This window comes from Durio zibethinus, chromosome 26 (assembly GCF_047325235.1).
Source record: "Durio zibethinus cultivar Kanyao isolate XHJ-2024 chromosome 26, ASM4732523v1, whole genome shotgun sequence".
Lineage (NCBI taxonomy): Eukaryota > Viridiplantae > Streptophyta > Magnoliopsida > Malvales > Malvaceae > Durio > Durio zibethinus.
In genome coordinates this window covers 12,843,207-12,900,075 of record NC_143187.1, presented here as the reverse complement: position 1 = coordinate 12,900,075, position 56,869 = coordinate 12,843,207, and the positions used below count along the sequence as shown (strand labels likewise).

Sequence of the window (56,869 nt, the reverse complement as noted above, 5' to 3'; positions counted from 1 at the left end):
TGAAATCGAACCTAACCGCAGGACCAAATCGGACCCTGCATTGATCGAACTGTTGACTGGTCTGGTTTAGGTAAAAAAAAATTTTTTTTGAATTTTTTGAATTTTTTTAAAATATTGTTTTTGTTATTTTAAATTTTGTTATTAATATTTATACATATTAAAATGTTTAAATTTGCTAGAATAAATTTTTTTTGTTTTATAATATTAACAAATAAAAATAAAATAATGAAATATATAGTAAAAAATTGTGATAATTTTGTTATTTTTAAAATAACTCTTATAAAATAATAAAAAATAAGAAAAAAAGAAATGTTTATCTAACGATGAGATTCAAAGGTACTCCGAGTAGTGATACTTACAAAATCTCTAGATGAGAAGATTTTTTTTTAAACAATACCAGTGTATTAGAGTATTTATAAAAAATTTTTAAAACAATAAAAATTTTCTTTTTTTCTTATAAAATAATAAATAAAAACTAATTAATAAATTAAGAATAAATAATAAAAATGAGAAAAAAAAAAGAAATTTATCCAATGATGGGATTCTAAAAGTATTCTGAATATAGATGCTTTGAGAACTCCCTAGGTGAGAAGATATTTTTTAAATATTACCAGTGTATTGAAATATTTATAGAAAATCTTCAATATAATAAAAATTCTTCTTTTTTTATTTTTTTAAACGAAAATATTCATAAAAATTAATAAAATTTTTTAAAATAAAAAACAAGATGTGCGTATCAACATGTCATTATTTGCATCGCATAAATGACATAATTTTTACGAAAAGTAAATTTGGACATCCGATGATGAGATTCTAAGGTATTCCGATAAGCGATGCTTAAGAAATTTTTAGGTGAGAAAAAGTTCTTCTAATGTTACCAACGTACTAAAATATTTTAAGAATTATTTTAATAAAAGGGTTCAAATTTATTTTTCTTGAATTAAACTTGAATAATAAATATGAAATAAGTTTTTTTCTTAAAAAATAATTTCTAATAAATGAAAAATTAAAAAATTATTATTATTATTATTATTTTAATATCAAAAATAAAACTGTTTTTATCAAAATCAAAGGATAACACATAGTTAAGTGGTACCGTTTTTAAACGGGTGCTATGGGGTGCTAATCTTTCCTCACACGTAATCGACTCCCGAACTCAGACTGTTTCACAGACCATAAAATTATTTTTTTAATAAATTTTAATTAATCTTATTAAAAGGATAAATTTTAATAGGTGGCCAATCGCATCTAGCCAAAAAAGATTGGTGGCGACTCCATTTTTTGTTCTTTTATTTTTGTTTTCAAATTCGTCAAGCAGTTTCAAAACCGTTACAACAGCTTAGCAACTCCACCAGGGACTCCTTTTATTTTCGAGAGTCAGGCCAAAATTAACTACGTGATATTCTTAAATTTTGATTTAAATAGTCCTAATTAGTTTCTTAGATTTTTATTTTTCACTTTAAAAAAAAGCAAAAAAAATTGAAAAAAAAAAGAAAATCTCACACATGTTTATTTTACTATGCCTTTTATGCTTTATTTTTCTGTATATATTACTCTTGATAAATTAGGATATACTTGCACGTATAAAGACATAATGCATCTCATACATGAGCTCTATACCCGGACTCCGTCCCTTATAGGAGGAAGTAGAGTATCTATGCCCTCGTGAGATGATAACCTCCGCAATGACAGGCGAAATACTTCTACTTAAATTGAATCATTTTCGTTCGTAACCTGTAATGGTGAGGATTGGGGTACCTCACTAGTCTAGGGTGGACAATAGTGAGGAACAATTTGAGAACTTTAAGACACGTGTCAATCTAAACCTAACATGTAATAAGCCTAGGAAACCAGCCTTAGGTAGAGCTTCATCCACCTTCTTGTAGGAAATACCTGAGAATAAAAGTTGTGTAATACAAAACAAAAAAAAATCTCAAAACTCAAAAAAATATTTTTCCTCAAACCGTATCCTCACACTAACTCAATTTTATTTCTTTTTTTTTTCTTTTCCTTTTTTGCATTAATCATATCATATAGTTCTGCATCGAGATATTTGCTTTATGACATATTTCTCCTAAGAAGTTTTCATGGATCCTATAGAATTACAAATTTGCTTATCCTCAGTCAATATCCCATGTGAGCCGTATAATGAAGTACATGTTTAGTTGAAAAAAGCTCAACAAAAGAATGGAGATTGCTTGCCTATCGACTATATGTCTAAGTTACTTGAAAAGGTGCATTTGGATCTCACACAGAATGATTTAGAAGATTTAGCCATCATATGGGGTTATTAAATGAAGAAAGAAAAGAAAGCTTTTGTAAGAAGTATGGATAGATTGCATCCCTCATTCCAGTAGTGATCGATAAATAGTTAGTTTGGACAGCTACACAATTTTAGGATCTATCCTATAGATGCTTCATTTTTAATCAAGAAGATTTGGTGCAAAGTAATTTGTTCTTACTATTCATGACCTAGTTCAGGTAGAATTCATTTACGAGAAATCAAATCCACCAAGAACCTCGAAACAATTGATCCAATCATGGAAGAAAATGTGAAGAATGAGATTAAGACCTCTCATCGATAAAGTCACTCCTGATTATCATATTTGGAAAGCAAAATAGCCTAAAGATATAGTATTTTCTCTTGATAATAGCTCACATCAATCGGCTAATCTTTCGACAGAAGTGCAATTATAAAAAATTGAGCTTGTCAAGAAAGAATTAGAAATTGAAAAAGAAGAAATAAGAAAAAAAATTTAAGACTTCATGAAAAGGTGGAACAGTTGAAATATGAAACAGAAATATAATGGAACAGATTGACAAATATCATAAAAGAACGAGATGTGGCCAGCAATGATTTGAAATATCTACATTAAGAAAATAAGATATTACGAGTCTAATTCAAAATCAAAAAAGTCACCAAGTCTTACCTTAGTCGGTAACGTGAAATGGATGAGCTCCAAGAGAAAATGAACTAATGAAAAGGTAAAGCTCAAGAAAAGCAAAAGGAGGCCACCAGAATTTCTCAAGAATGTCAGAATTGAATGGGGTTATACTCTACAGCTTTGACAAGATTGGTGGAATACCAAAAAAAAGAGAAAAGATTAAAAGCCATACTCACAAAAAAGAGAAGAAAGCCTTTTGAAGTATTGAATGAAAAAAAATCACTTCACCAGGTGATCCAAGGGTTAGAAATGCAATTACAAGACCACAAGAGCTATATTTTAGTAATAATAGATCAGTGGCATAGAAGGAAAAAAGATTGAATCTTCACATGTGATTCAGAAAATGGATGCTCACATGAAATGAAAAGTAAAAAGCTTAGGGAGGCAATAATACATAGAACACCTGACTAATCAAGTTTATAAAACAATAAAAAAAGCATGGGAGACGGTTGAAAATGTAAAAGTGTTAAGAAGAGAAGTCAATCCCATAGGAAAATATGGACAGCGCCTAGTAAACTTTTTAGATGAGGCAAATGACCATTATGAACAAGTCAAACGCTTCTATGGATATAATTTTAGGATAGTAAATCTCATGTAATAAAAGTTGTATGGAATCAATAAAATTTTTAGTGTTGAAATTCGTCTAAGAGTAAATATCTCCCACTTGCATTCATGCTTTATGTACATCATTTTCATAAAATAAATGAAAATAAAATTTTCAACACATGACATTTTGATTTTTTTTTTTCAAAAAAACTTTGTGGTAATAAAGTTTCAAGAATAGCTCACCTATTAAAAATTTTAACCCAACCTACTCGTCATTCATACAATACTAGGACTCAAACAAGAATCATGAAGCAAAAACAAGCCAGTCGATTTAAGAGAATCGAGAAAGTTCATGAAGAACTAATAGGGGATCTTAGTATAATAATGGATATGCTCAAAAAACTTGACAAGGGAAAAGCAGTGAAAAAAAATCTTAGCTTTCAAGAGCAATCACCATATATGGTAGATTCTGTTTACCCTCGAAGGTTTGAGCCATAATCGACCCAACTTTCTCAAAGAACTATAATACAAATTCTTACTTTTGGAGGATATCCCAATCTTTATCTTGAAATGACATCTACACCTGCTTCAGGATAATTTTAAAATTTTGTTAATCCTGTTATAATAGAAAAATCACATGAGCCAATCTTAATCCCTGACTTGGATGATCCTAATAAGAGAGAAAAGCTAGGAATGAAGACACTCAAGAAAGTAAAAGATACTAGTGCCCAACAGAAGATGAAGGTATTAGAAGAAAGACTTAGAGCTGTAGAGGGAATGAATTTTTATAGCTCCACGGATGCAGTTGACCTTTGTTTGGTCCCAGACATGATTATTTCACCTAAGTTTAAGGTCTCTAAATTTAAAAAATATGATGGCATGAAATGTTCAATGACTCATATCACCATGTATTGTCATAAGATGATAGCATATACTCGTGACGAAAAGTTGTTGATGCATGTATTTTAAGATAATCTTATAGGATCTGTAGTCAAATAGTATGTTCAACTATATATGACTCATATTCATTCGTGGCAAGAGCTCACAAGGGCATTTCTTACATAATATTAGTATGTTAGGGATCTAGCTCTAGATCATCTATCTTTACAAGACATGAAAAAAAAAGTAACTGAAAGCTTTAAAGAATATATACAAAGATAGAGAGATATGGCCGTATAAGTACAACTTTCTTTCATCGAAAAAGAGATAACTGTTTTATTTGTGAATACTCTAAAAGCATCGTACTATTAAAGATTAATAGGTAATGTAACCAAAAACTTTACAGATATGATGATATAGGGTGAGATTATCAAAAACGCCATAAAGAATGACAAGCTCGATGCAAAAGAGATGAGTGGAGTAAAAAAAGATGGAGTTTTAAAAAAAAAAGAGAATGAAGCTCAAGCGGTAAACTATGTGGGGTAACAGTTCAAAGGTTTCACACCTTACCCTACACTAGTATACCAAACCCATTACCCTCTCATAAATAATATGATATCAATTTCTCATCTATATCAGCCATACCAGCCATTACCATAACTAGCTTATCCACTTTAGTTTCAACCATCTTTTCGAACACCCACCTATTCTTACAACTGTCCTACTAGTCCTATTAGACCAGAATGAAGATCTAGTAATGGTCCAAGAGCCCTAAGAAATACCCAAGAAAAACTCACCTTTGACCCTATTCTTATGACATACACAGATTTGTATCCCCTACTTGCTGAGAAACATTTACTTGCTCTTGTTATTGTTGAACCTTTGAAACCTTTATTTTCTAAATGGTATGATCCCAATACGTATTGTGATTATCATTATGGAAACTCAAGTCATTTCACTAAGAACTGTACTGTTTTGAAGCGTAAAGTGCAGGGGTTAATCAATAAAAAAGTGTTAAATTTTGAGACCAATCAATAAGAGACTCTAAATATTAATGAGAACCTTCTACCGAACCATACCAGATCATCAATAAATGCCTTAATTGATGAGCAAAGAAGCCACGAAAAAGAAAAAATAGATGAAGTTAAGACTCTGATGGCTAAGTTGTTTGAAGTCTTAGTTAAGGTCGATATGTTGAAGTCAACAAAACCTTCGAATTACTTTGGAACGATTAACTCAACCAAAAGCAGTAATTATCACAAAGATGCTTTGGAACATTTTATCGAGAGTTGTCACGAACTCTATCAAAGGGTGCAGAAGTTAATGGATATGGGTCAGATAAAGTTTTATGAAGAAAGAAAAGAGTTGATTAAAGCTGAAGTGTCTACTATTGATTCAAAGAATAAGTTTGTGCATAGACCAATAACAATTTATTATGATGAGAAGTCAACACCAAGGCCAGAAAAACTTATCTCTCGATCAATAGTGACAATTAAAGTTCCTGTCCTTTTTTCATACCAGAATAACAAAGCAGTATCATGAAAGTATGATTGTGATGTCATAGTCAATCCAGATACTACGAACATAATAGATGTAAGAGGTATAACTCGAAATAAAAAGTGTTATACTCCAGAACCTTTAGAGAAAGTCAGAAAAGAGAAAGCAAAAATGAAAGAGAAGAGAAAAGTCAGAATAATCATGTTGTAGTCTCAGAAAAAAAATGTCAGAAGTCGATCTCTGAGAGTGAAGCTTGTGAATTTCTAAAGTTAATAAAATATAATGGGTATACCGTGGTAGAACAGCTTAACAAAATGTCAGCTAAAATTTTGCTATTAGTATTATTGCTAAGCTCAGAGTCACACCGTAATACTCTACTGAAAGTGCTCAATCAAGCATATGTGTCTAATAATGTATCCATTAAGTACGTAGAACAGCTTGTTGACAATCTGATAATTTTAAACTATATTTTTTTCAGTGATGAAAAAATTTTTCCTGAAGGTCAAAAAAGTACCAAGGCTCTTTATATTACTATAAAGTGTAAGAGTCATATAATGGCTAAGGTTTTGATCGATAATAGCTCATTCATCAATGTTATACTTATGACTACTTTGGTAAAACTCCTTATTGATGGATCTTATATGAAGCTTAGTCATATGATAGTTCGAGCCTTCGATAGGACCCAAAAAAATGTGCTGTGAGACATAAAAATGCCATTATAGATTGGTTCGTGCACTTTCAATATGAAATTCTAAGTTATGGATATCTCTCCCTCGTACAGTTGCTTATTGGGTAGGTTGTGAATTCATATGATGGGTGCTGTTCCATCTTCATTACATTAAAAAGTCAAATTCATTATTAATAAAAAATTAACATGTATGGTAAGGGAAAAAAATTTACTGGTAACTCAATCAGTAAATACTCTTTATGTGGAATCAACAGATGAAGCACTAAAATATTTTTATAGATCTTTCAAGATTGTTAATGCAACCATATGGCTAAAAGATCTAAATTATATTCATCGCACCTGTCTATGACTACTAAAATGATCATTAAGTAGCTCATTAAAATGGGATGATAACCTAAAATTGGACTAGAAAAGAACCTGCAAGGAATCATAGAGCCACCAACAGTATATGACAAGAAAGACAGATTCAGTTTAGAATATAAGCCAATAAGAAGGGACAGAATGAAAATAGTGAATGAGAAAAAAGATAAGAGGACGACTAATCTTGGGGGATATGAGCCAGAGTCAAAGTCTATGGTCATTCCATACCTCTATGATTCTTTTGTTTGAGAGGATATATTTACCTAGATTTGCCTGGAACCTTAAATGCAGGATTCGTGAAAGAGTTTTATAAGCTGACCATCAAATGATGGATGATGAAGAAAAGAATAGGCGAGATGAAGAGCTATTTGTGCACCTTTGTCTTTCAAAATTTGAGCTAAATAACTGGAGAGTTGTAAAGCTACATGTTGTCTTTAAACCTTCTAAAAAGTAATGTATTGTGAAACTTTAAATTCCTAATTATTTTTATGAGCATTGGGTGATCTTTTATGATGTCTTTATGTTTGTCATTTTAATAAAAAACTTAGAAGATGCATCCATATTTCTTCTATTATTTTCATTTTCATTTTGCTTTCTATTTTTTCTTTCCATCATTTTCTACCATTCCACTTTTGTGTGCCAGTATTCACTTCATCTTACCCTTTGTAAGGTCTCAAATAATAAACACGAAGATAATCATGGCAATAATCTCAGATTTGATTTCGAAAACTTAATTCATGTTGACCAACTTGATATTAAAAAGGATTAAGATAACTACACACTGTCTCATGATTTGTTAAAATTAATAGAATATGAAAATAAGCAAATTGAACCCTATCAAAAATTATCGAATTAGTGAATTTGAGAGGCAGTGAAAACAAAAGAGAGGTCAAAATTGGTATATCCCTTTTACCAGCTGAAAGACAAAAGCTAGAAGAGCTACTCTAAAAATATATGGATGTGTTCGAGTGGTCTTACCAAGATATGCTAAGACTCAGCACTATTATTATAGAGCATAAGTTGCCTTTGAAACCAGAATGCAAATCGATGCAACAAAAGCTAAGGTGCATGAAGCCAAAAATGCTGCTGAAAATTAAAAAGAAAGTGAAGAAGTAATTTGATGCTAAATTTTTAGAGGTAGCAAAATATCCTGAATAGGTAGCCAATATAGTGCTAGTTCCCAAGAAAGATGAAAAAATGAGAATGTGTGTCGATTATCGAGATCTGAATAGGACGAGTCCCAAAGATAACTTTTCTTTGCCTTATATCGATACTCTAGTAGATAATACTATTAGGCACTCCATATTTTCCTTTATGAATGGCTTCTCAGGCTATAATTAGATCAAGATAGCTCAGGATGATATGGAGAAAACCATATTTATGACTATGTGAGGGACGTTTTATTACAAAGTTATGCCTTTTAGGTTAAAAAATGTTGATGTCACTTATCAAAGAGCAATGGTGACTCTCTTTCATAATATGATGCATAAAGAAATAGAAGTATATAAGGATGATATGATCATAAAATCTCATAAAAAAAAGGATCATGTAGTCAATCTCAAAAAGTTGTTTGACAAGTTGTGAAAATTTCAACTGAAGTTGAATTCTGCTAAATGTACATTTTGTGCCAAATCAAAAAAATTATTGGGCTTTATGATTAGTGAAAGAGGAATTGAAGTGAACCCGAATAAAATACAAGCCATCCAAAACTTATCTCCTTCTCGTACCCCAAAAGAAGTGCGAGGTTTTCTAGGGAGATTAAACTATATTGGTCGTTTCATCTCTCAACTCACTTATAAGTGCGATCCTATTTTCAAGCTTCTTAAAAAACATGATCCAGGAGAATGGAATGATAAATGCCAAGAAGCTTTTGATAAGATCAAAGAATACTTATCAAATCCACCTGTGTTGGTGCCACCAATCCTAGGAAAACCTTTGATTTTGTTCTTAACAGTGCATGAAAATTCAATGGGATGTATTCTAGGGCAAAGAGATAAAACTGACAGGAAAGAATGAGCAATTTACTACTTGAGCAAGAAATTCAGTAATTACAAGTCCAAGTATTCATCATTAGAAAAGATGTGTTGTGCATTGGCCTGGACAGCTCGAAGACTCTGACAATACATGCTTTATCATACCACTTAGCTTATAGTAAAATTGGATCCTATTAAATATATCTTTGAGAAGCCTTCATTGACAAGAAGAATAGCGCAATGGCAAGTTATGCTTTTAGAATATTATATTATTTATGTGACTCAAAAGGCTATTAAAGAAAGTATGATAGTCGAGTTTCTTGTCAATCGTGCAACTAAAGATTATGAGCCAATGAAATTGAATTTTTTTGATGAAGATATGATGGCCATTGAAGAAAATGAACATGTTAAGAAGTCCTTGAAGATGTATTTTGATGAAGCTGCTAACGCTTTGGGTCATGGTATTAGGGCAATTTTAATATCTCCTGACAGGCATTATTACACAGCCAGGTTGAATTTTAATTACACAATTAATGTGACTGAATACGAGGCCTGTATTATGGGTTTGCAAGTGGTAATTGCAAAGAAAATAAAAATGTTGGATATGTTTGAAGATTCAGCTCTGGTCATCTATCAATTACGAGGAGAATGGGAAACAAGGAATTTTAAGTTGATCCAGTATCATAAATACATCTCTGAGTTGGTCAAACAATTTGAAAAAATTTAGTTCAAGCATCTACCTAGAGAAAAGAATCAAATTGCTGATGCATTGGCTACTCTAGCTATAATGATTAAAATAGATGCAAATACTGAGATCTAACCTATCAAGCTGGATGTGAAGGATGAACCAGCACATTACTCAGGTGTCGAAGAAAAAATTGATGGGAAGCCATGGTATCATGGTATCATGATCTTATGCAATACATCAAAAGTTAACAATACCCAAAACATGTAACAAAAAATGATAAAAGAACTATCAGAAGGTTGGCTATGAGTTTTTTCTTAGATGGAGATATCCTCTATAAAAAAAGTCAAGATCAAGTGCTCTAAAGGTGTGTGAATGCAGCTAAAGCAAAGAAGATTATTGAAGAAGAGCATGATAGAGTTTGTGGGGCACATACAAATGGTCATATAATGGCAAGGCAAATTATGAGGGTCGATTACTATTGGTTGATAATGGAGAGTGACTATATTAATTATGCTAGAAAATGCCATAAGTGTCAAATCTATGCTGACAAGATCCACGCTCTTTCAATAACATTACATGTTTTGGCTCTTTCATGGCCATTATTTATGTGGGGCATGGATGTCATCGATCCCATTACTCCAAAAGCTTCAAATGGGCATAGATTCATCTTTGTGATGATTGAATACTTCACCAAATCGATAAAAGCTGCATCATATGTTAGTGTGACCCGATCTGTGGTATGCAAGTTCATAAAAAAAAAGATAATATGTAGATATGGGCTTCTAAAGATAATTATTTTTAATAATGTCAAAAACTTGAATAGCAAAATGATGAATAAAGTGTGCATTTAATTCAAGATCCATCATCATAATTTGACACAATATCATCCAAAGATGAATAGAGCAGTGGAGGCTGCAAACAAGAATATCAAAAGAATCTTGAAAAAAATGATTGATACTTATAAAGATTGGCATGAGAAGTTACTTTTTGCTTTGCATGCTTATAGAACATCAGTTCAGACATTTATTAGGGCTATCTCATTCTTTTTGGTATATGGAATGAAAGCTGTGTTATCGGTCGAAATGATTCCCTCGCTAAGAGTCCTAATAGAGGTAGAGTTAGAGGAAGCAGAAAGGGTTCGAAATCGTTACGAGTAGTTGAACCTCATTGCAGAAAAAAGACTTACAGCACTATGTCATGGCCAATTATATCAAAAGAGGATGATGAGAGCATATGATAAGAGAATTTACCTTCATCGCTTTAGGGAAAAAGATTTAGTGTAGAAAAAGATCCTTCCAAATCAGCATGACAATTGAGAAAAATGGACACCAAATCGGAAGGGCCCGTACATGGTGAAAAAGGCCTTTTTTGGTAGGGCATTGATTTTGGTATAAATGAACAAAAGTGATTTACCTACTCCAATAAACTCAGATGTTGTAAAGAAATAGTTTGCTTGAAAAAAATTTAAAAAAAAAAGGTCAAAAAAATGATAAATGATAAATTATCTAAGCTAAAAACCTGAAAATGTGGCTTGAATTTGCAAAAGAAGCATCATCGAGAGATGACTTTACAATACAAGGGGCAAGTGTAGTTTGACAAACTCTGAAAAATCAAGGAAGTCATCTGATTTAGTTTTAGAAAAAGAATTTGAGAATATTTTGTTCATGATTATCTTATGATCATTCTTTGGACATCTTTGTTTCGACTCAAACATTTTTTTTGTCATGCACTTATTATCAGTCTAATGAAATATGCTATCTTTCTTTTGAAAATAATGCCTATCCATTCTTTTATTCTCATTTGATATTTTTGTTCACCGTACAAATAAGAGAAACGTGTGATTGTATTTTATTTGTCTTGAACTTAAAATGATGAAAAGAAACACAAACACGAAAGATCTCAGCATTACTTTTCTAAAAGTTGACAAAGACAAATGAAAAAGGTAAGATGAGACATTGATGGTGCAGACTTTTGAAGAAGAAAAATATTGTTAAAGAAGAATACAATAGTCAGATGTTAAGAACAGATTGATCATATGGCAATTTTATGGAGAATTCTAATAAAAGAAGCCAAAAGCAAGAGATTTGAGAACTTTTTTTTACTACAATGAATAATTTTAATCGCATTACATGCATTAAATTTAAAGCACTAGTACATGCATCCATGAGCAGTTATAATAAGGACAGTGACTTTTCATTTCCTAACGAAAAATAAAATTTTGATATTTGAATGAAGATAATAATCAAACAAAAGATTTCAAAAGAGAGAAGTTTACTTATTCAAAGATGAGAACTCAATTTGGAGAACATATTGAATTTTTTTAAAGTTGTTGAGCCTCTGCTGAGATAAGCCTTTTTTAAGATGAAAATTTCTTTAAAGTTGTTGAGCCTCTGCTGAAATGAGTCTTTTTTTCAAGATGAAAGCCTCTGCTGAGATGAACCCTTTCAAGATGAGAATTTTTAAAGTTGTTGAGCCTCTACTGAGATGAGCCTTTTTCAAGATAAAATTTTAAAAGTTGTTAAACCTCTATTGAGATAAGCCTTTTTTAGATTTCAAATTTTCAAAAGTTACCGAGCCTCAAGTGAGAGGAGCATTTTCGATTTGATGAAAAAACTTTATGATTAGTTTAAGTTGAAAAAAAAAATCTCTTTGGATTCCAAACAAAATTGTTGTCTTTGGCATTGCCCTATTCTTGATTCTCAGCAATGTGCAAATAGGGGAACTGTAGACACCAAATTTGTTCAAATTTTAAATAATAGTTCTCAGGCTATCGGGTCGAGACCCAATTTCAATTTGACTAGGCCTAAAATTTGATTTCGATCGGACCCGAAGCTCATTTTGTTCTTTAGGCCCAACCTGCCTTTTATTTTTTTTATTTTATTAAATTAAACAAAATATAAAAAAAATACAAAAAAGAGAAAAATTACAAAATAAAAAAAAAAACAAAAAAAGGGGGTTGATAGCAGTGGTGCCTTGCACGGCACCACTGGCCACCCACCCCTCTGATCATCCATCCCTCTAGTCACCAATACCCTACAAACCTTATCCACTCCATCAACACTCCTAAATGACCATACCCTGTACTCCTAACCACCGTGCCTTACCACTGTCGAATAAGATAGAAAAAAAAAAGACAAGGAGCTCGTGCTTGTATCCCATGTCGTGCCCTATGCCACTCACTCAGGCACAGGACACAACCGGGGCTCTATAAATAGAGCTCCGACCGAACCCAAAATAGGAGGAGAATGATCGAAAAAAAACTACCAAAAAAAATTTTTAGAAAAAAAAAATGTTATATAAAAAAAGATATACTACTAAAAAAAACAAAATTTTTTGTCAGAAAAATAACAAAAAAATATATAAAAAAAATTAACTCAATCCCTTTGAATGGGGAACCTAGCACCAAGATCACCTACAAAAAAAGAAGCAAAGTCAGTAAAAAAAAGGGGGTCAGAATACAAAAAAAAATAAAAAAAAATTTTGGCCGAATCTTCCAGGCCAGATCTGCGTAATTTGGAGCCCTTTTTTCGTAGAACTGAGCTCAGATCTAGACTCAAAAGGCCATAAAGAGTTTTTTGGTAGATTTTGAAAATTTTCAGCACTAGTGACGATAGTTGTAGTTCACCGATAGCGAGGAACACGACGACCATCACGACGGATGCTCACCGGCCCTAAATCGATTTGAAAAAAAAAAAAAATAATAATTTTTGAGAAGAGAGGAAAAAATGAGCTAAAAAAAAATTTCAAGCTTTCATAGAAACTGCCAAAGGCTAAAACGACGTCGTTACAATAAGTGCCAAAACGATATCGTTTTAAGCATCCAAGATCCACACGTCAACCTGTCGATCTGACCCGGGTCTGCAAAATCGACTGGACAACCTTACTCACTATTTGACCTTGATTGGTCCAAATAAATCAGACCAAACTGCATCGAACCGTCGAATCACCCAGACCAAACCGAGCTGTCAGACCAGACTAGACGTCGCATTGACCGGTCAGTTCAGGTAAAAAAATTTTTTTTAATTATCTGATTTTTTAAAATATTAGTTTTGTTATTTTAAATTTTGTTATTAATATTTATGCATGTTAAAATGTTTAAATTTGCTAGAATAAAATTTTGTTGTTTTATAATATTAACGAATAAAAATAAATAATGAAATATATAGTAAAAATTTGTGATAATTTTGTTATTTTTAAAATAACTCTTATAAAATAATAAAAAATAAGAAAAAAGAAATTTTTATCCGATAATGAGATTCAAAGGTACTCTGAGTAGTGATACCTACGAAATCTCTAAATAAGAAGATTGTTTTTTAAGTACTACCAGTGTATTGGAGTATTTATAAAAAATTTTCAATACAATAAAAATTTTTTTCTTATAAAATAATAAATAAAAACTAATTAATAAATTAAGAATAAGTAATAAAAAATGAGAAAAAAAAGAAAATTTATCCAATGATGGGATTTTAAAAGTATTCCGAATAGAAATGCTTTAAAAGCTCCTTAAGTGAAAAATATTTTTTAAATATTACCAGTGTATTAAAATATTTATAAAAAATCTTCAATAGAATAAAAATTCATTTTTTCTTCATTTTTTTAAATGAAAAAATTAATAAAAATTAATAAATTTTTTTAAAATAAAAAATTAAATGTGCGTATCAACATGTCATTATTTGCATTGCATACATGACATAATTTTTACGAAAAGTAAATTTAAACTTTCGAGGATGAGATTCTAAGGTATTCCAAGAAGCGATGCCTAAGAAATTTTTAGGTACGAAAAAGTTCTTCTAATGTTACCAACATACTGAAACATTTTAAGAATTATTTCAATAAAAGGGTTCAAATTTATTTTTCTCAAATTAAACTTGAATAATAAATATGAAATAAGTTTTTTTTTTAAATAATTTCCAATAAATGAAAAATAAAAAAATTATTATGATTATTTTTTTAATATCGAAAATAAAACTGTTTTTATCAAAATCAAAAGATAACACGTAGTTAAGTGGTCTCATTTTTAAACGGGCGCTATGGGGGTGCTAATCCTTTCCCACAAGTAACTAACTCCCGAACTCAGATTGTTTTGCAGATCGTAAAATTATCTTTTTAATAAATTTTAATTAATCTTATTAAAAGAATAAATTTTAATAGGTGGCCAATCGCACCTAGCCAAAAAAAATTGGTGGCGACTCCATTTTTTATTTTTGTTTCCAAATTCATCGAACAGCTCCAAAACTGTTACGACATTAACTACTAAATTATAATTGATTTACTATTATGTTATTTATGATTTATTACTAAATTTATATTATTAAATTAAAACAATTTACTATTAAGTTATCCTTAATTTATTATTAAATTATCCTTGATTTATTATTAAGTTATCAAGTATTAACTAGAGGTATAATCGATTGAGTTCGAGCCGATACAGTATTAAACTTGAGCTCGATTTGAAATTCGAGGTTCAAAACTCGATTCAAACTCAATCGAATTTTATTTTTCTAACTCAAGCTCGACTTGAGATAAAAATCAAGCTACTCGAATTCGCTTGATCAGGCTAGATTAATATGTTAAAATAAGCTTAATTCTTATATTTGACAAAAGCTCAATTATTTGTATTCGAGCTCGAGCTTAAGCTCGAGTTCGAGATATTTTATTAATTAAAATAATAAAAATATATTTAAATATAAAAGTTCGATTAGGCTTGTGAGCTACTCGAGTAGAGTATAAGAATATTCAAACTCGACTCGATCGATGAGTCAAGCTACTTGAGCTCGAACTCGACTCGGTAATAGTTGAATTTGAGTTTTATTCGAATCAAACCCGAGTAGCTTACGAATACGAATGTATCATTTACACCCATAGTATTAACTACTAAGTCATCACTTATTTTTTATTAACATATCATTAATTTACTAATATGTTGTTATGCATTTACAACTATGAAATATGAAATTAGACCTAACAATTTTAAACACGACATAGTAATACGATACAAAAAAATTGTATATATGTTTTAAAAAATGTATTTCTTATTTATTCATATCAATACGAATTTTAACATGACACAATTTATGTCGTATATTTGTTGACTTGTCTAAACAAGTGACCCGACATGAATAACATATTTAATTTAATCTTGTCATACTAGCACACATGTAATATGTTTAATATGTTTAACACATTTTTATATTTTATTTAATTTAATATAAACATATAAAAATTATTTTAATTTTTAATTTTTTAATTATGATACTTAATTAACTATTTAATATCATATAAAAATTATTTTAAACATTTAATTATGATACTCATTTAACAATTATTATAAAATTATTTTTTTATATTAATAATATAAATATAATATAAATATTAGTATTAGTCTTATAAATTATTATTTTATTCGTTAATCTTTAATAGTTTATCATTTTAAATTTGATACTAAAAATTAATATAGTTATATAATATAAATATAAATTTAAATATATGTATTAAATACATATTAAATGAGTATTAAAATTTTTTAATTTTTTAATATGTAATAACTTTTTTATATTATTAATGTGTCAAATTTATTATGTTGTAAATAATGGATAGTTTATAATTATTTATTATTTTAGTCATGTTCTTTTATATATTCGTGTTAATCATGTCTATTCGTGTTTATTCATATCGGTATTATTCGTGTTTATTCATATCGTGTTTAAATGAATTAATTGTATACGTATTAATTGTATCGTATCACATATAACACGTATATTAAACATGTCATATTCATGTTTATAATTTAAACACATTTTATAATTCATATAATATTTGTGTTTTAATAATTTGTGTCATTACACGTATCAAACATAACACGAAACACGATACACAGACATGGATTGCCAAGTCTATATGAAATTTAAAAGTCCATTAATAATATACGAGACAATTTTCTTTTTATATAATAAATTATTGTTTTATTCAAGTTTATAATTTTTCACAAATTTTTTATTGAATATGTTCATAATAGGTTTATCCTAATCCCTAAAATGAAAGTTTTGACTCTATTTCTACTAGTACTCAGGGTTCAGCTCCTAGCAACTTCAAATATAATAAAAGTTATTAATGATTGACAATTAAATTATCCATTATTTATTACTACTTTATGAATAATTTGCTATTAATTTATAAATGATTTTGTCATTAAACTATGAATGATTTACCAATAATTGTTGATAATTTACTATAAGTTATTGATAATTTGTATTAACTGATTTATTACTAATTTACCAATGATTTACTAAAAAGTTATCAATAATTAATTAATTTACTAATAAATTATTATTGACTTACAACTATGTTATTAATAATTTACTACTATGTTATAGTGATTTACTATTAAGTTATTAATTTATCACTAAATTATCAAAGATTTACTATTATATATTTATATATTTATTATTATATTATCATTGATTTACTACTTGATTTTTAATTATTTATTACAAAATTATCACTAATTTACCACTAAATTATCTATGATTCACTACCAAGTTATTACTATTTTAGATTAAATTATGGATGATTTACTATTAAATTATTATTGATTAACTATTATGTTATTGATGATTTCTAATAAGTTATATTGATTTACTTTTAAATTTTCAATAAATAACTACTCAATTATCAATTATTTCCTACTAATTTATAATTGATTTACTACTTAGTTATTTATTATTTACTACTATTAATTAATTACTATCAAATTGAAATTGATTTACTATTAAATTATCACTAATTTACTATTAGGTTATCATTAATTTATTACTAAGTTACTAATAATTAACTACTAAATTATCACTTATTTTTTGTTAAGTTATCCTTGATTTAATAATATATTGCTATGAATTTATAATTATATTATAATTGATTTAGCATTAAAGTATTATGCATTTATTGTTATATTATTATTGATTTGCTAAAAAATTATAAACTATTGACTACTAAATTATCATTCATTTATGTTATTACTAATTTATTATAAAATTATCAATTATTATTATTAAGTTATACTAATTACATTTAAGTTTTCAATGATTAATTATTAAGTTAGTAATTATACACTACTATATTATTATTGATTTATGTATATCAAAAAAAAAAATACGATATACATTAAATAATGAAATTCGTAAAGTAGAGAAAGAAAGAAGAAAATTTTCAAATGCAAAATGACTTGAAAAGCATGAGTAATACTTTTAATTTATGATCAATAATTTAACATGTAATAATAAGTTAAAATTATAATTTTTTATTCTAATGCAAGTATTGAAATTAAATTAAATAAATATATACAATATACATTAAGTCAACATTTCTACGATATTCTTCAAAATTTTTGGTTCATGATAAAATAATGCATATTAAGATAAGTTTTATTAATGATTTGATTGAATTATTAGTGTATATATTTTCATATCTATTAGCAAAGTATAATTGCATATAAAAAATTGAAAATTTTAAAGTGTTATATCACTAAAGGAAATAATAAACTTTGCCTTATGTTTTTATCTTTAAGTATATAATTTTGGGTAAAAATTTTGTTATATATGTGATAAAAATAATGAGAACAAATTTATTAAATAAAATTTATAAAAATTAAACAAACCATAATTTTAAAAAAATATTAAATTAACAATAATTACCTTTGTATTCTCCATAAAAATTTTCTTCTATTAAACAAAAGAATGGTATATTTTTAATTATTATTTTATTGTTATTACCATCATTTAAAATAACTTTTTTGATATTTTGATAACTTTTTCATTTGGAAAGAGTAAAAAATATTATAAAGGGTTATAACAACTCAAATAATATTTAATTCTATACTTTCTTCCTAAATGAGTATAAATTATGGTATCTCTTTCAAATGAAATATTTGAATTATTTCCCTTAACACATAAAACAGTAACTTGATAAACAAATGAACAATTATACACTTGTTGATTTAGATTAACATTTTTGCAATATTAATTTCAAAATTCTCAAAAAAATATTTATCTTTTAATATTTTAAGAGTTTGATGTAAGAATTTTCTTCTCGAATTATTATTATTATCTCAATCATTTTTGCACTTAAATTTTTATTGTATTATATTCTCATTTTATTTTGAAATTTATTATTGGTGTCATAAAAGTATAGCTAAAATAACATGAATTAATCAATTCAAACTTGAAATAATTTAAAACTCAAATTGAGTATACATAAAATTTTTATTCATTTTAAATTTTAATTTAATTAAAAATAATATAATACACATAATTATAAAAATGAATTAACTTGGCTCAATTTCAATTAATTTTAAAAGTCAACAATTTAGTAGTTATTTAAAACTTGAAATAATTGAATATAACCAAAATCCTAATTGAAATAGTAACTTAATGAAAATCTATTTTTTTATTCATTTTTCATAATAATTTAAAAATTCCTTATTTAAACTATTTTTTTCTTCTTCTTCAATGTTTTATTTTTATTATCTTTATAGTTGAATTAATTAATTAATTTAAAAAAATTTTCTAAAATAAAATTGTAATTATAACTAATTAAGTATACTTTTTTATTTTGATTTAGAACGATTTGAATCTAGTTTTTTAAATAAAAAGAAACATGCATCAGTTATGGAGTCAAACTTACTTAGTTGCATAAGTAAATAATTGAGTACATTATGAATAGAAATAGATGATAAAACTTAACTCAACCTAATAGGTTGCCAATTTTAAGTCTAAAATTTAATTCGAAATTATGAAAAGTAAAAATTCAAAATGATTTAAATACTAAATATTACACAATTAAATAAAGATCTATCAAATAAATATTGCTAATGTATACTTTAAATCATTTTTAAGTATAATTAAATTATAATTTCTAATAATATTTTTATATTAAATGTAATAATGATTATTAATTCAATGAATTTCAATTCTTTTGAACAAATATTATTTAATATGACAACCTTAAAATTGTTGAGACAACAATGAATATTCTTACAACTGACATAAAGAAGAAAATGAAGAGTATATAATGTTTTCCAAATAAAAAAAGTTTAAAATTAATCCTAAAGTAATTTAAAACCAATACATTTCATTATTAAATGCAATAATGATTATTAATTCAATGAATTTCAATTCTTTTGAACAAATATTATTTAATATGACAACCTTAAAATTGTTGAGACAACAATGAATATTCTTACAACTGACATAAAGAAGAAAATGAAGAGTATACAATGTTTTCCAAATAAAAAAAGTTTAAAATTAATCCTAAAGAAATTTAAAACCAATACATTTCTATATTTTTCATTAAATATCATATAATACTAACCTTCTATATTATATGAAAAAGATGGAGTTATGTATAACCCATTAACTTTTCGTCTCATTTTTTACTTAAAATAATCTTTCATTGATACTTCAATTAATTGAATATAATTGTACGTTCTATGAATTGAAAGCTTAATTTTTTTATTTAAAAAATTTTATTATATAAAAATATTAAAATACATAATTTTAAAAATAAAATAAAATAAATTCCTAACCTTAGTACTTATCATATTTTATTAAGAAAATTTTAATTCTAAAAATAACAAACTTGTTATGTAATACTTACAATTTATAATGATTTCATTTTTAATATTAACAACATAAATTTTTGTGAATAAATATAATATTGGCATAAACATATTCAAAAGATAGTTCCAATGAATTTCATTATACCTTAAAAGAATCTAAAAAATCAATTAATTTTATTTCACTTGATAATTTTTTTCTTAAAATAATTCACATTAGGTCGTTTAACCACTTAGACAACAAAGAAAAAAAGTGAGCAATTTAATATAATTAAGAAAGATTAAATAATCTTGAGATAAAAATTAATTATATATAAATATATTAGGATAAAAGTTGAGAAAAAAATTAAATCAATTATTGTTTCAATTAGGATGAACAATTCTTATAGTAATTTGACAATACCTAATCTTGAGTTATTGGTAACTCCATCATTTGTTGAATCATTTAATTCTATAAGTAGAAAGTCTAATTAAAATGTTTAATGAATCATATAGTGCTAATTGTTGATGAAAGGGGTGCAATTGATTTGCATTTGATTTGAAATTAGTTTTTTTATAAGAATAATAATGATAAAATTTAAAAAAAAAATACATAACAAAACTTAATTATAAAGGTCATACTAAAGTGTAAAAATAATATATTAAAAAATTATTTAATTATGTTATCAATAATTAAATGATCAACTTATAAAACATATAAATAATAAAATCATTATCATACATATGTAGTCAATATATTAAAACAAAAATTGAAAGGCAAAATATAAAAAAAATGCTTAAATTACTTAATTATGATTATTTTTAATGAATTTATTTATCAATATAAACTGTACATACAATTGTTTTTACAACAATTAAAGAAACAAATTTCATACAATTGTTTTATTCCTATGCACATTAACCTTTTATATCATTCTATTTGTTTTTTCATTTGATATGAAAAATCATTTTATTTATAAAAAAAGAGTTTAATAATAAAAATTAAATCATTTAAATTAAAATTTATAAAAAATTATTAATGGTATTTTAATCAGTTATTTTTAATATTTTTAGAATTTATTAAATGTTTAGTCAATCACTTTTACTATTTTTTAGTCTAATTATAAAACAAGAATTTAATAATAAAAAATTCATTTAAATTAAAATTTATAAAAAAATTACTAAAAATATTTTAATCAATCATTTTTAGAATTAAAATTTTAAAATTTTAAATAGTTTATATTCTCATAAACTCTATTTTTAATTTTAATTGATTTAAATTAAACACAAATAAATTAATAAAAGTTATATATTTAAGTATAAATTGTTAATTTAAAAATTTATAAAAATATTTAGGTGAATCACTATTAATTCTTTTAGAATTTACACTTTTATATATAAATAAATAGATAGATAATATGTGAAGATGAACCAATTTACATAGTATAATTCTTTTTTAGTTTCACTTTTTTTAATTATTAATTTTAATAAATTTAAGGGTGAGATTAAATATTTTTTAATTTTTATTTGTCTCTCCTATCTTTAAATTTATTGAAATTAATATTTAAAAAATGTATAAAAGTTTTTAATTTTGTATTATGTAAATTAATATATATATATATATATATTTATAAATGGGGAGAAACACGCGATCCACAGGACCCACACCCCACAGAAAAGGAGCAAAACTAACAACTGGGAATCTGGAAGTGTGACTTTAGAAACCAAAAACGACGCTGTTTTGGTCATGTCTGTTAAGGAGGCAAATGAACGAGGAAAAACGCCCGCCCAACGTGTTCCTTTTTCACCTTCACAAAGGCTCTCCCCCACCTTCCTCTCTCTCCCTTTCTTCTCTGCAAATCACTCCCTACACTACACTACAACAAACACAACATTTTCCTTTCTTTTCTTTCCTTCCCTCTCCTTTCCTCTAAACACTTGTTTTTCTTTTACTTTTCTTTTCCTTTCTTTTCCTTTCTTTTGTACGGACACCACCTCGCCACACAATTAGCAAACCTACTTCATATTTCCTCATTCATCTACTGCACACTTAACTCTGACCTCAAATTCCTTTTCTTCAAAACATAAATAAAATTAAAAAAAAAAAACTCTGAAAAGAACAATTGTGAAAACATGGGAGAGAGTTCAATGGGCGGCGCACTTGTCCCCACCCAACTAAATCCGAACAACCACCTCAACCGGAAAGCACCGCTCCTTTGCCGCCGCCGCCAACTGCTCCACTTCCTCCTCCTCCATCTCCCCCTGCTGTGCCACCGTCCTCGGCAGAGGAAGAGCCTGCCGACGCTGACATGGACAAGGATATGCTGTGTCCAACATGCATGCAGATAATCAAAGACGCTTTTCTAACGACTTGTGATCATAGCTTTTGTTATATGTGCATTTTTACTCATCTTCCAAATAAGAGCGATTGTCCTTGCTGTTCTCATTATCTCACCAATAACCATATCTTCCCTGATTTTTTGCTTAATAAGGTTTGTTTGTTTTCCTTTTTCAATCTTGCTTGTATTTATTTATATCATTATTTAGGATGATCCTTAATTTGTTTGGCTCTTGAGAACTAGAATATATTTTAATCTTAAATAATTTTTAACGCAAAGGACATTGAAGCCTGATCAAAGAGCATCCGTATTAGCAATTTTATCACTCCATTATTACTACTTAATTGAATAATGACGTCATTATATGGATGCGAGGCTTTTATTTCGGTGTTGTTATATGATTTTCTACGCTCAAGTATCTATCGTCAATTGTAAGCTGTGTTGAATTGGAAAGCCTGCTTGCTTGTGTTATAGATTTCTTGTTTAGTGCAACTTTTACTGACTCTTACTTGGATGCTTGTATATATATTCCTAGTAAAGAGGTAGGAAAGATCAACATGATAAGTAACTGGATAAAACTTCTTTATTATTTTACTGCTCGGATAACTCATGTAGCTGACATTGCAAATTTATGTAGTATATGCTATTTGGCGGTTTTTTTTATATGCTTTAGTAGTGTTGCTATCCTGATTTATATAGACTTCAGTTTTATTAACATAATCTTTTACATTTTGTAGTTACTGAAGAAAACCTCTGCTCGCCTGTTAGCAAGGACTGCATCTACAGTACAACATCTTTGCCAAGCAATGCAGCAGGTCAGTTATACTATATTAGAGCATTAATTCCCTGAAACACTTATTATGATAGTGATTTTTGTGCTTAAATTGTATGTGGAACCTGATCAATTTGGTGATGTGGTTAATTATGTGTTTGTTTGAATACTTCACATTCATTAATTTAATGATCAATTACTAAGGATCATTTTTAATTCCCTAATAAATGGGATTTATCATTTGTCAATCTTGTTTAAATTTATTTGTAGATGCATTCTCTTTTCACCATGCATGTAATGATAAGTAGTTGATATCATTTAAAAGAATGACTCTCCTTGAGATCCTTAGACAGGGCTGTAAGGTGTCAGCCAAGGAGCTAGATGGCTTGTTGTCTCTGCTTGTTAATAAGAAGACAAAGATGGAGCATGAAGAAGCGGAGACAAATATGCAGATTCTACTTGACTTCTTGAACTGCCTAAGGAAGCAAAAGCTTGAAGAGCTTAATGAGGTCCTTGAACTTGAATTTATATGTTCCTGGAATTATAACGTTCGTCCAGAAAATACAAGTAGGGATAGAGTTCTCTAGTTGATAAACAAATTCCATGAAAGTTAAACCTGATTACATGAACTGCTAGTTGCTTGCAGAATCTGAACTCTTGACTGCAAGCTGTTAATAATATTGATATAAGAGAAAATGAACTACATAAGAATCAATAGTTAGGAAGGCATAAAATTATCATTTAAACAACCCTATAGAGATTGGATTCCTAAGTTTGTATTTTTTACTTTGATGGTACTTTGCTTTTAGAATGTTTGGCTTTAGGTCTATAATATTCCTTGGATGCATCTAGTTGTGCACCTTCACTTCTTTCATATACTTTCCAATTGGTTCTAAATTAATCTTTTTGCCTATCATTAGTCTTTTTTATTTTGGGGGGTGGGAGGATGGTCAGGGCAAGTTTTATTTTATATTTTGATTGATGGTCTTTTGTGTGTGTGTGTGTTTTTTAATTTTTTATTTTAGTGAAGATTCAAACTGATCTTCAATATATTAAGAAGGTTATAACTGCTGTTGAGAAATGTAGCATAGAATTGCATAGGGCAAAAGAGAGATGCCCTGTGAAACTGAGGATGCTTGCTGATGGTTCCTTAGTGGCAAAAACCTTGCCTTCATTTATTGATAAATATAACAATGGCATTACATCTGGTGCTCGCAACTTACAAGGCTGGATGGGTTCAGCAAGTTCACTGGGATTCAGAAGTAAGGATGCCCTCGGTGGGTCAGATTCAGCATACGATGCTAAGTCAGGATTGGCAGTAGCAAGAAAGAGGCAGGTCCATGCACAGGTTAGTTGCCTTGCTTATTTTCATATCTTGAACATTCCTGTTGCTTGGTGCAATGCTGTATTTTTTGGTGATAAATAAATGTGAGAAGGTCCATATATCTTGGTCCCACAATGAAAAGTGCATTAAGTATAAAAAACAATGAAAAGCGAATTTACTAACAGTCTTCTGGCGGAAGTGCATGCACACAAGACTTAATCATTCCATTGAGTTCGCATATTCATAATTGGCCCCTTGAAACATTTGATGGCTAGAAATTTTGTGTGTTTCTATTTGTGCTGGCATTCTGTTCACCAACTATTCTTAGAAGCTTTGTGTTCAAAAGATTTATGGAGCAATTGAAGACCTCTCGTTGTTGTTAGAGTTTCATTTCCCATATATTCTGTTTTCAGATAAATAGTCCAGTCAATCCTTCACAAAAGAATAGTTGATTTAAATTTACTCTCGTGGCTGAATTTTATAATTATTATCTCTTGCCACAGTTTAATGACCTAAAGGAGTGTTACTTGCAAAAGCAGCGGCATTGGACCAAAGGACTTAATAAACAGGAAGATAAAGATGCAATTACAATGAATAGAGATGGTTATAATCCTGGTCTTGAGGATTTTCAGTTAGTGATAACTGCTTTTACACGATATAGGTACATAACTTTTCCACCAGTGATTGCATTTCATAAAATTAATCTTTTTTTTTTTGGGGGGGGGGGGGGAAATGTTCTGGATCTTACTTTGTGACTGTTCTTTCCTTTTATGTAATATTTGTAGTTTTCTGCTTTAGATACTTATCTTTTATTTTTTCTGTTCAAATTAGTTGATTGAGGGTCATTGCTAAACTTAGGCATGGCGATATTTTCCACTCTGCTAAAATTGTTTCAAGGTGAGTCAAAAGTGTATCATTCAATGTATTTCTTCATATTCATGAGAGTCATTAACCAGTGGGAGTTGCACAAAGTTTGGGTCCTTTGGTTATGTTTTCTGAGACCTCTTTCCTTACAAAAAAAAAACGTGGTTGACTAATCTTGAGTTGACTTGTTTAATCATTTTTCTGTGGTTTTATCTGGTTAAATTATATAGTTAGACTTACTTGAAAAGTTGAAGTCTTGTGATCAAAGTTATGATCATATTAAACTTCCGTTCACAAAATTTTCCTCTCCCCCCGCATCTTTAGAATTTCTAGCAACTAGAATGAATGTGCAGTATAGAATTTGATCATGATGATGAGCTGTTTGCTACTGCTGGAGTGTCAAGGTGCATCAAGGTTTTCGAGTTTTCCTCAGTAAGCATTGGATGAATTTTAGGTTTGTTTAGTGGAGTTCATGATTTCTGAAGCTCTTACAATAGTGCAAACATTTTCATAAAGGGGATTCATAACCATCTAATCCTGTTTCTGTAATTTTTCAGAGCTTTGATTAACCTGATCAATTAATTCTTACCTGAACAGTATTAGCTGGTCATTTTTTTATGATGATGATGCATGCATTAGGGTCCTTTAATGGTAGTTCTGTTTTTCATTCACTGTTCAACGATTACCTATTTGGTCTTCTGCAGATTGTGAATGAACCAGCAGATGTGCATTGTCCTATTGTTGAAATGTGCACCCATTCTAAGCTTAGTTGCTTGAGTTGGAATAAGCGCACAAAAAACCATATTGCTAGTAGTGATTATGATGGTATGGTAACCGACTGGGACATAACAACTCGGCAGGCATGAATGATAACTCTTCATTTTTCTAGCCCCGCAATATAATTTTCATGCAGGTTGCTGTGCATAAGCATATTTACTATTGTGCATGGCTGCATGCTCCTGTCATCTACAGTTGCTTAATCTTCAATAAAATCGATCTTAACTTTACAGAGTTTGATGGAATATGAGGAACATGAAAAGCGAGCTTGGAGTGTTGGTTTTTCTCGCATTGAACCTTCAATGCTTGTATCTGGTAGTGATGACTACAAGGTAAAAATGATTTTCTGTAAAACTTGATTGTATTGACTGAGCTTCTGTTGCTGTGTATCTGAAAGAGATGAGATTGGCAATGCGGGGACTATGGTTAATGGCTGGTTAATGGTGAAAAGTAACTGGAGACTTGAGGCAAGGGGACTGTTGGTCTATTTTCCGTAATAGTCTGTTAAAGACATTTTAAATCACCTTTGTACTATCGGTTCTATATGAGAAACACAAGTTGCATTTTATAATTAAGCCAAATGAGCAATTAAATTAGATCCATTAAGCATGGTGTTGACAATTGTTAACTTCCAAAAGCTGGGCTTTGTACTTTTTATCCTGAGACTGAAAGCAAGCTGGAACAAATCTCTCAGAATGGTTTAGGTCTAAACTTGTTGTAATTCATGTTCTCAATAGATTACAGACTACAAAGTTCTGAGATGTGGGATCCCTGCAAAAACTGTTTCCAGCATGAGAACACCCTGTTACTGTTTCATAGAATAGCTATGTAGTTGTTGCGATGGATTTTATGTTTGTTAGTGAAGTCATTCAACCTACTGTTGGTCCACTAGACCAAGCTTGTACTTGATTTTGCAATTTAGGTTTCAGATTGTCTAACCCCATTTGTATTTGATAGGTCAAAGTTGGTGCCCAAAACAAGAAGCCAGTGTTCTCAAAATCGACATGAAAGCAAAAATATGTTCTGTCAAGTACAATCCTGGATCCAGTGTTCATGTGGCAGTATGTCTTGGTTAAATAATTTCTACATTAGTTGTTTCCATTGACTGTAATTCTTACATTATAAGCTGTCAGATAGGTGAACTCTTTTTTTTTTCTTTTTAGTTTCCGATTCAAACTAAGTAATTTTAACTTTTCAAAAGTTTCCCAATTAGAAAAAAAAATTGTGAGTTTTCTTTTCCCACCTTTCGGAAAGAATGGAGACATAAATATTTCATCTTTTGATCAGAATTCAACTTTAACAGAAATCCTTAGATTATTTTCAGACAAAATTATGAATAAAGAAGGGTTTGTTGAAGTTTCAGGTTTTTGAATTTCTGCAGGTTGGTTCTGCTGACCATCACGTTCACTATTATGACTCGAGAAATATCAGCCAACCACTGTATGTGTTTGGTGGGCATAAGAAAGCTGTTTCATATGTGAAATTTTTGTCTAACAATGAATTGGCTTCTGCTTCTACTGACAGCACGCTGCGCTTATGGAATGTAAAAGAAAATTTACCAGTTAGTAGACTATCTCATATCTGGAGTTTATACTGTTTTTAACTGCTAACAAGGCTCTCTTAGGGTAGTGGTAGTTACCGGGGCATTTTACTGGCAACATCCTTTTATTTTTGTCAATTTTGATTTTAGAAAAAGAACAGAATAAGTTACATGGTTCGACATGGATATTTGTCATTTCCTTGAGAAAACTAGGTGAAAGAATTAAGTTGGCAATATGAGGTTACTGAAAGCGAAGGCAAACAATTGTTCTTTAGGAGGAAAAATTCTTTATGCGACTTTTTATTTATCAAACATGAATGTCTTTGGAGTTACTATCTGACCTGCATTCCATATTATCCGATTAAAACTAATCTTTTTTTGTTTTCATTCCGTCAGCTGCGCACTTTTGGAGGTCACACAAATGAGAAGAATTTTGTGGGTCTCACAGTAAACAATGAGTACATTGCTTGTGGCAGCAAAACAAATGAAGTATTTGTTTATCACAAGGTTAGTTAGCATATTGGGATATGGTATTTTAGCATCAAATCAGTTTATAATTTAGTTACATTTGTTTATCACAAGGTAAGTTAACATATTGGAATATGGTATTTTATCATCAAATCATTGTATAATTTAGTTACATTGACTCTTGCAGGCTATCCCTAAACCTACAGCTTGGCATAGATTTGGTTCTGACATGTCTGATGCCGATGAGGATGCCGGATCTTACTTCATCAGTGCTGTTTGTTGAAAGAGTGATAGCCCCACAATGCTGACAGCAAACAGTCAAGGAACAATTAAAGTGCTTGTACTTGCAGCATGAATGGTAAAATTCACAAGCAATTGAAATCAATCCTATAATCAAGGTGGAAACATTGCATCTTTTCTTGTTTGTCTAGAAACTAGCTTGTACATGTCATGAAGGTGAAATCGGCAGGTTAGGGAAATTGATAGGTCCATTGTGAATTATTGATATTATATAATTTTTTTATGTATCAATATGTCTGTGGAGTTTTGATGGGCCTTTTTTTCTCAAATGCCTTGTGAAGCCTTCAATCTTCATTTGTGGCTTGTAAGGATCGTGGTCTTTTTGGAAGGTAGAGTATATCTAATCTAGTTAGACTGCCTTCTGCTTCAAAATGAATGTTTCAATATATCTGTTAATATTTTGACATTTTGGACTTCATTTGTTTAGCAATTTTACTCCAAGTCAAAGGACGTGTTAAGGCAATTTTTGGGCGGAAAAATATGTTTTACGTCTGTCGTCTTTTTTTTTTTGGGTAATTCAGGTGGCCAGAAAACTTTCTCCCTAATTAATTCTTTAATGCTTTGACAAGATGTGAAACGATTACTAATGTTTACCATTGAATGCTCCACCCTACCAAAAATGGACTGCAGGAGGTGAAAGGACCCGGGGGCACGTTGTTGCAGGAATTTCTTCCATTTTCCAAACTCTTTTCTTCTGTATTCTCTCACTTGTTTAGTCAAACTTGCCAGCAATGCCCAAGAGGATAGAAAGCTTATGATCTACTTTTTCCCGTAAAAGAGGGGAGCACCGAAATCAGACATGACGTCTATCCTCTACCTTATCACTTGAGATGGCCCAGCGAGATGGAAAAAGAAATTGAAGTCAAGCATATTCGTCTCTATGATAAGCATGCCCAAAGTTTCTTTGGTGCCCTTTACTAGCAATTAATTATCAAGGGACTGCTCTGAAAAGTCCCCAGATGAAGCAAAGTTAATAACGAGAAACAAGTAATTTTCCAATAAACCTTCACATGTCGTGCATCTTTTGGCTTTGTTTTGAAACTTAATCACCCATTGTTTGAGACAATCGTCTTCTTCCAGTTTTAAGCAAGTGGATGCAATACCATTGTTTCAGATGCCATTCTGGAGCTGAAAACAGGGGCAATTCGGCTGAAAGTGACCTACCACCAGCACCGCTACCACAAGTAGTGAAACTTTTTAACAAATTTCCACATCAATTTTGGTTTTGAATTAAAAAAAAAAATTGTCAAAACTGAAGCCTCTGCCTTAGCACTACAAACCAATCCCCAACCAGCCACACTCTTTTCTCTTTCTCCAAATAAGAACTCCTCACGGCTCACCCCAACCCACCAGGCCACTAGTAGTTTTTAATTACCTTACATACTATTCTTTGTCTCCACGTCAATTGATTCTGTCTGTCATCCAAAATCTAAATTTATTTATTTATACTAAAAAAACGTAAACAAAGAAAATGCCTCGAGAGTCCAGAATTAGGATCCCACTCATCTAGCACTCATCAGCACTTGCCTTCGATCCCAATCCGTTTGGGTCCTCTCTTTTCTTTATTTAGTTATTGTTTTTATACTGCATTGAAGGGTCAGAACCAAATATTCATGAATTAGTAGAAGATAAGATCCTTGGCAGATTCTTTCTTTATATTCCCCTTCTCCCCCCCACCCAAAGATCCCTCATCTTGTCATTCTTTTTTCTTTTCTGTCGTTCAAAATTTTGGCGCCAAAAAGACATGAGAGTCGAAGGATTTGAGGGAGAGGTCTTCCAGGCGATCGAGGTCTCACCGCCGTCGGATAATTCTCCGGTTATAGGAGATGATAGCCAGAGTGTCGGAGAGGAGTTGTTCGTCCCTCCTTTGAATTTTGCTATGGTCGATAATGGAGTTTTCAGGTCTGGTTTCCCTGATTCCGCCAATTTTAGTTTCTTGCAATCGATAGGGCTCCGCTCAATTATGTGAGTTACTTAACCATGCCAATTTCAAACTTTTATTTTTCTCATAAATGTTCACTTTCCTCTTCTCCTTTTTGTTTTTTTACCTTGCTGCTGGTTAACAAACCTGAAATTTCCTTGATTTTAATTGCATTTTATTTTCCCTCAATTATGTGAGTTACTTAACCATGCCAATTTCAAACTTTTATTTTTCTCATAAATGTTCACTTTCCTCTTCTCCTTTTTGTTTTTTTACCTTGCTGCTGGTTAACAAACCTGAAATTTCCTTGATTTTAATTGCATTTTATTTTCCTTTCGTAGATATCTCTGCCCCGAGCCTTATCCAGAGACCAATAATGAGTTTTTGAAGGCTAATGGAATCCGGCTTTTCCAATTCGGTATCGATGGATGCAAGGTATGCCATTGAATTCTTTTTTTTATAATTTATTTGGGCTTAATTCGTTCATCTAATTATTGATTAGGTTCAAGTTTTTAATTCTCTTGCTGTTACCAATTCCATCTACTGAACTTGACATCGATATTGGTTTTTCATAATCTTAAATCAAAATGTTAAATTTGTTATTCAGTTCTATTTTCTCTATATCCACAGAATTTGTGATCCTTGAACTGTGTCCAAGCATGCAGTTACTGACTATTTCTGTTATAGTTGTGCTTTTGTTTTGCTTTGCTGAAATATAAGATTATATAATCCTTTGGAAAAGCAAATTAATGACAAAGCAGCAGCTTTCATTGCATCATTATCCCTCTCTGAAAAATAACAGCAGTTTTTGCTTCAGTTGTTCTTTTTTTTTTCTTCCTAGTGGTGGTTAGGGGAATTAGTTCTTCCTGAAATTTAAGGAGGTTTATGCTATATGAGGGGGGATCAAGCTTATCTATAAAGTACCGAGGCAAGAAACTTACCCCCTCTATATCTTTCTTCCCTAATGGGCATTTCTTTTTTGACAGTTTTGTCAATTTATTAAAATCAGAAGTAGAACTATGGACATTCATGCTATTGTTCAGGCTGTAGTCTGCATAAATTTTATTGCAGGTGCTTATGGTGAAGAGTACTGCAATTTTCACAATGATTTTTTACCAAATTACTTAGTATTTGTTTTGATGTGGTTGTTTCATGAGATATCTTACATTCATAGATCTGTTCTGAATAAAGCAATATAAACTTAGTTGAGTTAAGTTCACTCCAAGGATAGAAAAGGAATATTTTGTATGGGCTAGAGTGATCAATTGATGCAATCCTTACTTGATGTCATATTGGCCAAAAATTGTCTGCCATATTTGTGATTAAAACAAAATCTTGCATCTTAAAGGGCAATACATTCTTGAAATTGATAATCAATATTTTGTACAGGAACCTTTTGTAAACATTCCAGAGGAAACAATCCGGGAAGCATTGAAAGTAGTCCTTGGTATTATAAACTCTTTTTACTTGTAGCCTATAGTTTTCTTGTTTGTCATCTGCTTATATTTGGCCTTATCTGTTTCCATACCAGATGTAAAGAACCATCCACTACTAATCCATTGCAAGCGAGGAAAGGTAATTTAATTTGGTCCTATATTTTTCCTTCTTTCCAAATCTCTGCCTAAATTTTCAACCCAACTTATTTGCTCACCAAGATATTGCTATATATGCCATGCAGCACCGTACAGGCTGCCTTGTGGGATGCTTAAGAAAATTGCAGAGATGGTGCCTATCTTCCATTTTTGATGAGTACCAGCGGTTTGCTGCTGCCAAAGCAAGGGTGTCCGACCAGAGGTTCATGGAGAGGTTTGACGTTTCCAGCTTGAAGCACTTGCCAATAACGTTTTCATGTTCAAAGAGATAGCTTAACTTCAACCATAGCTTGAAGTTTACTGCCATAAAATTAACAAAGCCAACCAACTGGCCAAGAGTTAGTTGATCTGTTTTCTTTTCCTTTTTTTTTTTTTTTTGGATACTTTTGAAGCATGTCATGGATGGTGAACATACTGCTATTGCGTATTTTCCTCATTTTAATGGAAAATCATATATAAATTTTTCTGGCTATATACGAAGTTTCTTGTTCTTCCGTTTAGTAACATTATGTTCCGAACATAAATGTGGAGTGCATCACTTAAAGAAAATGATACCAGACAATCTGTTCAAAGTGAAGAATACTAATTTATTCAAATCCTTGTTATTTGCTCTTTTGCTAATTTCAATACATTCAAAAACAATGTGATGGAAATCCAGAGTTAACGAAAAGAAAAGACAAGTTTTAAAAAAGAAGTGTGGACGAGCAACAATCAGATCGCCAATGGAGAAAAATGACGACTGAAACGGTATCTCGGTCTTTGATTTTGATATGCCTCAATATTGTTCCCTATGAAGAGACAATCTTATGATCTGTTCCCCTCACTGATGCAAGTCTTACATGAGTTGTTACAGTAGTTAGTTGGTTTATACTCGTGTTTGCAGCCCATTAGTGGCAATTCTGTCATTTCATTTATAATTCTATTATATGGAGTTAGTTTAAAGAGCTAGTTGACAATTATTGGGGGAAATTAAAAAATAAAAACAGATTTCTGGAGACTTTTTTCTCTCTCGTTCTCTCAAGACTTTTTTTTCCTTTTCTTGGTTCTTTTCTTTCTTGATCAATTCTGTTCTTGTTCTTCATTCAATTGCTTTAGTTAATTGATTAAATCCAGAGGATTGTAACGAAGCTGTCAAAGCTACGTTATTGGCAACCATGGCAGACAATGTGACTTCCAGATTACAAAAAGATGTTTTGCAGCTGCAAATTGAGAAGATTGATAAAAAGATGGATGCGAAGATTGATGTATTAAGAAAGGAGCTTAAAGAGGAGTTCAAGAACTTCCTTGATTTGTATGTGGGGAATATAAAGATCCCATGGCAGACCTAGTTAATTTGAAATAATTTGGCAATGTGGAGCAATACCATGATGATTTCATGGGGATCCTTAACATACTGCAGTTGAGTGATGATCATGCTGTTAGCATATTCATCAGTAACTTGAAACCTGATATCTCACTAACCCTTAGACTCTTCAAGCCAAAAACACTTAACCAAACACTACACCTTGCCAAAATTTCACACACCAAACTTCCCATGACCAATATCAATTCCCAAGCAGCCACAACAAACCTAAGGAACCCACAGTTACCACCCTTATTGCCTAGCCCTAAAATACCATTTAGACCAAACCACTTGAATCTGCACATCCTAAACAACCAACACCCTTTCCAAAACCAAACACTAGTTTCAACCAAATGAATGGTCCTAGAAGGCTTACTAAGGCTGAAATGGAGGAAAAAAGGAAGAAGGGGCTACGTTATTGGTGTGGGGCTAAGTATTTTCTAGACCATAAATGCATGAAGTCACAGCTGTACCAATTGATAACATAAGGGTGTGAAGAGGAGGAAGACGTGGAGGAGTTTTATGACTGCATTGACAGTATAGAAGCGTTAAAGTGGGAGAATGTTGGTGACACTCATGCAGTTATTTCTTTACATGCTATGATGGGAACAACTGGGTATCAAACTATGAGAGTTAAAGGAGTTATCAAGAAGCATGTATTGGTTATCCTGATCAACTCACGAAGTACACACAATTTAGTGGACTCCAATGTTGCCAAGACGCTGGGTTTAGTTATTAGCCAACATTGTAAGATTGGGGTGGTTACAGTGGCTAATGATCAAAGTATAACTACTCGGGGTACTTGTAGAAATGTGAACTGTTCAGTGCAAGGGCTTGATTTTCTCATAGATTTCATGGTACTACCATTGAAATAGTGTGATGTAGTGTTGGGAATTCAATGGCTGGTGACACTAGGTCCAATCTTATAGGATTTTACAGCTTTTACCATGTGGTTTCAGTATTATCAGAATTGAAAAACAGTGGGGGACATTCGACCTGGGGCAATATAGTTGCTAAATGACAGGCAAGCATTGAAAGCCCTACAAAATTTAATGACTGCTTCTGTCCAGCAACCTAGCACCTTGATGATGATTGAGGGAGCCTAATTGTTAATAAAAAAAAGCGTGGAAGGACAAGGGTTAGAACTTAATGAAAGATAAGCGTTAGATCAGTTGTTGAATAAGTATAAAGAATTGTTTGCAAATCCTAAAGGGTTACCTCTGAGTAGACCCCAAGATCACAAGATTCCCTTGGTGGATGAAAAGCAAACAATTAGGATCAAGCCTTATAGATACCCAGCTATAAAAAAAGACAAAATAGAGAGGATGATCAAAGAATTGTTAGAGGCTGGCATTATAAGAAACAGCAACTGTTCTTTTGCTTTTTCTACTGTAACGGTAAAAAAAAATGATGGTTCCCGCAGGCTATGTGTGGATTACAAGCAGCTCAATTATTTGATTATTAAAGACAGATTTCCTATCCAATGGTTGAAGAATTGCAAGATGAGCTTACCAGTGATGAATTCTTTACTAAGCTAGATTTGAGGTCAGGGTACCACCAAATCAGGATGCATAAGGATGACATACACAAGATTGCATTTCGAACTCATGACGGTCATTACGAGTTCCTGGAAATGCCCTTCGGCATGACTAATGCCCCTTCTACATTTTAAGAGCTAATGAACTACATCTTTAAGCCCCATTTGAGGAAGTTCGTACTTGTATTTTTTGATGATATCCTGGTATATTTGCCTGGTTGGAATGTTCACTTAATCTACTTAGAGAAGGTGCTTAAGATACTCAAGAACAATCAGCTTTATGTGAAGCACAGCGAGTGTGATTTTGGAGCCAAGAAAGTCGACTACCTTGGCCATGTGATTAGTGTTCAAGGGGTGGAAATGGATAAGGAGAAAGTGTAGTGCGTGCTTGATTGGGCACAACCCAAGAATCTTAAGGAACTAAGAGGATTTTTAGGGTTGACAGGGTATTTTAAGAGGTTTATCAAACGGTATGGGATCGTAGAAAACCCTTCACTGATTTATTAAGAAGAGATGCTTATGGATGGAGCGATACAGCTCATAAAGCCTTTAATGAGCTAAAGGCAGCTATGACTACAGCACCAACGTTGGCAAGACCAAATTTTTCCAAAAAGTTTGTAGTGGAGACGAATGCTTCTGGTAGTGGTGTGGGAGCAGTACTAACACAGAATGGAAGGCTAATAGCTTATTTCAACAAGTCATTGGCACCTAAGCACCAAGCACTGTCACTAAATGACAAGGAGATATTAGCTGTACTGTTGGCAGTCAAGAATTGGAATGCGTATCTGGTGGGGAGACATTTCAAAATGAGAACTGATCATTAGAGTGCAAACTGTCACTCCAGCTCAACAGTTGTGGGTAGCCAAAATGATGGGATATAGCTATGACGTGTGAAAAAACTAATAAATAAAATTGTATGAAAAATTAAGGGTAAAATTGAATGTATAGTGAAAAATTGTTTATTAAGAATTATACAATCACTTTAAGTTTATATACAACTAACTAGAGGTTAAACTAAGAAATTAAGTTTTCTTAAAAATTGATCCTATAATTAAAAGATTGTCTATCCTAATTTTTTGTCCTTAATTTTAGGGATACAAATACTTAATTTTAGAAATACAAATATAAATATATAAATTACAAGATTATAACAAACTGTAAATAAGTATTTTTTCACACTCTCCCTCGAGTTGGTGCATAAGTGTTTTTCATTTTAAGCTTGAAAATAATTTTTTGAAATGTTACACTACTGAGACCTTTAGTCAACATATCTGTAAGTTGACCTTTGGTTGATACATACGGTGTACAAATTAACCTATTATCTAGTTTTTTCTTTATGAAATGCCAGTCTATTTTAATGTGTTTTGTTCTATCATATTGCATAGGATTGTGTGCAATGCTTATTATAAACTTATTATCACAATAGAGTCTCACTGGTCTATCTCTTTTGATCTTTAAGTCTTCTAGGATAATCTTTAACCATAGTGGTTCACAAATTCCTTGAGCCATTCTCTGAACTTTGCTTCAACACTTGATCTTACCACCATATTTTATTTTTTTACTCCTCCAAGTCACAAGATTACCACTTTAAAAAGTGCAATAGCTTGAAGTGGATCTTCTATTAATTACTAAATCTGCATAATCAGCATCTATATATGCGTCTAGAATTAACTTTGAATTTCTTTTGAATAAGTTATCTCTCTTAAGATTAGCCTTCAAATAGTGCAACACACGGTAGACAACTTGTAGGTGCACTTCTTTAGGACTATGCATAAATTGACTTACCACACTCATAGCATATGCTATATCATGTCTAGTATGTGAGAGATAAATGAGTCTTTTAACTAATCTTTGGTACATCTCTCTATCTATAATAGCATCTTTATTAGCTTCTATAATTTTATGATTAGGATTTATAAAGGTATTTGTAGGTTTACATGTGAGTTTTCCAATTTCTTTCAAAAAATACATCATGTATTTTTGTTGTGAGATGAAAAACCATGCCATGAGTGAGCTACTTCAATTCCTAAGAAGTACTTAAATCTATCTAGCTCTTTTATCTCAAATTCTCTAGCCAAATACTGTTTTAGAGATTTTCTCTCTTTTTTATCATCTTTAGTTACAATTATATCATTAACATATACTAATAAAATTGTGACTCTCCTTGAATCAAAATGCTTGATAAACAATGTGTGATCTCCTTGACTCTACTTATATCTCATTGCTAGTATCACTTTGGTAATTCTCTCAAACTAAGCCCTAGAAAACTGTGTAAGGCCATATAAAGCCTTTTTCAGCTTGCATACTTTGTTTGCTTCTAGGTGACCTCCAAATCCCAATGAAATCTTCATATATATTTTTTCTTCCAAATCACCATGCAAAAAAGCATTATTTACATCAAATTGTTAAAGATGTCAATTGTAATTTGTAGCCAATGATAAAAAAATTCTAACTGTATTCATCTTGGCAACTAGAGCAAAAGTTTCTTGATAATTCACTCCATGAGTTCTGAGTGTAACCCTTAGCCACTGACCTGACTTTATACCTTTCAACAGTACCATCTGTTTTGTATTTTATAGTAAAAACTCATTTACACCCAACTGAATTTTTTTCTTTAAGTAACTCTATCAGTTCTCATGTCTTATTTTTCACTAAGGCTTACATTTCTATTTTCATGGCTTACCTCTATTTCTCACTGAATAATGCCTCGGATAATGTAATTGGAAAAGAAATTGTTTTTAGGCTCACAAAAAAATTTTTGTGAGATAGTGAAAATTTTTCAAATGACATAACATTGGAGATTGGGTATAGTGGATGCTTAGTAGATTATCTGCTTTTTTTTCCTAATGGCATAGGCAGATCATAATCACTAGTTATAGGTTTAGGAGATTTATAATCATTTTGAGAAACAGAGTCAAATACTATAGTTACCTTAATTTCAGAGTTAGGATCAGGTTCTTGGACTGGCATTGGTTCAAGATCTAAAATTTTTCTTCTTGAGTACACCTATAATTTTTCATAGAATCAAAAATAATATTATCTTTTGTCACATCTTCTATGTTTCAAATGGGTTTAGACTCAAATTTAGTGTTTGACTTGGGCTCAAAAGAAATAGGTTTGACTCAGAAGATTAATGGGTGAAATGTTAAAAAAAAAAAATAAATCAAGCAAAAATAAATCTTTATCCTTATTTTCCATGGATGAAGTCTCTCCCTAAAGATAAAGTTGAGTAAAAAATAATTTACTTTATTCAAAAGTGACATCTATAGGCACATAAAATTTTTTTGTTAGAAGATGATAATACTTATACCATTTCTAAGTTGATGAATATCCCAAAAAAATGTACTTAATTGCTTTAGGATCCAATTTTCTCCTATTGTGATTGTGAACATGAATAAATGATGTAAAACTAAATATCTTAGGTGTAAGGTTATTTGTGGTATTAAAGTTGAGATAGAATTGTAAGAGTAATTCCATAGGAGTTTTCAATCCCAAAACTCTTAAAGTTAACCTATTTTTAATATGTGTGATAATAAGAATAGCTTCCCTCCAATAGGATTTGGGTATGTTTGCTTGAAAAAGTAAAGCTCAAGTTATAGCTAGTAAATGATTATTTTTTCTCTTTGCCACTCTATTCTGTTATGGAGTATTAATACAGGATGATTCATGGATAATCTTTTCCTTTTGGAAATAGATAGATAAACTCTTGTTGAAATAGTCTCTTGCGTTATCATACCTAAATCTCTTGGTTTTCACTCCAAATTGATTTTGGATCATGTTTTGGAAGCTTAAAAACACATTATTCGCATATGATTTGGATTTAAGTAAAAATATCCAAGAGACTTTAATACAATCATCTATGAAAGAGACAAATCATTTTGTACCTGAAATATTAAGAATTGTAGAGGGACTCCATATGTCACTATAAATCAAGAAAAAAAGGAGTAGAACTTTTTTTATTGCTAACTAGAAAAGACACACATCTATACTTTGCAACTTAACAAACATCACAATGAAAATTTTTGGCACTTAATCCTTTGAACAAAGAATGAAATATGTTTTTCAAAGTTTCAAAAGAAAGATGTCAAAAATGAAAATGATAAAGCCAAATTTTATCTTTATTGGGAGATTTTTCAAAAAAAATTATAAAGATAAACTATTCTTGATATTACTTATGTTATTTGATGTCTCAAGATAGTATAGTCCATCCTTCTACTTAGCAAGTCTAATCTTCTTTCTTAAACTCTGGTCCTGAAATTCACAATGAGAGAGATATAAAATCACTTTGCAGTTCATATCTCTAGTAAGTTTATGTATGGATATCAAATTAGTAGACAATCTAGGAACATGAAAAATATTTTTAAGAATAAACGAGGGATTAATTTGAACATCTCTTAATCCTGTCATTGTAGTAAGTGAACCATCTATAACAACAATTTTCTTATTACGCAAATTCATATTACAATTCGCATAATAAACTCACTCTAAAAACCTGATCTCATTAAGACATTAAGTGAATTAATCATTCCAAGAACACAAGAAATTTGAACTTAACAAGAAGAAAAATTGTGTATAAACAACATAATTTTGGTCACAACCCAGGTTTTTTTCACATATAAGACATGTTATTTTTTGTATCATACAAACATCAGAGTAGTCATTCAAGAAATTAAAGTTTCGATTACAAGCATCCAAGCTTTAATGATCTTGACATATCTGTTAAAACTGGACACAGAGTATATATACTAAATTTCTGTAAGAAATGTGTCACATGGTCTGTGGCTCCTGAGTTAATGACCAAAGAACTCGTAATAGGCTTAACCGAGACATTTAATCTATGAGAATCAGAAGCTTTACTTGAACTAGAGACATTACCCAAGGAACATACCCTAATAGGCTTTTTAAGGGTTTTCAATAGGCTTCTCAGCTTTTCATTCTCTTCTTTTTTCAACTCTCTTTGTTTTTGAGATATCTACATTACTCTAATGATTTTTTCAATTGACACTTCTTCAAATTGGGTGATAATGATGTCTTTCTTTGAATTGAAACAAGTTTTCGATATAACCAGAAATGACTTTCTAGCAATGAAAGCTAAATAAGGTAAAAATAAAATGGCTATGAAGGCCTTAATAAGGTTTGGCAGTGAAGGCCTAAAATAAAAGTTAGCAATGAAGGCCGAAAATTTTACTTCCCAAGAAGAGCCTAAAGCTTTGATATCATGTGAAAAAATGGAAAAATAAAACTGTATGAAAAAATAAGAGTAAAACTGAATGTATTTTGAAAAACTGCTCATCAAGAATTATACAAGTATCTTAGATTTATATACAACTAACTAGTAGTTAAACTAAGAAATTAAATCTTCCTAAAAACTAATCCCATAATTGAGAGATTGTCTATCCTAATTTTTTGTCTTTAATTTTAGGTATACAAATACTTAATTCTAAAAATAAAAATAAAAATATATAAATTTTAAAATTACAACCAACTATAAATAAATGTTTTTTCACACTGTGTGCTATAGAAAAGGGGCCTCTAACACTGTATTGATGTAATGTCCAAGAAATCGAAGATGATTGAGGCTGTATTATTAGCCATTACTTCAGTAAACACTGATATGTTAGCAAGAATTCAAGAGTCTTGACTTTAGATTCAGGGCTGCAAAAGTTGATTGAGACACTGACCACATCAGCTGTGTCCGGTTCCAAATTTACTTGGTTTGGTGGACAATTGAGGAGAAAGGGAAAATTGGTGGTGGGAAATGTTGTGGGGCTAGACAAAAGTTGCTGCAGTATTTTCATAATAGTCCAATGAGGGTTCAAGCAACAATAAAAAGAGTTTCCAATGTTTTGTACTGGAAGGGCATGAAGAAAGAGGATAGAAGAATGGTAAAGGAGAGCGAGGTTTGTCAAAAGCATAAGTATGACAATGCAGCTACACCAAGATTATTACAGCTTCTACCAATACCCGAAAGGGTCTGGATTTTATAGAAGGTTTACCTAAGTCTAGAGGTAAAGATACTATCTTGGTGGTAGTTGATAGGCTAAGCAAACATGCTCATTTCCTAGCCCTGTCACATTCTTTTACAGCTTTGACTGTAGCTTAGCTCTTCATGGATCAAGTATACAGCTTACATGGTATGCCAAACACGATAGTGTCCGATAAAGATAGAATTTTCATAAGCCACTTCTGGCAAGAACTCTTTAAGAGGCAGGGTACCTTCTTGAATGTATCTACAGTTTACCATCCTCAATCAGATGGGTAGACCGAGGTGGTGAATAGGTGTCTGGAATTATACCTTAGATGCATGACAAGTTCACATTCCTTATTTAGTTGGTGACTCCGTGGTGGACAATTTGGATTGGAGTCTAAGAGCTCGAGAGGCTGCCTTTAAAATGCTCAAACTTTACTTGGAAAGGGCTCATGTCAGGATGAAGATTATGGCCGACCAGAGAAGAAGTGATAGAGTGTTTGAGTTGGGAGACTGGGTGTATGTGAAGCTTCAACCCTATAGACAGCAATTTATTGTCAATAGAAGCTGTCTCAGGTTAGTAGCAAAATATTTTGGACCTTATCAGATTTTGGAAAAAGTTGGGAAGGCGGCATACAGACTAGACTCCAAGGTCCAAGATACATCCTACGTTCCATGTCTCACAATTGAAGGGACATGTTGGCAAGCACCCTACACAGCAACAGCTACTAGTGGTGGGGGAAGATGGAACCATTGCAAACGAACCCTTGCAGATCATAAACAAGAGGCTGGGGAAAAAAGGAATGAGGCTGTTACGGAGGTGCTGGTGCACTGGAAAAATTCCTTTCCTGAAGATGCAACGTGGGAGGTTTTTTATGAGTTGCAGAACAAGTATCCAGATTTTCTCCTTGAGGACAAGGATTTCTGTACCAGGGAAGTATTGATGCAAGTTTTACATAAGTTGTTACAGTAGTTATTTGGCTATACTCATGTATGCAACCCATTAGTGGCAATTATGTCATTTCATTCATAATTCTGTTATAGGGAATTAGTTTAAGAAATGAAAACAAATTTCTGGAAACTTCTTTCCTTTTCTTGGTTATTTTCTTTCTTGATCAATTTTGTTCTTGTTCTTGATTCAATTGCTTTAGTTAATTGATTGAATCCAGAAGGTTGTAATACTCTCTCTTATTAGAAGAGAGGTTCCATCGAAAATCTTAGAATGAACAAAATAGAACATTTAAGAAGCAAAAACGTATCAAGAAATTCTACAGATCATCTCTGTAACAGGATGGACATCCCAATACAGTGGTGAACAATTAGCACATGAATAGCATTTTTGGGTTTTTATCAAGCATGAACCCTAGACGGCGGTTCCTGACAAGGGTTAATTTATCAAAATATCCTTACATATTTTATTGGCTTTGGACCTGGGCTCATTCGTTTAACAAGGCAATTGGAGTTGTGCATGGGCTTTTCTGTTTCACTGGGCTACTAGAGTTTGGAGCATGGGTTCATTCGTTTGAATAAGAACTAGAGCGTGGGCAAGGGTTACGGGCTCTCAATTGGCTGTAGATCCGCAGGACAAATTGGGTTTTCTTGTCCAAACGATTATGTTAATTGGTGAGGGTTCACCATGCAAATACGTATCAAACCGAATTTGATTTATTATGTGCTTTATCCGTTTGAGGATAATCAGAATTTACATATTTCTGATTTTATTTCTGTCGTAGGCCTATAAACTTTTCGTTTGAGTAACTGAAGCACATAGATTCTAATCAACTAGAGTTTGAGAACTGAAGCACATAGATTCTAATCAACTAGAGTTTGAGAAATAGTATTACTGATGTTCTGCTTCCAGATTCTACCTGACCAGGGGCAGAGAAACAATGTTGGGAGAGGAAACTATAGGATGATGATGATGTCCAACTCCTTCTGGGAGATGACAGACACTCTAACTAGGCTTAGAGGTTATAGATTGATATACTATAATAATAATTGACATTATTTTAGTTCAACAAGAAACGTGTACTAGTTATTATGACATTTTAATACATATGGCAATGCAAAAAAAAAAAAACACTTAGGTCGGTGGAACTGTATTCAAATCCTGCTTCGGGATTTTACGTTGTGAATGGTCCTCAATTCTGTTCAATTACTTACTTTTAAGACAGCCTGAAACATATTCTCTCTACTATTCATTCATGAGTGGTATATCTTAAGCTATCTTATCTTATGTAACTTTGTTCTGCAGCAACCTTGGTGTTCCAAGGAGAACAGTATTTTTCCTTATAAAAGCGGGATAAAACATTGTTTGTTAACAGACGGTGTTAGGTTGTTGTGACTTACTATTTGTTTAGCTACTGTATAGCTGTCTCTGTTATGAAATCGGAAGAATTCTAATTCGGATTGGCTGTTTTTCTCTACATCCATAAATATTAGTCAGTTAGCATCAGGGTCCTGTCTGGACTAAATTTTTTAGTGCTGGGCTATTGCAGAGGTAAGTTGGAAACTGTGACATGTTTATTTTACTTGAATGCCTTCGTTGGATCTTTCCTATCATCAACTGTTGAAGATCTCTTTGCTGGGATATTTTTATGCATTTGTTTTACTTTCTTTCTTTCTTTCTTTCTTCAGTCTGTTTAGGAAAGTTCCTTTGCATTCACATTGCAATCTGTTTTAATGGGCTTATGTACTCATCGTCAACTTTCCATACCAAGTTTTAGCACAGCTTGGCAGTTAAAAAGAGAGTGGTAGCTTTTGGTGACTGTGACTTTCAAGTTGGCCTTTTGATTCTCCTTGTTGCCTTTCATTTATTTTTAGTGGATAAGTGCCTTGGTCACTTTCTCATTCAATTGTTTAGTTTATTCCATTTTTACTTGGATTGTAGGTAAGTTGTATGTTAAAGGGGTTTTGCAGTTATGCTACTTTCAGTTTCTAACGGGGAAATCTATTAGTAATTTAGTGTCATATAACAATGTTTAAAGCAGACCATTAGAGTCAAAGAATTGAACTATATTAACATAAAGCTGTGAGAAGAATGAAAAGGAAATTTATTATAATTAATGGACACTGAAAAATATGCCAGTATCTGTGTCCAATATTCGAGGTGGCAGGAAGAAGGAAGTAGTGGTTAGTTTTCAATCGAAAAGTTTTATGATAATACGTGCTCCTATGGTATTAAATTTAGATTACTTTATTGTGATCTTGCTTAGAACTTTCCTATCATTGGGTTTAGTGGATTCTATCAGTTTTCCACTTGAAGGAAGTTGAATTTTGTGTGGATATTAGAAGGTCTAACCTGATTAGCACACTTTGGATTATGATCAAAAGAACATATTAAACATTGGCTGACGGAAAGGTGATAAAAAGCTTGGTTGAAATTGTTAGGGGCATATAATGGTTAAAAAGTGTATGGTGATTTTTTTTTTTTTCAAAATCTTCATTAGATAATCATAATATTTTTGTCATTTGTATTAATTTGATATGTTAGTGTCATCTCAGTTCGATTATATTCTAATTATCCTCTGTTATCTCTCTCAATTTACATATAAATACAAAGACTTAGACACTATAAAACGATATTAGTCTCGTTCATCTCTTTCTCTCCTCCTTACTTTCTCACTTTCTTTTCAATATGATCCTTTCCTCTTTCTCTCTTCCTTACTTTTTCATTTTTTTTAACTTACTTTTTCATTTTTTTTTAACTTGATTTTTATTGACTTTCACGTCGAGTACAAGAACAGAAAATACTCTCTACCTTTGACTCTAACGATCTTTTTCTTCAGCATTTATAGGAACACCGTCAGATCATCCTTCTTTTTCCCGCTAAAAGTGGAGAGATGATATATGTGCTTTTTGCTTGACAGAATTTGCTCATAAAGAGCTCTTAGCTATGGTCAACTCAGCTTTCTTCTTTTAATTCGTTCCCCACCTTCTCGAAACAGGGTTATTTAAGTGCTGGAAATCTGATAGAAGCAATGTTTTTCTTTCTCCCATATAATCACTACATTAACCATCAGGAAATGGGGAACAGCAAATTGTTGCGTTCAAAGGAGAACCCAACCCAACAGCACAAAGTAGTTAAAACAGGAAGACAGAATTGAGACAAAGTGTTATTAAAGCCTAATGAAGCCAAAACAGAATCTTAAGGACAATTTCATATCACATTATTTGGTCACTTTCTAAAACAGAAACATCTTATTAAAAGCACAGCCACTGCGCAATAGGCTTCATATATAACAGAGGAACTTTTACTCCTGGATATCAATAGACTCACTAATTTCAGAACTATAACAGAATTGATCCGTCAGCAGACTAATAAACTTATTAACAGAAACACACTACTAAGCCCATTTCCCATCAGGACTCAAACAGTTGCAATAGGATCCAAGTTTACCGTGGACTCCATGGTCCTCATGGCTTCGAACCTTGGCTCCTTGGACTGGAACTTGAGACCAGCATAGAGCTTCATGTAGTCCTCGAACACAAATTTGGGGTACACTTGGGATTTCTCAGCTTCTTTCTCTAGCAAAGCTGGTGCTGGATATATAACAGCATCACTACCCGGATTGTAAAAGGAAGCAATAGACATTCTGGTACCATCTGTTTGAGCGATCACACGGTGCATCACACTCTTATACTTGCCATTGGTGATCACCTGTATCAATCAGAGAAAAGAGTCAACAAGAAAATCATGGAATCATCCTTGACATAAGTAGTTCGCAGCTAGAAATAGTCTAGCTTGGAATAGTTTTTGTTTTCCGTTTCCGTAGGCTTTGTGCTTTATAATAATAATGGCAAAAATATTCTATATTCCTTACGTAGCAAAGTAGCCATTTTATAATTACCAAACATCCTAGTGCTGAATCTAATATATTTCCGTATCTCTAACTAGAATCACTTTAGTTTGAGTGAAATTTAAACTTTTAGCGCTAAAACAAAAAAAGTTGAGTGCTGGAATACCTCAAGTTGGTCACCAAGGTTGATCACGATGAAGTGTTTCATTGGAGGAACATCGATCCACTGGTCATCCTTGAGGAGCTGAAGGCCGCTGACCTTGTCATCTTGGAACAATAAGATGATTCCTCCAGCGTCAGTGTGAGCCCTGAGGCCCTTGATTAAGTCTGGTTTGGGGCATGGAGGGTAGTTGCTGACCTTGGTCCCAAAGGTTGGCCCTTTGGACCCGTGAAAGACTTTTTTCAGGTACCCCTTTTCCAACCCCAGATTCTCACACAACAAGTCTAAAAGTTGCTCTGCCAGCTTCTCCAACTTCACTGCAAATTCCTTCATCACCTTTCTGTTATCAAAAAGAGCTATTTTAACACATAAAGCCATTTTTCATCACTGCCAATACTTAAAAAGAAAGTGAAAACGTCTCTAACTTTGACCTGTAATCTTCTTCAAGATCAGGAATTTCGGATATGTTTGATTCAGGTAAGTGGCGTAAGAAGAAGGTGCTTTCCCAATCCAAGTCATTGATCTCAGATTGAACAGCCTCAAGACCCTTACTGGCCACCATTTCTTTGAACCTTTGCTCCATGCACTTTCTGTAGTGCTCCTTAGTCAGCCTCTCCACAGTATCCATCAACTCAAGAGATATTCCATGGTTCATCAGCTTTTCAAGAAAAGAGTAAATACAATGAAGGGTTAGGAGCATTATAAGCAATTAATGAACGGAGTAAAAGTTCTAGACTATAGATTGTTTCATCTAGTATAAAACACACATTTCAGAGCTTTTAGTACCTCAAAGAAACCCCAATTCTCACAGGCATCTTTCATTATGTCCATGGTGGCTCCTCTCTCCTCACCATTGAGTTTGGAGAAATCAATAACAGGGAAAGTAATCTCCATTGTTTCTTCCGAGCTCTCACTATTCTTTTCTTAATGTGTTTATGTTCGTCTCAAGGTGTGTCGAATGGGATTATGCGGAGTTGCAATTTATAGGCATAGAATGAGGTGCAAAACGGGGGAAAATAAAAAAAAAAAAAAAAAAAAAAGTTGAAAGAATGGGCAACTTGGAACTTAAAGAGATTAAACATAAAAAAATGTTAAAGAATCCAAAACTGCCTTGGTGAGAAAAAAAAAAAAAAAAGAGTACACGTGGCGCATGCGTAAGTAACATCTTGTTGGACCCCTACCATCCTTTTTGTTGAAGCGACAGCCATGATCCAGTGATCTCTGATCTGTGACGTTCTTTAAGTTTATCTAAACTTTCTTTTCTTGGGTGGGTAGAGGACTCGCCCTGGTAACCTGTTCATGTCTTGCTTTCTCTGGAGTACTTGACCAAATCTCGACTGGGTGCTTCCTACTTTTTCCCATGGACGCATGCACCATTTTGTTCCATGTTGAGATCATGAGAATTTTGATATTATTTGTTAGATAAAAAAAATTTTAATTCAAAATTATAATCTAACGATTAATTAATTATATTAAAAATAATAATTTAACCTGATTTAATTCAATTAATCATATTTAAGAATAAAAAAATATTTTATTAGTTGTAGATAATTATAAATATGTCTCATATCAATAACTTAACAATTAATATCATGAATCCTTTCAATATCTTATAATCCTATAAAATATTCTTAACTTAGATAAATATATATACATATGCACCTAATATTTATGTGGCTATCTCATATTCCTTTAGTCCACTTAAATATATATATATATATCTATAAATACATCAATTTTCTCGTAGTCATATGAGAAATTTATTTCATAAAATCTTATAACTCTTATATCTTTTTTTATACTTAACTTTATAAAAACTTTACATATTTATAAGTATACTAACTTGTCTATCAAAAATCTTTTTCCTCTTAAAATTTTTTTCATGCAAGTCTTCTTATCTATCAAATAATATTTAATCAATTTCAAACAAATCTTTTATGAAATTTGAGTTACCATTCTTAACAATTTTCACATTGACTTAAATTCTATCAAATCATCAGTCTTCATGTTTGACATACTTAGCTCCATTTACAATGAAAATCTCATAATAATCTTCTCTTGTATCTTCATACTTCAACCAAATCGATCTATTAAAATATGAACTCAAACTCTTCCCTTAAATTAAGTTCTTCTAGACTTATCTCTTCCTACGTATCGAATCTTTAACTCTGATATCGCTTGTTAGGATCATAACAGCTCTGATAAAACTTATTAGATAAACAAACCTCAAATCCAATCAAACCAACAAAAGATCAATCACACAAAATATAATAATTTAACATGGTTTTACATAATCGACATACGTATACAAATAAGAAAAAACATTCACTAATTATAGAGAATTATAAATATATATCATATCAATAATTCAATAATTAATACCCATAAACCCTTTCAATATCTTCTAATTTTATATAGTATTCTCAACTTAAATAAACACATATTCATATGCACATATACTTATATTGACCATCTCATTCTTCTCTAGTTCATTCAGATATACACATCCATAAATACGTCAATCTCCCATAGTTCTTTGTAGTGTCTATCTCATAAAACTCTACAATTTTTTTATATTTTTTTATTATAGCTAACTCTACAGAGATTTTATCTATTTATAAGTATACTAACTTACTTATTAAAAATCTTTTGCTATTAGAATTCTTTAACGTGATTCGATCCAATCGACTTATGTCTATAGATGAGAAAAAAATTTACTAGCCGTAAAGAATTATAAACTATATTATATAAATAACTCAATAATTAATATTCATAGATTATTTCAATATCTTCTAGTCCTATAGAATATTCTCAACTCAAATAAACACATATCTATATGTACTTATATCTATATGGACTATTTCATTCTTCTCTAATCCACTCAAACGTACACATCCATAAAAACATCAATTTTTTGTACTCTTATGGGATATCTATTTTATAAAATTCTACAACTTTCTTATATCTTTTATCATATTTAATCTTATGAAGACTTCACCTATTTATAAATACACTAATTTACCTATCAAGAATCTGTTTTCTCTTAAAATTTATAAGAGAAAAATTTTTCTCTTATAAATTTTTTTATCTATTAAATAATATATAATCAATTTCAAATAAATTTTTTATAGAATTTGAGTTACTATTTAAAATGCTACAAGCTGGCATGAATATTGATCAAATGCTAAAAAATTGGACCAAAAATAATAAAATGGGCATCTCTAAAAGGCAATACAATCTACTTTCTTAGTTGCAAATTCTATTAGACATGGACATGATTTAATAAGCATTAGCTTTTTCCACAGTTAAGGTTATATCCTGAATAAATTACTTTCATCTTCATCAAGTTGCCATACGTACCAAAATATATAAAAAGCAGCCGACATATTGAAAACCTACAAAGAGAGGAAGACGCCCCCACGTACCAAGCCGCGGGCATCAATCCCTGGTGATATTTATGTTACAATAAATATGGAATAGATACTACTAGTATAATACTGTAGCTTTTTATTTTATAAAGGTTACTGATGTGACTCCGCATACCATACATTAAGCCAACTATCCTGATCTTTGATTTTCCGAATCGTAGTTGTATCATAATCTTTCCTGTGGTTCTTTTCAGCTAAATAAAAAAATTCCTACACTTTCCCTCTTTTTTTTTATAACTAAAAGTTATATTTATCCAATAAACCTTGCTACAAAGGGAAAACAATCTGCTGTAAAATAGAAACAGAAAAAAGTATAAAGCTATTTACAAGGAAAGAATTAACAAGAAAAAAAAAAAAAAAACCATGTATAATGTGCCAGCCCTGAGCCTCTGACATAGATCAATGATAACTTGATCTAGCAATATTTTTTTGACTTCCAAACTTCCATCTAATTGTTTCAGCAATGTTTGTCAAGGCAGCCACTCGCAAAAGAATTGCAAGTACTTCTTGACCCAATGAAATTCAACATGCCACTTCTTGACACTTTCTCATATTAATACTAAATGAAAAGGGAATGGTAACATAATCAAGATTTTCATTCAAAATTTTAATTTGATTAGATAATAAATTATTATACATATCTTATTTTTAATATGGTTATCAATTTATATTAATATTTTACTATTAATTCAGGTATTTTTCTTATGTGCATGCACGAGTAAAAAGAGATCATAATTACCCGGTCCATTCCCTACGTTTGGTCTTCTAAACGAATCAAATGGGAATGGGAAAGTAACAAAAAGAAATGATGATAATTAGCTCAAATGCTCTCATCAAGTTGCTCCTACACTTGAGTATCTTCGTGTCTGGTTCTCTTCGTTAATCATGTTTTCCTTTTCTCTCCTTAATTATGGGAATAACATCAATAATTTCAATCAAGTTAAAACAAAAGCAAGCTCGCATGCCATAAAAGAAAGAAATGGAGCAGGTCGGCAGGCAGGCAAGAGAGAAAAAGAGGGAAAAAGGTAAATTTTGTAAGAAAGATGGACCTTCTGTGTCATTGATAATAAAGGAGATAACATCGGTGCTGTTACTGGGCATCAGCATAGCAATTAGCAATTTAGACAAAAGCAAATGGCGACAAATAAAAAAGTATCTCACTAGCTACTACAATTAATAATCATGCATGCTTGCGCATTTTAAACAAAGACATGACATATACCAACAAGCTTTTACTTGGCACTTACTCTCAACTCTGTTTTCTGAAAGAAAAAAAAATTTATCCAAGCATATGACCAAGACGAAGAACGGACTGCGGAGCAATTATCACTGGTGGTAATTTATATGTAGGATATTGTAGACACCGGTTTTGTGTCTATCATTTTTATTTCAATATAATATTAATAATTTTAATAATAATAATAATAATAATAATTTTAAAAAATAATTATTAATTATTATAAAAAAAATAAAAAAGAGAAAATCAGAAAGTAGGGTGGTTGGCGTTGCAGTCGCCCCCGACTAACCACCTTACAGCCCTCAGACCAACCCCTTGTCTACCCACGCTCACCAGCCTATAGTCACCTATAGCCACTCTACAGCCACCCAGATCCTCTTTTGAATTCATTCAAAAACTTTCAACTTCTTCCCTTTCAAGCTCTCTCTCGGATCCTCTCTCAAGTTCTCTCGAACTCCCCTTTCCGAAAGCTCTTTCGGACACACGAAGAGCGGACCCTTCATCACTGCCCAGTCCCCTTTTCAACAAACTTTTGAATACCCAAAGTCCTAGCCTCTCACACTTAAAAAAACCCAAGCCTCTCATGAAACTTCCTGCCCATCAGAAAACTCAACAAATACCCAAACCAAAGAAAACAAACACAAAAAAACAAACACAGTCCTCGCTAGGCGAGGAACCCAGTGCCAAGCTACCTGTAAAAAATAAAAAAAATAATCATCAGCTTCAGTTCTTTTAAAAAAAAAAAAAAGAGAGAGAGAACAAAAAACTTTGGACCCTGAAATACGCATATCGGGGCCGTTTCAGGCGAAAAAGAGATCGGATCCTGAAAGATCGCGTCGAAAAAAACTTTCAGAAAAATTTTGACATTTTTTGGCGATCGAAAACCACCGACAGCGACTGCAGGCGGTAACTCAGACGGCGATCGGCACGGTGGTCCAGTGCCGAATTTTGGCTGAAGCCAGAGAGCTTTCCAGAACTCTAGACCCTTTTTTTTCTGAGGAAGGTTCGAAATGAGCTAAATTTTTTTTTTTTTATTTTATATAGGAAGCAACAAGCCAAAACGATACCATTTTAGGCTAGGGAGATCCGCGCGTGGACCCGAATCTGAACCGGGATCCGTGCAACTTGACCTATGGACCCGTTCTTCAACATCTGCTGATCGGTCTAATTGAACCGATTTGAACCGGACTGAACCGCTCCTTAGTCGATTCGACTGAGCTACAAGTTGAACCAACCCCTTTTCGGTCCAGCCAAATCGATCGTTGACCGGTTTGGTTTAGGTAAAAAAATTTTGTTTTGAATTTTTGAATTTTTTTATATCATTATTTTTGTTATTTTAAGTATTTTTTTTATTGATGCATGATAAATTCTTAAATTTGATGGAATAAATATTCAATTGTTTAAATAATAATAAAATTGAAAACAAATAATAATTAAAAATATATTAAAATGCTCAAAAAAATAATTTTTATTATTTTTTCTACCTAGATGTTGGAGGGAATAAAAACATTTTTTTAAAAATAATTAAGCCTAGATGTTGGGGAATTACTATGAATAAATTTTTATAAAAAATAAATATATGAGAAATTATTGATTAATTTTCAAAAATCATTAAAATTGAACTTGCTTCTAAAATTCGCCTAGATATTGGAGATTTTTAGAGATGTTTGTATTTTTTAAAAAACGAAACCTTAAACACTAATTCTTAATTTTCAAAATCCTAGGTTCTAAAACCCCATAAAATCCAAAATCCTAAAATCTGAAATCCTTAAAAATCCAAAATCCCCCAAAATCTAAAATCCCAAACCTTTAAACTCTTAAATCTAAACCCCAAAATCCAAAATTCCTAAAATCCAAACCCTTAAATCAAAACCCCAAACCTCAAAACCTAAACCCTAAAATCTCCAAACTCTAAAATCAAAACCCTAAACCTTCAATATCCTAAAATTCAAGCTTTAAAACCCTCTAAACCTTAAACCAAACCTTCAAAACCTCTACTCAAGCCCTTACTCAAAACCTCCTAAAAATCCTAATGACACGTGTGAAAATTTTATTTGAAGCAATCTGTTCCCGAATGTCACCTAGATGATGGGGTATTTAAGAAATTTTACTTCGTTAAGTATTTTCACACGATTTCTTAATTCGCATTAATAATAAGATTAATAAATAAAAAGTATAACAATAAATTGGGATCTTAAATATAAACAGTCGCACCTAAGCTCTGCCTAGATGTTTGAGAGTCAAAGTGGCCTCATTATACTTAAGAATCTAACTTTCAAATTGTATTTCATTTTACATGACATTTATTAGCCTTCATACATTATCGTATTATCATCAATAATTGTCTACATTATTCTCTTTTTAATTACTACTTGGTGATAAAATATTTTATAATAAAAAAAGAATAATACTTTTAAAAAAATTTATGAATAACAAAATAAAATAAAAATAAAATTCTGAAAGAAATAATTCTTGGTACTCTGTCTAGATGTTGGAAAGTCACAAATAATTTTCTATAAAGAGTGTTATTTCATTTTAAGGATTATTGTGTTAAATCTTAAACGAAAAGAGTTATTCTAAATTTTGCCTAGATGCTGGAGAATTTTAAGATAATTCTTTAACTTAAAGATTTTCTCAATATTTCTAAACAAAAATCTTTTAGCAAAATTTTATTTTTTCAAAAGGAAGGGAATTAGTTTTAAATTTCAAATTAAAACCATTTTTATCCAACATCAAAAATAGCGCGTAATTAACCAATTTATAGGCGTTGTGGGGGTGCTAATCCTTTCCCACACGTAACCGACTCCCGGGCCCAACCTGGTTTTTCGTAGATCGAAATTTATCTTTTTGATAAACTTTAAATTCGTTTTTATAAGTTTTATTAAAAGGATAAACTTTTTGATAGCTAATCATACCCTAACAAAGATTGGTGGTGACTCTCTTTTGTGTTTCTCAATTTTAAAACTCTCTTTACGTCTGACGATCCCAAAACCATTACAACAGCTTGGCGACTCCGCTGGAGATAAGTTTGAGAGTCGGGCCAAAATTTTAATTATGCGCTATTGACAATGGTTGGATTTAATTGATTTTATTTGATATTTAATTTAATTTAATTTCTTTTATTTTATTTTTTGAAAATATTCATGTTAATAAATAAAATAAATTATGTGTTAGTTATTATTTCATTTTGATTTTGTTTTTGGTTATGATTTATTCATGTTATTTTGATCAATACATTACTTTGCATACACTTTGTATATTCACTCGCATGCTTGAGCTCTATACCCGAGCTCCATCCTTTTTAGGAGGAAGTGAAATAGCTACACTCCCATGAGGTGATAACCTTCGTATTTGCTAGCAAAATACTTCCACTCAGATTGAACCCTTTCCGTTAATAACCCATAATGGGCGAGGATCGGGGAACCTTACTAGTCTATAATAGGCGATGATGTGAGGAATAGTCTGGGAACCTTTAGACATATAAATCCTAACCCAGCATATCGTGAGCCATAAGAAACCTGCCTAGGATAGAGCCATGCCACCTTTTTAAAAAATTACCAAAAATTAGGACATTATAAGTTATATGGTTGTTATATTATTTCTCTTACTTGTTTGTCTTGAATTCTCGAGTCATTTTATTTTTTTATTTTATATATTCTTTGATTGTGTGCATTATATTTGAATATGTGGTATTTATTTTAGGTCAATCATTGAAAAAAAAAAGAAAAAAAAAGGGCAAAAGAACATTTTCAAAGATTAAGGATTTTTCTTAAATTTTTTGTTTATTGGCTGAATAAAGACTAATTTTCAAGCCTTATTTATTTCGTTTTTCCTTCTCAAAACAAAAAATTTTGTATTTTACTTCATCTTTCGCATTTCATACATCATACATGTATCTCATCCCATGCGCATTATAATAAGATAATACGTGCATTCCATCCCATCCATATCAATAGGTAACATACGTATTTTACTTCATGCACATACATCCCATGCACTTCTTGATAAGTAGTGCATGTATTCTATCTCGTTACATATCTTAAGGCAGTGTTTACCTTATTAAGCTAGCACAACACATACATTGCATTTCATACATACATATCTCATACATACAGTAGGTTCATACATTTCATACAAGTATGTTGCATTAGTGATTAGAATACATCTCACCATTCATGTAAATATATCATTACATTTCATGCATATAAATTCATGAGTGGTAGGGTCGTATGGAACAAACGTTGCATTTCATATCCCATTATCCCTGCAATATAACATTCTTTACATACACATTCATGGTTGATAAAAATTTTCATTTGGGTCATTTGTACATATAAAAATTCATTATCATAGGCATATATGCATTTCATGACATTTTGTAGCCATCGTATTCATGTATTCATGCTTCGTGTGTCATTGTTTTTGTGATATTCATTCAATAAGCGTAGTAATCTAGAATTTTTTATCTAAGTCCTGGAATAAAATGTCTATCCTAGTGGGAATCAGAGTCACGAAAATGGGAGATCAATTGGAAGCAAGGATTAGTGCTTTGAAGTTGAATCAAGAGAGATTATGGCTTGAGCTTCGAGAGATGAAATGACAAATGGCTCAATTGATAGAAATGGTTAAAAGTAGTGGGATGGTTGAGTTAGTTGCTCCTCAAAAACCATTGTCACTTTCGTCAAGTCAAGGTCACTTGTCTCTCGTTAGTTTCAGCACTCTGTTAGAGCATGCTAAAATATTAGGTGATTTGAACAATGACCAAGGTTTGTGCAAACTCAAGAGAGGAATGGGTGAACTAGCAAATGACTGAGCTCAAAAGTTAGATTTCCAAGAACAAGCCAACTGGCTTCAAACAACCTTTACAAACTATCTTGAGTCCAAACTCGTACCCAAATCCTTCTTATGATCATTTTCAACCTCTTTTCCAAACACCTAGGATTAGGCCATCAATTTTCATGCAACCACCAAGAATTTTCACACCTGAACCCATATTCACCATCTCATATTTTATAATTACCTGTTTAGCATGCTATCCCGTCATTACCTTTTGTACCTAATCTTCGACCTAAAGTTTCTCAATTCACCCTAAGACCAATTAAGCTATCATCTTTTTAGCAAAGCAAACTAATCATATGATAGAAAAACTCTGGTAACACCAAAGAAAAAATCTCTGTTGATTCAATACCCATGTCCTACATAGAGTTGTATCCATTACTTCTAGAAAACTATCTTATTGCCTCTATCCCTGCTAAACCTTGCAAACCACCTTTCCTCGAATAGTATAACCCCAATGCTCGATGTGAATACCATTTTGGCATCATTGGCCATTCTTTGAAAGATTTCATAGCTTTGAAACATATGGTGTAAGGACTGATAAAAGTTGGATATTTGAGTTTTGATGCCAAGATGAAACCAGTTATTCATGAGAACCCTTCTTTGACCCATGTCAGGATGGTAGACAGTGCTGCAGGCAACAGTAGAGTTAGTCAGGATGATGAATAAAGAGCTTTTTAAGCAAAGAGTTATCCTCCCTAGTAATCATAGTCAATTATTTTTTAGAAGAGACAAAGGAAAGTGGGAGCAGGTTTGGCACTTTTTGGCTTCAGCCCTAGAATGGTTCATGATGTGTAAACTTGATGCTTTTAAAAATGAATGGAAACTTCTTTTAACCTAGATTTTCTATGAATTGATGCATCTATTTATTTTATTGACGTGCCTAAAAGAATATAAGAAAGAATGATGATTGCAAATATGTTTTCACCAAACTTTGAAACAGAAAAGATATATCTAGATGACCCATTTTGAATATAGGATGGAATTCAAGTTTCCCCTCATCGAAGTAAAAAAATTTGACTTGCATATCATGCATCATTTGCTTAAATTCATTTCTTTTCATGCCAGCTAAGGATAAAAAATGATATTTGTAAATATACTTTCGTCAAACCTTCGAAGCAATTTTTTTTATATAATAAAATTCATGCCATGCATTTTTTACTTCTGGTAATTAATAAAAAGTTTAAGGATAACTATTCTAGGAACAAGGTCAGTTAAGTCTGTACACTTATAGCACTCGAGTCAGTACCAGAATCATGGAAAATGAAGATGCCAGTCCAATGAACAGAGTAAAAAAGTCTCAAAGAGAGATCAGTGAAACAGTTATAGGAATGTAACAAAACATGAACAGACAGTTGGCAGAATTAAAACGATGTTAGCAGAGTTGACAAAAGGAAAAAGAATCATTGAAACACACAGGGCAAGGGAGAAAATAGCTGTTGAGACACCATTGTATCCATCTGGGTCAACATATGTTCAAAATGCTCATATGCCACAAGTA

The 56,869-nt window shown here is 31.3% G+C and overlaps 2 protein-coding genes, 1 non-coding gene and 1 pseudogene across 5 annotated transcripts; 2 read left to right on the top strand and 2 right to left on the bottom strand.

The window, feature by feature from the left end:
- Positions 1-21,981: 21,981 nt before the first annotated feature.
- Positions 21,982-29,100, top strand: LOC111274042 (E3 ubiquitin-protein ligase COP1-like; annotated as a pseudogene). Its single transcript, XR_016334050.1, has 13 exons — positions 21,982-22,656; positions 23,241-23,318; positions 23,629-23,784; positions 24,306-24,623; positions 25,103-25,260; positions 25,431-25,496; positions 25,817-25,895; positions 26,168-26,323; positions 26,474-26,588; positions 27,198-27,301; positions 27,622-27,801; positions 28,177-28,287; positions 28,436-29,100. The product of XR_016334050.1 is annotated as an E3 ubiquitin-protein ligase COP1-like (transcript).
- A 520-nt stretch (positions 29,101-29,620) lies between these two features.
- Positions 29,621-32,533, top strand: LOC111274041 (inositol diphosphatase DSP4-like). 2 transcript variants are annotated; one of them, XM_089755220.1, is made up of 5 exons: positions 29,621-30,450; positions 30,811-30,904; positions 31,859-31,916; positions 32,001-32,044; positions 32,148-32,533. In XM_089755220.1, exons 1-5 carry the CDS (start codon positions 30,293-30,295, stop codon positions 32,331-32,333), a joined length of 540 nt encoding a protein of 179 aa, XP_089611346.1. In that variant the 5' UTR covers positions 29,621-30,292; the 3' UTR covers positions 32,334-32,533. The 2 variants fall into 2 exon arrangements, with proteins under 2 accessions (XP_089611346.1, XP_022714430.1); XM_022858695.2 differs by having other exon boundaries at positions 29,646-30,513.
- Positions 32,534-32,755: 222 nt separating this feature from the next.
- Positions 32,756-32,885, bottom strand: LOC149511354 (small nucleolar RNA snoR111). Its single transcript, XR_016334422.1, has one exon. It is a non-coding gene; the product is annotated as a small nucleolar RNA snoR111 (small nucleolar RNA).
- Positions 32,886-45,039: 12,154 nt separating this feature from the next.
- On the bottom strand, positions 45,040-46,843 carry LOC111274040 (1-aminocyclopropane-1-carboxylate oxidase-like). Its single transcript, XM_022858694.2, has 4 exons — positions 46,654-46,843; positions 46,299-46,525; positions 45,874-46,207; positions 45,040-45,568 (listed from the first exon to the last, which is right to left on the bottom strand). The coding sequence occupies exons 1-4, from the start codon at positions 46,759-46,761 to the stop codon at positions 45,278-45,280; spliced, it is 960 nt and encodes a 319-aa protein (XP_022714429.1). The 5' UTR covers positions 46,762-46,843; the 3' UTR covers positions 45,040-45,277.
- Between the last annotated feature and the right edge of the window lie 10,026 nt (positions 46,844-56,869).

Coding starts and splice junctions, on each gene's coding strand:
- LOC111274041 (XM_022858695.2), top strand. CDS start 30,293: ATGAGAGTCGAAGGATTTGAGGGAGAGGTCTTCCAGGCGATCGAGGTC. Junction 30,514..30,810: donor ATAGGGCTCCGCTCAATTAT/GTGAGTTACTTA, acceptor TTCCTTTCGTAG/ATATCTCTGCCCCGAGCCTT. Junction 32,045..32,147: donor TCCATTGCAAGCGAGGAAAG/GTAATTTAATTT, acceptor TATGCCATGCAG/CACCGTACAGGCTGCCTTGT.
- LOC111274040 (XM_022858694.2), bottom strand. CDS start 46,761: ATGGAGATTACTTTCCCTGTTATTGATTTCTCCAAACTCAATGGTGAG. Junction 46,208..46,298: donor GATCTTGAAGAAGATTACAG/GTCAAAGTTAGA, acceptor TTTTGATAACAG/AAAGGTGATGAAGGAATTTG. Junction 45,569..45,873: donor ACCTTGGTGACCAACTTGAG/GTATTCCAGCAC, acceptor TGATTGATACAG/GTGATCACCAATGGCAAGTA.